Below are 72089 nucleotides of genomic sequence, written 5' to 3'. Positions count from 1 at the left end.
ATTCAGAGCAACATTCTATGGGAACTTCCACACTGTGTACTAAAGTCTTCTTTGGGAGTGATCAGAGGGAGTCTGTGAGTACATGTAAGAGAGAGTTCCATGGAAAATGACGACAGGGGAAGAACTGGGGGACCATCACAGAAAAAGTGATTGATAGTGTTAAACCTGCCAAAGGACAGAGAGAATGTAAACCCTGTGTGCACAGAAGCATCAGCTGAGCCCACCACGTATGAACCAGCTACCAGGCGGATACAGACTCTTTGAGACATGATTGTGGAATAACAAAGTGGGTGACAGATGGCCACATAACGGTCCACAGCCATGGCAGCCAGAAGGTAGCAGTCATCTGTTGCAAACTTTGCATAAACTAATAATTGGACTACACAGGCCCAGAACGATATAGATTTATTTTCTGCTATGAAGTTGTGCATCATTTTGGGAGTGATAGCAGAGGTATAACATATCCACAAAGGCCGAGTATTGTAGGAAGAAGCACATAGAGGTTTGGAGTCTGGAATCAGTCCTGATGAGTGAGATCATTCCAATGTTACCCACCATGGAGATTATGTAGATGAGTAGAAATAAAATAAAGAGGATGTAGTGATACTTGTGCTGGGCACCAAATCCCAGGAGAATGAATTCAGTCACTTCAGTGCTATTATCAGGTTTCATGGCTGTTGATTTTTTGTTGTTGTTGCTATTTTTTTTTATTTGCTTTGCTGCTGAGGCTTTGTACTTAGGAATCACTTCTAGCGATGCTCAGAGGATTATATGGGATGCTGGGGATCAAACCTGGGTCAACCTCATGCAAGGCAAATGCCCTTCTAGCTGTTCCATTGCTTTGACCCCTTCATGACTGTTGAAAGTCTAATAAAAGTGATGGGAAGAACCTAGAAAAGAAGATAACTATTTGAGATTCCTCCTAAAGAAAAATACCCCCAGAGTCACTAGCTTTTTATTTGAATTCAATTCTCATGAATTATCTAATTACTGTCTTATCAAATATATTTTCTATTTTCTTGATAAGAATCTACAACATGGAAAGTGGTATGTGAGATATCCATCTATTTTTAAGATAAAGATTTAAAAGCATACTGACATCTATTGTGTGATTATTAGAAATGGATTAGCAAGTACTTTCACTATATCATATTATTATATATTTTAGAAATGTAATTTTGAAACATAAGTCTGTAACATCATAGCAACTGATAGCATACTCAGAGATTGATTATTTTAATTCTGGTAGAAGCTTCTAATAGTAGTATCATGACCTAGAGAAAGAAATTTAATAACATGTTTATGATTCCCATGTATTTGAAAGTCTCAATATATTTGGACCTTTATCTTACCATGGTGTATTCATATGCCAAAACCAGTAACAATGATGGGTCTCATTCCCCTGACCCTGAAAGAACCTCCAATGCGACAATGTTGGGAAGGATGAGTAAAGAGAGGCTTCTAAAATATCAGGGCTAGGACAAATGGAGACGTTACTGAGACTGCTTGAGAAATTTGACGATCAACGGGATGATGATGATGATGATGATGATGATGATGATGATGATCTTCACATGCAACTCCTTTCTAGAAGATAGCTTCACAAGTCATTCCTTCATTTGTGAGTATAAGACACTATTAAAACTCATCTAGGCCATCTTGCCACATTCAACAAAGAAGCCAGGTGTTCTGGTGAGCAACGCGGCTGGAGAATGCTCCGGACCTGAAACGGGGCCAGTAACACCAGGGATCCAGATGGAGGAGGTGCAGCCACCACACCTTCTCCAGATGGAGCCCTGGCGACACTGAGCAGCAACTAACACAGCTCCGGGATGCGGGACTGGGACACATCTGAACCGTGCAGCCGCTAGCACAGCCACGTGACCTTTTCTAAAAACTGAAAACATACAATCTTTTGATGGAAAACTAATTATCAAATGCTTCCTTAGTAGGGCTGTCTTTCTTGGGGGTAAACGCCAACAACAATAGTGAGTTTTGTGTTGGAATATGGAACGTAATCAAGGTAAAGAGAAAATGAAATGAAATTCATCAGTTATACAGTTGAGGGTGGAGGGCGGGGATGGGGGGTATACTGGGGATTTTGGTGGTGGAATATGGACACTGGTGAAGGGATGGTGTTTGAATATTGTATAACTGAGACATAAACCTGAGAACTTTGTAACTTTCCACATGGTGATAAAATAAAAATTAAAAAAAAAACTCACCTAACTACAGAAACAAGGGAATAAGGCCACCTGTAAGAAGCAGAAGCTCAAATAACCCCATCTCCCAAAACATAAGTACAAGAGGGAGAAGTGAGACACACCAAGAGAATGACATACATTCTAATTGTACATTTTTGTGGGCACTTTATAATGGATAACTAGATACCGTTACTAATGGAAATATAAGGTAATTAAATTTTTGGCTTTATTTGGATTTTTCAATTGCATTGCAGCTAAATGTGTGGCTCCTATAATTTTTTTCACACATAATTCTACATATTTATATATATGAAATACTAATAAAAGAAATTGATCAGTGGAGGAAAAGCCACATCTCCAGTGCATTGCTGGTAGTTTTCTTTGCTATCAGGAATTCTGAGTGAGCCAGATACCTATATTGAGGTGATTGCAGTAAAAAGTGTGTTAGTGGTGGAATGTAGGAAACAAAACCAGTTATTGAGATGAGATTCTCTTCCCTAGAACTGCTTTGATAAATGAGCAGCATGAAATAACTTTGTTGTAACAGAACAAGAAATCATTCTTTTCAGCTCAACACTGTGAGGGCGAAGGACAGAAAAGTTAAAGCAAGTCCCTTTTTTGGGTTAATTTGCTATTAAAACAGCTGAAAATATGTCATTTGAAAAAAGACAACATCTAGTGGGTAGAAGCATATACCAGAGGAAGCTAGATTAGATCAGCATTCTCCCTCTCCCTCTTTTTTTTTTTTTTTGCTTTTTGGGTCACACCTGGCATTGCATAGGGATTACTTCTGGCTCATGCACTCAGGAATTACTCCTGGTGGTGCTCGGGGGACTGTATGGGATGCTGGGAATCGAACCCACGTTGAACGCCCTGCCCGCTGTGCTATAATCTAGACTCTTGATAATGACATTTACAGTGGCCAGGACAAGGCCAGAATTTTGAATTAGTCCTCATTATGTGGTCATAATACATGAAATAATGCATCAAAAGAATATAATTTTGTTTGCTCCATCAATAATACATTTAATTCATTATTTTCCCTGAAACACCTAGCCAAATTAAATTACCTTATGCACTTTCATCACACCACCAGTAAGGAAATTGATTCCTTCTGGCTTAGAGGGAAATCATAGTGGAACTTTGTCTCTCACCCATTCTCTGTTGTGTCCTGCACATACACAGTGATTCAAGCTGATATTGAAAAGATGATTTGCTCTGTTTAACTTAAAGTAGAGCTGAGTCAAGTCTCAATACAGCACCAAGGATCTCCAGAACATATTCCTCTTAGATAGATATTTAAGATATGACAGACATTGAAGATGACAGATATTAAAGCACACTTTAATATTATATCATTTTTCCCATCACCTGACTTCATGCACTCAAGGTTCTATTCTAAGATATTCTTAAGTAAATTTTGATTCTAGACCCTGTTCTCCCCTTTTCTTCGTAGTAGATAGCACTGTAGCACTGTCGTCCCATTGTTCATCGATTTGCTCGAGCGGGCACCAGTAACGTCTCCATTGTGAGACTTGTTGTTCCTGTTTTTGGCGAATGAATTAATTCAGTCACTAAACATGGCCTGAATTTTTAAAATATTTGAGGTTTCTTTTTGAGAACTGAATATCTAAACTGCACCCAATTCTCTCATCTTTGGATCCTGATACCCTGTTATCACTTCTCTCTCTCTCAGGAGGAGGCTTTTCTGGAGCACTCAAAGAGCCAAAGATAAAATTTCTGGTATATTTCCCAGGCTTCTAGACTTTTAGCTTTCTGTTCACAATTATACCCATGTATCTTGGTTTAGAAAAATACAGCGGGTTACTTTTTAGAAAAGAGTGATGTTTACATGAGAATCTTCATTTCTTACCCTAGTTTTAGGTGATGTTTTTACTACAAATGAGGACATATTTTGTGGGGCTGTGGGAGTAGGATTCTTTCCCATGAGAATCTCAAAACTTTGGTGGCTGAGTGGAATGTTTTGTATTGAGTTTCCCAGCTGGGACCATTAAATATATATATTTTTTTCAAATTTCTGTCCTATAGGGACATGCATTCTTTTTCACTTCTATGAGCTTGGGAACTTTCTTCTACCCTGGGGCTTGTCATGGAATCGTTGGGGGTGTCGGAAGACGAATGAGGAAGTGAACATGCGCAAGCAGCATGGCTCAGGCAGCATATGCACTTCCTTCGTTCAAGGTGTTTTTTCTAGGGTTTCTTCAACCTGCCCCCACAGGGGGCTTCTTTCCAGGTAACAGTTCGTTGCTAAGGAGGTTACCAGGGAGGTTGGGAGTGGTGATGGCCTTCTTTGGGCTGAATTAATCAGATTAAGGGAGAGTTTGAGGAACTTCCTGGGGGAGGGGTCCATTATCCTCACGGTCTGCCAATGGTTTTATCCAGTCTTTTGTTTTCTGAATCCACAAGGTAGATCAGTCTTAAGATTCTCTTTCCAGAGACTTTGATTGGTGCGTGGGGAGAATACCTAACTTTTGGCCGTTTAATTCTTGGTAAACTTGGGCTCCAAGTAAATAGGGTCTGGCCAAAGGCACAGCAGCAATTTTGGGGTATCTGGATGTCTGAAGGCACCATCACGCTGCTGATGCCACTTACCCCACTGGTGCAGGTATACCTGCTGGCAGCACCAGACCCCCAGCCACATACATGCTTTTTAAACTGCTTTATTTTTGTGTCTCACTTAATTAAAATAGTGGTTAAATATTTTTGTTGTTGTTGTTTGTTTGTTTTAGAGCCATGCCTGCAGTGCTCACAGTGTGTCTCACTTAATTAAAATAGTGGTTAAATATTTTTTGTTGTTGTTGTTGTTGGTTTGTTTTAGAGCCATGCCTGCAGTGCTCACAGCTCAGAGATCACTCCTGGTGGTGCTTTGGGGACCATGGTGAGGTGGGAGTGAGATCAGGCATCAAACCTGGATCAAACAAGCACCTGCTTTGCTGTGCTATCACTCAGGTCCCAACTAGTGGCCATTTGAAGAAAGTACCAGAGCACTGCCCCATAGTTCTAGAAGACCCTTTCAGTGAACTCTGTATGTAATCTCCCTGATCGTTTCCCTGTGGAATTAAAGTGTCCCTTTCCCCAGACTATAGATTGTGTAATCACCAAATGAACAACTAGGGATCCCGAGGCTCTCTCTTGCTGCCGGTGGTCTTGCGTTGCTTCCGCACCTGGGAGGGTCGATGTCATAGGTGGATGAAGAAGGAAATGAGGGCCAGGCTGGTTGGTGGTCAGTTGCTGTTTATTCCATTCTCCCCAGGCACCTACACACCTCATTCCCATCTCCTTCTGTCTCCCTCACTCATCTCTCTGTGCTCTGACTCATTGCCTTGGTCTCTCTCTCTCTCTCTCTGTCTGTCTCTGTCTCTGTCTCTCTGTCTCTCTCTCTCTCATCTCTCCTCACCTCCCAGCATTGGGGGCAGCAACTATACCTAGGTCAGGTACACAATCAACATATCAAAGCCCTTCCTGATTGCCTGCAGCTAGGAGATCAGCTCAAGGGTGAAATACCACCTAAGGGTTATTCTCCTTTCCTTAGTCCAATAACCATTTAAACATTCATCCTAATTCTACTTCTTAATATTAGTTATTTCATATGGCTACTGTAAGAGATACATCAAGTGGTTCTCCTGGGGACATCTCACTATAGGTCCCAGACTATAGTTCTCAGGCTAAATTAATCTTTCCTAACCCTAGCAGGGTCTTAATCTAGCTGTTACATTTTGGATCATGACAGAATTTGTCCATGACCATGCTTTTAACTTATAGTTAAGTATTATGGTGCTTTGGCCTGGCCCATTTTGATGCAAGGATAGCTCACAGCTTGCTCTGGGTCCATCCAGTCCTTCGTAGGGACCCTGCTTTTGGGGTGCTTGAAAGTAAGGGCAACTGAGGTTTAAGTCAAGAAAACAGATGTCCTGGAGTGAATATTATTCGGAGTCAATTAACTCCCAAATTATAAAAGTATAGCATTAACTGTCTTCCTGTGTCTATACAAAAAGGACATTGCTCTGAATTAACTATACAAAGGACATAAGGAGAAGAGAAAAGCAATATTTGCAAGTTATCAGAGTCTGATTATGAGATAAAGGTGATTGGCTGGTTGGGGAAGCAGAGCACAAAGAAAGAGTTTACAGATAAACACAGGGGAATGGGAGTGCCTCCGGGAGCATTGTGAATGGGTGCAACCCAATAAACCCAAGCTCCCTGTGGCAAGGCAGAAAGTACAAACCAATGTTATCCTTCAGTAGATGACCTGGCAGAATCTATAGATTAGTAACAAAAGGTTATTAGAAATTCACATTTATTTCCTCATATTTGATGATCTCATAGAATATTAAATGGTCGCCCTTCTGATCTTTCTAAGAGAAAGGGAACAGTGATAATATATCACTGTATAATATAGGAGTTTAAATTAGGAACTCACAGAGTCATTCTTCCTGGCCCAATACCAGGCTCTGTATTTATTGACTGAGTCAACAGAGACAGTTATTAAATAGACTTTAGCCTAAGTTTTATGGATTTAAGATTGTATCATAAATGATTTAATCCATGCTTATTAATTTCAATATGCAATAGATTTGAACCTGTTGTTTACCTACCAAGTAACAGATACTCTTTTTGTTGCACATCAATTGATTCTATGTTGATTATGCGGCAAGGATAATCCATGCTTAATCTACTAATTGTGATGAGCCTTGTTAGTCATGATTTACACCCATCTATTTTTCACTAGATCTTGCTCATTGGCTATTCACAATCACTCTTGCACTAACTCCTAGAGCATAGGAGGAAAAACTGGTTCTCAGTCTTAAATCGTTTTCTTCCATCAGTCATGTCTTGGCTTCTCAAAGTGGTCTTATTGGAATGACTCGCTGAAGTTCGATTAATTCTATCTCTTCTTTAATTATTTCCGGCCTCCTTTCCACTGTCACTGCTTAGTTCATACATTTGCTGCTTCTCCTCAGTGTGAAAGGAGACGCTTTCTAATTGATCTACACAAAAATCTCATCTTCCACAATTCCAGTCTTTTTCCAATGCACCTCTGATGCTGTATCTACCCCAGCTAAATTTATTCCATGGCTTCTTCCTGTATGCTTTTTTAAATAAAAAAAAATTAACTGAATCCAGGTGAGACACACAGTTACAAAGTTGTTCGTGCTTAAGTTTCAGTTATACAATGTTCTAACACCTATCCTTTCACCACTATACATTTCCTACCACCAATGTCCCATTTTATCGTCCACCACCCACTGACTCTTAGCTTGGCTGTACAGTGACACTTTTCTTCTCTGTCTCTCTGTCTGTCACTCTGCCTGTCTGTTTGTCTGTCTGTCTGTCTCTTTCCCCTTTTCCCTCCCTTTTTTCTTTTAGGCACTATTACTCGCAATACTGTTACTGAAAGGGTATCATGCATATCACTTAAGCTCCTTTCAGCATTCAGTTCTTGCCCAGAGTGATCCTTTCCGACTACCATTGTCATAGTTTTCCCTTCTTTGTCCTAACTTCACTCCCAACCCGCTTGTGGCAAGCTTCCTACTCCGGACCAGTCCTCTTGGCCCTCATTTCTGTGGTACATCTATGCAATGAAATATTATGCAGCTATTAGGAAAAAAATGAAGTCACGGTTATGCTTATATGTGGACTTCCACATGTTTTAAGGTAAAATTCAAGCATTTTATGTTAATAGCCAAATTCTAGGCCTTTCACAATTTCCCCAATACTCTCTAATCCAAACATTCCAATGAGAGCACAGCTGGTCTTCAAATGATGCTGTCTTTGGAAACTCTCTGTCTGTTCCCTCCATTGTTCTACTACTCACACTTCTGAGTAGTAGAATTTCTGGGTCTTTTGGTTCAGGGAAATATTCCTCTGCTTCCCCTTTCCAACAGTTGTGATTTTTTTTTGAAGGGCCACACCCAGTGGTCAGTGCATACTCCTGACTCTGTGCTCAGAGATTGGTCCTGGGACCCCATGACTTTGATCTTTCTCCTTTCACCCCATAGCCCATCTTATCTGCCCCTTGTCCCTTGTTTGCTAATTACTAAAGCAAATCACGATTCTTTTGCCTTGGATGGTGAGCACCTCAAAGGAAAAACTACTTATATTTGTGTAGATGGAACCCAGTACTGTACCTGGAAGTAGTATATTTAAATCTTCAGGGAATAAATAAAAGAATGAGTTCAAATAAGAAAGGCACAATCTCTGATAGAGAAATCTAGCCCTTCTACTTTTTTGATGATTAATTCTGAGAGCACAAACCAATGCCGATATTATTATTTATTGAGAAAGCATGTTATTTTGAAGCAACAAGCTAAAAAGCTTCACATGGATTAATTTATTTAATCCGCTCGCAACTGTAAGGTTTCTGGACTGTGATTGTCTGTATTTTACATATTAAAGAGTTGAGCCTCTGAGATGATCAATGACTCAACCACTCCTCCTGGGTGGCGTAGGATGAAGCAAGATCACAAATAATTCTGTTTGAATTTTGAACTTAAGGTTCCATTCATTGGGTTAAACCAGAACCGCAATTTGAAAAGAACTCAGATGGAAAGTTTTTTAAATCTGACTGAAGAAAAAAAAATACACATTCAATAATTATAGAAGTACTTAAGTAAATATGAGAAATATTATTAGCACCAAGTTGTTCTCGGCACTGGTCTAGACTGGGCACAAAGAGAAGCAGGAACATATAGATATGACTGTCATGGAACTTGTATCCTAATATAAATTAGTTTATCAGCTCAATAGCACTGTAGCACTATCGTCCCATTGTTCATCGATTTGCTTGAGCAGGCACCAGTAACTTCTCCACTGTGAGACTTGTTACTGCTTTTGGCATATCGAATATGCTTTGGGTAGCTTGCCAGGCTCTGTTGTGCAGGCGGGATAGTCTTGGTAGCTTGCTGGGCTCTCCGAGAGGGATGGAGGAATTGAACCCGGGTCGACCACGTGCAAAGGCAAATGCCCTACCCGCTGTGCTATTGCTCCAGCCAGTAATAAGGACTATAATTTCTCATAATGGTGTTTGAAGAATATAGCATACTGCAGAATGATGGTGTGTTTGTGAAAGTGCCACTTAGGTTAAAAGAGATGTCAGCTTGAAGAAGGTCCAGTGGAAAAGGCAAACTTCAGGGGAAAGATGATTCCAAATCTGTAATGTGGGAACTGGAATAAGCTTGGATTGTGTATATTTCAAAGGCAAAAAAAAAAAACAACAACAACAGTCTGGTGATCTATAGGCAACTTGATCATATTGCATCAGAGACCAGGTAAAGGCATTTAAGTAAATGGCCTTTGGGTTAAGGCATTTAAATGTATGGCCTATTCTCAGTAGAGAAAAACTTGGTCTTTATTTTAGTTAGGATAAGAATCATTGTAGGGTAAGTGACAATTAGATAGTTTCATTGCACATATTATTATTATTGCTCTTGGACCACATTTTGTGATATTCAGGGATTACTCCTAACTTTGTGCTCAGAGATCTCTCCATCTCTGTCGAGGCTCAGAGGACCACATATAATGCCAGGGATTGATGTACTTCCATCTGTATGCAATGGAAGTCCCTACTCACTGAGATGGAAGGGAGAACATTGATGAAGCTCATGTAGTCATCTAATTGAGACAGCAGAGAGAGGCTTAAGTCATTGTAGTTCAAGTGAAACAGAAACCACAAATCTTTTAATTGCACTGTTTTGAGAAGGCAGAGTTAACAAGAATTGCTTAGATTTGAATTTAGGTGGTGGAAGAAAGAAAGAAATGAAGTTTGACTCTTGGATTTATAGTCCGATCAATTGTGTAAATAGTGGTGTCATTTTATTATGGTGGGGAAGATAGAAGTAGTAGCTTCAAATAAAGAGAGAAGTCAGATAAGACATTACCAAAACGAAACAAAACAAACCCCAAATATAGAACTCTTCCTGTAATAGAAACATAGAAGGGACTTCAAAAACTGAAGTTTTGTATGGGATTTTGTCAAAATTGAAGAGAGAGAAAAGCAAACAGGGTCAGCGGGATTCCAGAGAGACAACAAACAACTTCCTGTGACCTCTTTATGGAACTTCTCAGTAGCAGGGCTCCAGTAAACCATCCCTTGGAGAACCTCTGTAGCATAGGCAAATGGTGTTTCATGAAGCTTGTTACAGAGGCAAAGAGAAACCAAACAGCTAGCACTTCTGTCCTAGTGAGTCCTCAAATATCTTAACAATATGGAAGTCCTGGGCTGCTTTATACTTCTTTTCTTCTCTTCTCTCTTTTGGATTTTGTGCCATTCCCCGTGGTCCTATAGGCTTACTCCTGGATGTGTGCTTGGGGGTCCCCCGGCAGTGTATCAGGGACCAGTATCAGGCCTTGGGGATTAAACCTGTGCCGGCTGTAATGCAAGTCTAGGATTATACTATCTTTTTCTTTTTTATTTATATTATTCTTGTGTTTTTAAATAAAACTGCAAATTCCTTGGTGCCAGAGAGTTAGTCCCATTGTTCATTGATTTGCTCAAGCGGGCACCAGTAACCTGCTCCCCCGGCTCATGAGATAGGCTTACAACTATGGATCAATATTCCTGGCTCTCGTGTCTACTGTCTTTAGGTGTCAGTCTCATATGTATCAATGTCACTGTATCACTGTTATCCCGTTGCTCATCGATTTGCTCGAGCGGGGACAAGTAACATCTCCATTGTGAGACTTGTTGTTACTGTTTTTGGCATATTGGATACGCCACAGGTAGCTTGCCAAGTTCTGCCATGCAGGCGAGATATTCTCTGTAGCTTGCCGGGCTCTCCGAGAGGGACAGAGGAATCGAACACGGGTCAGCAGCATGCAAGGCAAATGCCCTACTCACTGTGCTCCAGTCTCACATTATGTTATTTTATTTCCACCTGTCCCTCTATTTCTGACTCATTTCACTTAGCATGATACTCTCCATGACCATCCACTTATAAGTAAATTTCATGACTTCATCTGCATAATACAGCTGCATAGTATTCCATTGTGTAGATATACCAAAGCTTCTTTAACCAACTGTCTGTTCTCAGGCACTCAGGTTGTTTCCAGATTCTGGCTATTGTGAACAGTGCTGCAATGAACATAAGGAGCAGATGTCATTTCTACTATGCTTAAATAAAATGTTTTCTTGCCTTTACTGCTAATATTCAGTTTATCTTTTTCAACATTGATGACACATTTCCACTTACCTGCTCACCCTTCTTCTTCCATCCTTATTTGTGAAAGCATCATTAAAATTCTCTGTCCAGCTAATATTTTCTCTCTATCCCATTTTCTTAGTGACCCCTGGAGTGTCTGTCTAAATTGGTGTCTTTGGTTCTTAATCTAGGATCCAGAAAAACATTTCCCCAGTGACTTCTTTCAGTGTAAAAGCAATCTTCCTTTACCTTCCTCTTCTGATTTGTATCCCTTTGTTAGTGCTACCACCCACAATTCAAACTGAGGGTTGTTGAAAAGGATCTATAATATGACCTGCTGCATCTGGCAAGAAGTCCCAGAGAAAACAATTATATAAACAATGAAAATGAATGATAAGTCCCACCAGAAAGGCAAGGGAAACACTTTATACAGAGATGAAGTTGAAGAAATGGTGGGAGAACCCCTGACTTTGTTTTACAGTTTTATTGGCCTCCTGCAACCCCTGACATTTACAGTTTAATTGGCCCCCTGCTCTGTTCCTTAAATGGAAGCTTGATCCTTCTTCAGAGCCTTTATATTTGCTTTTGATGATTCTGTTTGTCATCATCTTTTAGAGAGTTCCTTCATATTCTCCTGAGATTCATTTTTCTGGGCCTTCCCAATCTAGTCTCCAGCTTATCATTTCCACTAACCTCCCTGTTATGATCTTAGCTTTTATTCCACCTTTATTTGCTTGTCGACCATCTTCTCTGTAGAATGAAAGGTCTAAGAGATGAAGTTCCTGCCTCCTCTGTTTACATCACCATCTTAGACCAATGCTTGACATATAATAGGTGCTCAATAAAATTGTGCCAAGTGAAAGAAAACGATGAAGGTAAATATCACTGTATCACTGTATCACTGTCATCCTGTTGTTCATCGATTTGCTCAAGTGGGCACCAGTAACATCTCCATTGTGAGACTTGTTGTTACTGTTTTTGGCATATTGAATTCGCCTTGAAGGTAAATACATATATGAATAAATTAATAACACCTAATGTTAAGTACGCGCACAATAAGGATTTTTATGTTAAGATAATCACTGATTTTGGTAAAGTTATTGATATAATATGTCTGTTAACTAGCAGAATTCTCTTAAAGTTGCCCTAAAGAGAAAACTGCCACATAACTTCTCCCAATTCTTCATTGAAGAGGGGAAAATGCACTTTGTTATTTGTTTAATCTGCTGTCTGAAAATTTGCATTGAAATCCATTAAAAATGCAATGCAGAGACGACTGCTGGACTAGAGCTGTTACCAACTGGATTCCACAGAACATCAAAAGACCGAGTGGCTGTCCACCTAGGAGATGGTCAGACTTCTTTGTCAAAACCCTGAATGAATGGTTTGAGGCTCTTCCTCTTCCTGGAGCGAGCAGATACCATTGGGCTACCCTAGTACGTGATAGGGACAAATGGAGACATTACTGACGCCCACTCGAGCAAATTGAAGATCAACGGAATGACAAGTGATACAAGTGATAGCTATGAAATGAAACAAGTATTGGGGTCAGATGTATAATATAGGGGTTTAGGCACTTCTTTGCTTGCTTGCAGTTGACCCTGCTAGGATCCCTGGTACCATACATGGTTGATCTCCTGAGCACTGCTATGAGTGACCCTGAGCATTGAGCCAAGAGTAGCCACTGAGCATCGCCAGGTATGGTCCAAACTCAAGGAAATAAAAAGAAATGGAACACGTTTATGATAGTGTTAATGTATAAATTTAGATAAAGACTATCGCAGCTGTTTAAAATGTACAGCATTTCTGTGTTTTATTAAAACTGTCCTAAGCAATGTTGATAAAATAAAAGTTTCTAAGTACACTCTTGTCCTGATACAGTTTTTTTAGTTCAGTCTCTTATATTTTCTGCATTTTGAGGGTTGTTGGTTAGCAGGAAAATTTCCAAGAAATTCCTTTATAAAATTTTAATGTAATATCTACTAAGCAACAAATGGTGTACTTCTGTTTTTGGTATTGTTTCTAAAGACACGACTGTTCACTCAACTGGTTAACTAGGATAACTAGGAGTTGGATAATAAGTACAATTCTTGATTCTCTACTACTTCTCCAGCATGAGACCTGGGCGAAGCTACCAGGAAATTTAATATAGTCATACAGGGAAGATGATTCCTGGGTATTGCTTGTTGCAACAAGACAAATGATTTTCTCAGTTGTGACTCATAAACTTATGGGAAAAGGTGTCCTGTCACTGGAAATATGATTCAGTGTCTTTCTAGTGTGACTCCATGAACGCTGACTTTTGGAGAGCCTGGGATGGGAGGAGCCCTTATAATATCAACAATGACCAGCATCTGAATGGGAGTTTCCGACATATGGAATAATTCTTCTTAGCGTGCTTCATTTGGTTGTCTGCACCTTTCTATAATGCACACAGGCCAGGTAATAGTATGCACCACACCTACTTTGCAGATTGAGGTATGGGGTGTGTTTAAGTGACCTGACTCATTTCATTGTAGTTTGTTAAATTTAGGAGCTGAAATTAGAATCTAAGTTCCTGACGTCTAATATGGCCATCCTCACTGAACGCTCAAATTAGATGCAGGCAGTTTCTTCACAGACTAATTTTCTCAAGAGGGGTAACGCTTTAGAGGAAATAGAGTATAAGGGGAAACTGTAGGAAGATAGCCATGAGAAAGGTAAATATTCCTGGGTTGGACTCAGTGTTATCACAACATCTCAGAGGCGTGCCTGTATTTGGTGCCTTCATGTTTAACGCAGTGTCTATGCCTTTTGAAAGGGTAAATTTCCGCGTGGCTATTCCCAAGGCAGACACTTTCTTTAGGCTTGGTGAGTATAAACTAGTCACTGTCTGTAACACTGTAGCACTGTTGTCCGTTGTTCATCGATTTGCTCAAGCAGGCACCAGTAGACTGTCCATTGTGAGACTTGTTACTGGTGTTGGCATATCAAATACATCACGGGTACCTTGCGAGGCTCTGCCGTGTGGGGGCAGGATACTCTCGGTAGCTTGTCGGGCTCTCTGAGAGGGAAGAAGGAATCGAACCCCGGTCGACCTCGTGCAAGGCAAATGCCCTACCTGCTGTGTTATTTCTACAGCCCAAAGAAGTCACCTGTATTGTCTCCTGATCTTCCTGCTTCCCTGATTCCTTGCTCAGAGTAAGGGTAATGCTTATCCCACCAGTCCCTGGGAAGTTATAAGATGTGATTTTTAAAATGCCAACTGCTCATGTCTTCAGATGTCCCTTCCTTCCCATATAATTTTCTGACATGGCAATTCATGAGCAGTGACTATGGGATCAGACACCCCTGGGTTTCAGACTCTACCACTTCCTATCTCTGACATCAGGGAAGTTACCTGGACTCCCTAGGTCTCAAGTTTTTCTTATATAACATGAGATTAATTATAGGGGTCGTTATGAGTGTTAAATGGAACAATACACATGTAGGGTCCAGTTCAGTATAGAAGTGCTTATTTCATACTTGATAAATATTTATCTCCCCTCTCCACCTTTCTTCTTCTCTCACCTACTGCTCTTTCCTTCTCTTCCATCTGAATGAAACTTGTTCAGCTATACAGTCACCAATCTCAGATGGGGAACTACAGAGTGGGCTAGTCTGGGAAACTGGAAAGAATGTCTATGAGGCAGCGAGTTTGTTTACTTGCTACTTCCTGTGACCAGAGAAACAATTAAAGCATTTCCAGGAGCCGGAAGAGATGAGACAGCAAAATCCAGTCCCTGTACCCCCATTGCTACCTCGATTTCAAGCAGGAGAAATCATCTATAGTTCCATAATTAGGAGAAATCTGAGGTCTTGATATATGTATCTGGGCTTGCATGATAATGACGAAGTCAGCAAAGCTTTTTTTCCCATTCCTATTCCCTACCAATTTCCCTATTTGGCATCATAAGCACTTCAACACTAGGTCCTCTTAGATGAATCTTCTCACTATTAAAGGCACCCAAGGCTAACTCTCGCGGGTGTATAAGAATTTCAATGAATCATTCTTTACTGCTCCACCTTGAACTATTTTGTTCATGTGTGTCTCTGCTTCAACACCAGTGGCTTCTTTCAAGTTCATCACACTTTCTTCTGTCATAGCTAGTGTGGTCACAGGGATAGAATTCAAACATAAGAGCAGTATTTTGTAGGGTTTGGAGTAAGGCAATGAAATGCTTCCTGGTAGGATTTCAGACTGCACACTGGTAGTGCTGACTTGCTTAGAGCTGGAGACGAATAGTGCTTTATGCCTGTGTTCCCATGAAGAGGTGCACAAAGACGCTTGACACTGTGTGATACCGAATATCTGTTCATCCTTCTACCATCCGAACTCTCTCATCTAATTCATGACTTGATACCACGCTTAAACATTTACCTATGTATATAGCCTGGGGTCTATATGATAAAAAAGAAAGCATCTTTTTCTTTAGGACCACTTCATAATAAAATTCTGAAGTTGTGCTGTGTTGTTAGGCATTAAGCAAATGAATCTTATACGCAGGGACATTTTATTCTTTTGTTTGTTTCTTTAAAAAAATATTTTTAATTGAATCACTGTAGGATAACATAGCCTCAGGTAATTTAGGTGTATTGGGTTACTCTCATTATAACGCTCCCATTCCTCTGTTTATTTGTAACTTCCTTCTTAGTGTTCTGTTGGCTTGTAAATATTGTTTTTCTCTTCTCCTTGAGTCCTTTGCGTAGTTTATTCAGAGCCATATTTTTTTGTGTGGGCACAGGAAGACTGTAGCAAATGCTATGCTTTGTAAACTGGAAGTCATTTGATGCCACATGATATTTTGCTCCTGGGCATTTATACTCTCCACCTAAGCCTCAGCTGCTCTTACTTCCTAGCACCCCCAAAAGCAGAGTCCCGACCAGGCACGGGATGGACCCAGGGCAAGCGGTGAGTTATGTGCGTGCTACCCTGGCATCGAGATGGGCCTGGCCAAAGTGCCTAACTATAAGTTAAGAGCTTGGTCATGGAAAGATGCTCTCATGATCCAAAAAGTAATAACTAGATCCAGACCCTGCTAGGGTGAGGAATGATTAATCTGGCCTGAGTGCTGTAGTCTGTGTCTGCCAGAAGTTCCCAGGAGAGCTGCCCTGCAAGCCTCAATGTATCTCTTACTGTGTCCATATAAAAATAACTAGTATTAAGATGCTGATGGAGTTTTTGGACTAGGAAAGGAGAAAAATACCTTAAGAGGTATTTTGCCTGTGGGCAGTCAGTTTCCTTTGAACTTGGTGACCCTCAGGAAGGGCTTTCTTATGTTGATTTTGCTACCAGACCGTGTGTAGCCTAGAGGGCAAGGTGGAGAGAGACAAGTAGGAGAGAGACTAGAGAAGAAGGAGAATCCAGAGCTGAGATGGAGGAGTGAGGAGCTAGGAAGGAAGAGTGCATGAGATGAGAGACAGAAGATAGACTAAACGGTAACTAATCAGCAGCCAGCTTGGTCCTCGTTCTTCCATCACCGGTCTTTGGCCAACAGCTGTCCCGATCCACCCCATACACAGCGGCTCCAGAGCACCAAATACGGGCGGTGAGACAGAGCCGCCCGGAGAGCCCTCGAGCACACACCCTTCGGCATGTGTAGTTTTTTACAAATCACCATGAGATACAGTTACAAAGCTTTCATGATTGAGTTTGTTTCTTTTATTTTGGGACCTTACCCACTGAGACTCGGGGATGCTGCTCATTCCATCTCATTGCTCAGGGACACTTTTGACAGTGCTCAAGGAACTGTGTGGTGTTGGGGATTGATCTTGGGCCTTCGGCATGTAAGACATGAGTTCTAGTTCAATGAGCTGTCTCTCTAGCCTGATATTCTATTCTTTAGCAGAACCCAGTCACCTTCAACATTGAACCTGCTAACTCAGTTGCTATAGGGCCTGGATATAGGAAGATTCATTGGAGATATTTTATAACTTAGAAATATAGACATGGGGCCGGAGAGATAGCACAGCGGGTAGGGCGTTTGCCTTGCACGCGGCCGACCCGGGTAATATAGACATATGTGTGTGTATTTTTATATATACAGATAGACACATATATACAAACTATACGCATACACCTATAAGAATAGGATACAAAGTGATATTTAATATCGAAAGAGAATTTAATAGTATACTTAACATTTTAAGAAAAGTTAAAATTTAAATAAAGATTAGCAAATTTTTTTTGATCAGGACTTATTATATAAACTACTCTTTTCTAAAGCAATTGCACTGTTTCCCATCAGAGGTATTTTCGTTTCCTTTGATTCACTTCTACCCGTGATACTTTGTCACTAAAACTTTTACTTGGCTTCTACATTTATGCATGCTCACCAGACTAAGATGATTCAATTAAGGTGATATGAGATGATCTATCAGTAGGACTAAATTCAAGATCTATTGAGAAATTTGATCACTGGGCTCTGTGGCCAAAGCTGTCTCCTGTTTCCTCTACTTCTTCTTTGCAGGTAAAATATTCAGGGCTTAGGTTTTCATGTGTCCATAGAATTCACACCCTGGCAGAGTTGGTATGCCCATGGCACTGCCAATTAGCCAGGGAAGAGCTCTTGCACATTCACCCACTCTCTTCAGAGGTGTGATTACACACACATCAAGAAGCTGATGTCTAGCATCATGTTTCGTAGTAGGCATCCATCCAGATGGTTGCAGATTTTTTCAAGGCCCTAGGTGGGAGAAGCAAACAATAATCACCAGCAAGTAAGTATGACTCAGACAAAACAAGGAACTCCATGCAATACCTGATTTAAAAAAAAATAATGGCTATATCTATTGGTGCTGGGGGGAAGGTGTGAGATTCTAAGCTACTCCTCGCAGTGTTCCTCCTGGTAGTGTGGGCCTGGTGGTTCAGTATTTGGGGGCCACTAATGTCACCCGAGTCATGCACAGTACAGTGATGCTTCTGAAACTAGAAAGATAGTGAAGGGGTTAAAGCTGATTCCCAGCATGCAGCTGACTCCTGTTTCATCCCTGGCACCACCTGGTCCCATAACTATTGCAGGGTACACCTCTGGAAGCCTCCCCTTGAGCACATCTCAATTAAACTGGGTAATTCCTAATATTTCAGGACCCAGGCAGCATTGAAGACATAGTTCCTTGCATTAAACCATGGGTCTGGTTGATCAGGAATTACTGGGAGGTTCCTGGGGCCTCCTGAGCACCCCCTGGGGATGGGTATTTGATTATTGTATGACTGAAATGTAAGCACGAAAGTTTGCTTTGAGGACATGAGTCCAAACTGCTAGTCCGTTTTCAAGGAAATCTTTTTGAGTTCTGTTACCTTGTCTCTTTAATTGACCCTCAGGTGGCCCTGGTTACAGTTTTGTTTTTGATCTTCACTCAAGAGAAAAAAGAATATTGTTAAACCCAGACCATTTACCAGGAATTTGATCACCACACTGTTCTCTATAGGACTGCAGGTGCTGTGGAGTAAGTATAGCTTTTTAGTCTCCATCAGTCTCACTGGTACTGGTCAGATACCTCTGGGATGGGTTTAAAAGGATGATTTACCCCTGCCTGGCTTATTGACACCATTGGGTCCTCCTGAGTGTCACTGGTGTCTATGTTAGCCAACCAGGACATGATGAATTGAAGGTCCTTCTTGCCACTTAATTCCCAAAGTGCATAGACTTCTACAGAGGATGCAAAGACAAAATACCTAGCCCTAGTTTTAAGAAGCTAGAAATGTAATTGTGTATTAAGGCACTTTCTCTAAGTCCCTAGAAGACCCCATTAAAGGGTAAGAGTTATTATTATTGCTGCTCTTGATGTGGTTCCCTGCAGAGCCTCAGATCCATGTTTGGGCATAAAGGTACCCTTAATATATGTTCTTGGGGAAATGATTCACAAGTCAGTGAAGTGGTTGGTGGCCAGCAGTGAAGGGAAATGAGAACCAGAGAACCATAGCCCAGAGAGTCTGTTTTTACCTGGCAATATCTCCAAATGCCTGCAACATGGGCTTTTTCACATACTGCAATCCATGCTTAGCACACAGCGATCTCACCAGAGGAGCCACCTTGTGATAATTATGGCGTGGCATTGTGGGGAACAGACTAAGGAAACAGATGGGAGATTATACTCAGACCTCAAGAGAAAGCTTACGGATTACCCCCTTCCAACACCTCTTTTTTCCCCAACTAATTAAAGTCATATCAGCAATGCAGACTCAATCTGGATGTTGCATAAGTTTGAAATTGTGTAGGGAAGTTTGAGAACTATTGCCAAAACACTTATCTCTTTATCACCAGCCAATTATGTGGTAGCAAATGTTTGAAACAAGTTAAAGAAATAAATAGTAGCTTTATATACTATATATACTTTTGTCCAGTTCAAATAAACGTATTTGTAGAGACTGGAGGTCTTACACACACACACACACACACACACATCACACCACATCACACCTTTACATCTCTTTCATTGTTTCCCCATCACCAGTACATATGCACTTAACTCCTGTACCATGAGTAGGTGAATATTAAAATAAAGTTCTGGTTACATATGGGAAAAGGATAGGATAGAAATGAGAGGTGAGGAAAAAATGGTCTTTCATCCAATGTTTCAACTAATCAGTCACATGGCCTCTTGAGTTTAACATTCCTCCTGTAAAACATAAGTAATAATTCTTTCTAATTTTAATAAGATTTTAAAGAACTAATATGAAAGAAAGAGTGACACAGAATCTCCTGCCCCCATGCCAAGCTGTCTTTACCGGGGCACCTCGGAGGGTGGTGGATTGAGTTTCCCTGCCTGCCCCAAGCAGAGGCCCTGCAGCCAAAACCCTCCAGAACCTAGCCACAGCCATGCCCAAGGCCACTCTCCACATGCTTGGATGAACCTCACCCATGAGGGAACAGACAGAGGAACCCAAGTATGCGGGACCCATGGCTGAGATCTCCAAGCCTGCTCAGATCAGGACTGGGTCTCCTCCACCCAGGTCCCCCGTTTTCTAGTAGCTTGGTAGCCACACCCACAAACTGCCCCTGGTGCCATGTAATCTCCTCAATGGCCAAGATCCAGAGACTATAAAACAAAGCTCTTGGAAGAGAGCAATGCGGAATCTTGTAGGGCAGAGCCTGGCAAGCTACCTGTGGCATATTTGATATGCCAAAAACAGTAACAATAATGGGTCTCATTCCCCTGACCCTGAATACCACAGGGACAAATGGGGATGTTAATGGCACCCTCTTGAGCAAATCAATGAGCAACAGGACAACAGGGATACAGTAATACAGTGAACATGAAAGAAAGGATGAGAAAATCCCACAAATTTACAAGTATAAATTCTTTCTCTGACAATCACAGGTATAGCTTTGACAAACAGGATGTGCAAAACCTTTCTCATAAATATGCTGAAAGAAAAATTCTCCAAAGATCACTATTTTCTCTTTCTGTAGGTCACATCCATCTAACTAACCCATGCTACTACCATATCATCTAACTGGCCTATAGTAACCTAACTGCTTATTCTAATCAAATAATCTAAATGGTATGTAGAATAATTTTTCTTGAGTTTTCCCAAAAAACAAGATGCAAAGAAAACAACCCCCCATATTCCTAAATTCCTAGGAATCTAGAAATTGAGTCACTACTACTATGATCTCATTCTTCTTATTCACAATCATTAACCTTTCTTCATTCTTTTCTGCTTCACCATTGAAGCTAATAGAAGAGCTAGTAGGGAATTCTGGTTCATATCTTGCCCTTGAGGCCCTCAGTTTAGGACTCTTGTGAGCCCATGTGAGGAAACTGTTAACACCTGATAGTAGTCACCCCTGTCATCCTTATCATCATTGTTAGTATTACTCACTGGTGCTCGATTTGGAAGTTCAGGTGCCCAGAGAACCAGTCATTGAAAAAGGACTGATCAACATTACAGGTGGCCAAGACCTAAAAAAATAAAGTTTAGATTAGATGTTCAGAGCCCAAACAGAGAATATTTACTCTTTTATCTACTCCATCATTCATCAAATATTGATCAATTACCTCTTTTATATAAGCAACAGAGGGATTGAAAAGTATACAGCCTAGGGTTCAAAGAATGTGTTTTAAAAACTGTTTTAAAAAGATAATTCAAGGGGCTGGAGGGATAGTACAGCGGGTAGGGCATTTGCCTTGCACACGGTCAACCCAGGTTCAATTTCCAGCATCCCATATGGTTCCCTGAGCACTGCCAGGAATAATTCTGTAGTGCAAAGCCAGGAGTAATCCCTGTGCATCACAGGGTGGACCCAAAAAGCAAAAATCAAAACAAAACAAAACAAAACTGGTAATTCAATATTTTGCTAAGAAGAGTACACAAGGAAGTAGATATTTAAAAAATATGATGGCCCAGGGTAGGAGTAATTCCTCCCTAATCTATAATTCTAAAAGGCTCCAATTTCCTTCAAAGACTATCTTATAAAGGTCAAAAGCAGGGCTTAACAAACCTTTTTCTGTAAGTGCCAGATTGCAAATGTTTTCTTTGCCACAACCACTCATGCTGCTACAGGAGAGAAGATGCCATAAAGCTGTATTTGGTTGTTGAACTATGGTTTAATGATTTTAATTTAATTTAATTGAAGTCAAACTGTCTAGGTTTAAAACTTTCTTCTAACCTTGGACTGGAGCAATAGCACAACTGGTAGGACGTTTGTCTTACATGCGGCCAACCCGGGTTCGATTTCTCCATCCCTCTTGGAGAGCCTGGCAGGCTACCTATGGCATATTCGATATGCCAAAAACAGTAACAACAAGTTTTGCAATGGAGATGTTACTGGTGCCTGCTTGAGCAAATCAATGAACAATGGGATGACAGTGCTACCCTTGTTAGTTGAGGAACTTTAGCAAGTTATTCGCCTTCTTCATGTCTCAATTTTATCACTTGTAATCATATCACTTGCCTGTAGTGACATGCAAAGTACTGGTCAATGCCTGGCCAGCTTTTGGTGAGTATTCTCTATTATTACTCTTTGAAGAAGTAACCAGACCTGAAATTGTTACTGCAGGAGGCTTTCCAGAAGCGCCATTGTTACCTGTGTGCTAAGCCAGTCTCGGTTCTCCTCATAGCTCATTTTCATTGGTATATGACTCATCTGGGTCACATAGGCAATCCAGGGACTTTCAAGAAACCTTTTGGAGGATAAAATTTGAAAGTTACAATTGGTTGGGGTGCTGTTTCCAGTTCCTGAGCTTGCCTAACTCATGACGCACCTAGCTGAGCATTGGAGCAAAGAAATGTCAGGGACTCAGATTCCAATGAAATGGGGACATGTTTTCCTCTTTGGAATCCTTGTTTGTCTAAAAGTTAAACTGCAGACTTTCAGTCACATGACTGCTCTTGCTGCCTCTGACAAGGGAGCAATGTCCCCAAAGTTTGCTGTCATTGGTGCAAGGATCAATTTATCCCGAGAGAATTTAAGGGCATATGCAAAATGATTGACAGCATGACTGACTGTTTTTGACTATTGATTTAGCTTCTGGTTTGGCACTGACCATTATTTGGTCTATAACCTTGGGCTAATGATTTAATCTCTCTGGATTCGTCCACTTCTCTAGAAGAAAAATGGTAATGATACCTGTACCACTTACATTCCAACATTGTGCCAGGATTACATTAAATAAAGGAATGCCTGTAGAACCTTTAGTTAAGTGCTTGCTGCATAATAGCATCACTATGCTTTTATTGTGTAGGATTTAGCATAACAGATGCAGAAGGATGAGGGGAAAATAAATTTGAACACTGAGGGATATTCAATAGGAAGTCCTTTTGGTTTTCAGAAAAAACATTAGTTATGAAACAACAAAAATTTCTGATTTTCCATTAAAGTTAACAAAGATTATAATGTCTGAGTGAATTATAATTTTTAAACGATGTGAGGATCAAATAGATTTCTGTAATGAAGAATTGAGTGAGTATTAAAAAGGAGTAGATAGGACAATTTTATTTTTAACCAAGGAGCTCTATTTATTCAACTACTCCAATTCTTTTCTTTCCTTTCTTTCTTTTTTTTTTTTGGAGAAATGTCCCAGTTGTAAATAAAACTAGCCTAGACAATAAAGATAATAGGATCATAATCATAATAGGTTACAGGAATAAAAGAATACGTTTGCTTACTTGACCAAGTATATGAGCAAAATGGTTCCAAAGATTCCATAAAAAGGGCCAAATGTGATGAGATAACGGATATAAAAACTGCTAACCCACGCAATGTCCTGTAGAAAGAAATGCTTGACAGTTAATTGCTCAGAATACAAATTCATCTCCCCAAAGTTACACTATATCACTTTATGATTGTCATCCCATTGTTCTGTAGATTTACTCGAGCGGGTACCAGTAATGTCTCTATTCCTCCCAGCCCTGAGATTTTAGCAGCCTCTCCTTACTCATCATCCCAACAATTGGAGGCTCTTTCAGGGTCAGGGGAATGAGACCTATGGTTACTGTTTTTGGCATATCGAATATGCCACGGGTAGCTTGTCAGGCTCTGCCCGTGCGGGCGGGATATTCTCGGTAGCTTGCTGGGCTCTCCGAGAGGGGCAGAGGAATCGAACCTATATATGTATATTACTCCCTATGACTTGTTTCCTACTGTCTGAACTCCATCAAATATGGTGTGGTAATTATGGAAAATGGGTAGGAAGTGTCTTATAATGTGTCGTGTGGTCCGAAAAGCAGCCTGGAGCGTGGCGGTGGTTCGGTTAGTGGAGGTCGGCTGCCGGCTCTGGGTCCCTTGGGGCAGGGAGGATTCTCACCCGTCCCCCTCTGGGGTGCCCCGAGTGAAAACAGCCTGGTGTGGAGTCCCCCATAGTTACACACTAAGTATCATATCCAGTTTTTGAAGGAGGTAGGTTCTATAGGTGCCAAGCATGTTCGTATCTTGTTGGTTTTTTTTTTTTGAATCAGTGGTTGTTTTGTTTTTAATCTGTCTAGTTACAAAGACTGAGCCAAGTTACTCACCACCCAGCATCTTCGAAGGTACATCACTTGCATGGACTGCAGGTTGAAATAGACAGGCATAAGGAGAGGGAGCCCAACTGAAAGAGAACCACAAGAGACACTCAAGAAATGAGCAGAAAGTGATGTGAATACAAGTCAACTGGAGTCTTTTCTCAACACAGCCCTGCAAGGTGACCTCTGTGCAGGGGCACGAGGTCACTTTTCCTCTCACATTCTGGATTCCTCTGAACCCGTCAGCTGTCTGAGAGTGAACTGGCAAATTTGGTTCACGGTCCCTTAAGAGCACTAGAGAAATTTTGAAGATTTGAGTCATTCTTGAGAGAGACCTGGAAGGGTTTCTATTGTTAGCTTTCAATGTCAAGGTCCATGAACTCATTCAATCTTTCCCGAACTTTAGTCACAACATAGGGAAGTGGCAGTGATAAAGAAGGTATGCCCGTTTTTCTAGCCAGAGAGTTTTAAACTGCATTTACTCCATAATCAGTGAGTATATTCAGAACACAAATGAGTCTTTTTTTTTTTCGGTTTTTGGTTTTTGGACCACACCTGGTGATGCTCAGGGATTACTCCTGGTGATGCAGGCAGGAGTTACTCCTGGAAATGCTTAAAGAACCATCTGGGATACCCACAATTGAATCTGGGTCAACCACATGAAAGGAATTCTCTTTTTTGTTTTTTTAAGTTTGTTTTTAATTGCCTTGCATGCATCCAACCCGACTCGATTCCTTCGTCCCTATTGGAGAGCCTGACAAGCTACCAAGAGTATCCCACCGCATGGCAGAGCCTGGCAAGCTACCCGTGGTATATTCGATATGTCCCAAACAATAACAAGTCTCACAACGGAGATGTTACTGGTGCCCATTTGAGCAAATTGATGAACAGTGGGAGAACAGTGCTACAGTACTACAGTTTTTAATTAAATCTTTGCTATTGAAATAACACTGGTTTATAAATTATATGGATTTTGATTGTTACACATTCTAACTCAAGATCTGTTTATACTGCATCACGCTAGCGGTCTTCTTTTACAAAACAATTGATCCCTTTTCCCAAATTTGTTCACCCTCTTCCCTTCTGGTAATCACTATTTTGTTCCAGACTCTGGGTTTTGACAAACTCTCTGCTTGAACGAGCTTTAGTCTGGTTATCTGAGACCTCTTCTTGACTAGACCTTGGTGTTAACCCAACTTGCAAACTTCAAACTAAGATATTTAGAACCTAGGATGACCCAAAGCGTTTTAAGTCCCTACCTGAGAAACCTGAGCATTGAGAAAAGGGTTTAATATGTATTCGAGCCAATACCTGATTATAGATCTTTAATTTTTCTCAGAGCATTTGTGATAGAAAACTTAGATTGATTAAACACATTGACTGGTAAAATCTCTGTACACCAAGATAGCTCTCCTAGGACCAAGTTATGTCATTCTGAAAGACATCACCACCATCCCTTGGAGATGTAATCATTAAGAATAGGGCCTATCTCCTAGTGCCATGGATCAGAGGAATCTTATACCCATAAATGGATACAGATAGCCTAATCATAACTCTCCCTATTTTCCCCATCTTTCTGGATTTCCCTACTAGCATGCCCCACTATTTCAAATGTCTCCACTTTTTGTTTAAGTAGAGTTAAACCCAGTTTTCACTGAAAATTCTCCTCCATTGCATTAGTCTGAGTCAATTTTTTTCTCGCCACCTTTACCAAATGTCCAGCTGTGGTTTCTCTTTGAACGTTTGAGTAAGACTCATTTATTTGTATCTGAAATGCCAATTTAGGTACCTGAACGGAAAAGAAACAATACGACAGCTCCTGAAGGCAGTGTTATCGGTGAGGTGGGCTTTCTGCAGTGATTCTACACCATTCACTCATGTATCATAAATAATCTTAAGGCTTATTGCATCAATATAGTCAAGGGGAGGAGAATGCTGAAAAGAGGCATCAATGGCTTTTCTTAATGAACAAACATCTAGTGCATCTTGGGATCAGCTACCTTTTAAAATGAAGCACCAATAACTTCATTCCTTGTATTCTGACCATTCAGGGGAGGAGATGGTCAGTGATCTGGCTATCCTGATCAAACATACTACAGACCATGTGGCCAACATGTAGGCATCAGTCTTTGGCAATAGTATCTGAGCCTTAGCATGAGGGACCAGAAAAATCATTATTGTTTGGAGCTATCCTCTATGTAGCTGGATACTGTAAGTATCTCTAGCTTCTACTCCCTGATGCCCCTACCATCCCTCCCTTTCTGTTGTGCTAATCCCACTTTAAGACCAACACTGGGACCAACATTTATCATGATCAGAAACCACTAATCTACAGAAAATGCTTGGGATTTTCCCTTATTTCATGAAGCATTTTTTTTACAAACATATTTTGGGGTTGCAAGAAACTTTTATTTATGGGTTATCATGAGTTAAGAGCAAAGCATTTTTTTTCTTTTGAAAAAAACTGGTCACAACAACAGTCAATTATCTTAAATTCCTTGTTCTTTTTTTTTCAAACCCTTACCCACATTCAGATTATGTGTATGTGGCTCTATCTACTAAAATACAATCTAGGATTGTTTGGAAGCCATGGAAACAGGTTTCTTCCACGTGAAGATATTTAAATGCCTTTTATTTAGAATCTTTATTCTCCCCCTCTCAAAAATCTTGAGAGTAGTGTTTCAGAATTCTTTCCCCATTCTTGCCTCCCTACACAAACACCATTTTTTTTCTCAACAGTATCTAATATTCCCAGGATGGAGAGCTATCTACAAGATATCTTGGTTGACAACATATTTTTTTACCTTCCTGATGGCTCCTCTGTGCAGTACCCAGAATCACTGAAATGCCTGCTAAAAATCCCATTTTCTTTTCTGAATTTTAACACCCCCCTACACACATACACACTGAGAGTCTAAAAGAAGACTTGCTACTTCCATCTGAAGTCATGATAAGACACAGATTGTGTCTGTGAAATAATTCCAGTGACATCACTGTTGGCTATCAGAAAGTAGCTGAAAAGAACTAAGACCCCAAGGACACTCACCCAGGTAGAAGTACAGGTGCTGCTTTTCATAGTTGATGTATTTAATTTTCTTCTTGCCGTACTAAATAAAGAGTAAGACTTGAATAAGAAATACTACTTCTGGGGCTGGAGCAATAGCACAGTGGGTAGGGCTCTTGCCTTGCACGTGGCTGACCCATGTTCAATTCCCAGCATCCCATATGGTCCCCTGAGCGCCACCGGGAGTAATTCCTGAGTGCATGAGCCAGGAGTAACCCCTGTGCAATGACGGGTGTGACCCAAAAATAAAAAACAAAGCAAAAACAAAAAAACCAAGAAACACTATTTATGGTGAGTACATTCAAGGTCATCTGTTTGTATGTGTATGAGGTGTAATGTGTGACTAGAATCTCTATGGGAAAGCCATTTGATTAGAGTTCATTGGTGTCAAAACTGAGATATTTTCAGAAGAAGCAAAACTAGGAGGCTACGATGACCTCTTTTGGGTTTTAATTAAATGTGGATAATTATTGCATGAATGATTTAGTTCAATGGTCAGTAGGAGTTTTGATGAGCTACCAATTGAATGACCATGTGATAAATATTATAGGCATAGTCCCTTCCTGCCGTCTTTTCTCCCTGGTTTCATCATGGATCTCAAGCTGTGATTTGCTCCTTCTAAAGTATGATAAATATTATGGGCATATCTTTGATAATTTAGCCTGTGATTTGCTGGATTAATGATTTAATTTATGGAATGACTGAATGAAAATTCAGGTGCTGTCAATATATTTTTTTTTCATTTACTCTTTCAACTCTTTTGATACCTTCTCTTCTACAGAGAAATCTTTGGACAGTAGGATTGCTTCTTTCTTCTATTTATAAATAAAAAGATATGTAACAGTGAAAAGTAATAATAGATATTTTCAATAACTCTGAAACTACCAGATTTTTAAGTATTAATAAATAGGGAAAGGAGAGTAAGTGGAAGGTGCTTGGCACTTGAGGGACAAATTTTGAGTACTCTAAGTACTCAGTTTTGAGTGCTTTGAGTATTCTCCCGGAGAGCACTCTAAGTCTTTAAGAGTATGTGCACAGAATATGCAACATCAAAGATTTAATCAAGTGTTAAATGAAGAAATATTTGAAAAAAGTGATAGAAAGATGGTCAGTAAATCAGGGCAAAGCATGTTTATTTTATTTTAAAAATTTTTAGGGGGGGTTGGGCCAGCAGTACTTATGGACTACTCCTGACTCTGAGCTGGGGGTATCTCTTTGTGTGGCCCAGGGGGTCAAATATGTGTTAGCTACATGCAACACAAGTGCTTTACCTCCTATACTTTCTCTCTAGCTCAAGAATCTTTACTCTTGGGCAGAGAGATAGTACCTTGGGTAAGGTACTATGTGTGCCACTGAACAGGGTTTGATCCCCAGCACCACATATGGCTCCCTAAGCACTGCCAGGAGTGATCCTTGAGCCAGGACTAATCCCTGATAACCTCTGGTAATGGCCATAGAACAAAACAAAACAAAACAAAGCAAAACAATCATTATTTTCTTTGCTTTGCTTCTTGGGTCACACGCAGTGATGCTCCGGGGTTACTCCTGGCTCTGCACTCAGGAATTAAAACCTGGCAGTGCTCAAGGGGCCATATGGGATGCTGGGAATTGAACCTGGGTTGGCCACGTGCAAGGCAAATGCCTTCCCCGCTGTGCTATCGCGCCAGCCCCCAAACAGAAAGATCTTTACTCTTGTGGGAGATGTACACTGGTGAAGGGATGGGTGTTGGAGCATTATATGACTGAAACCCAATCATGAACAACTTTGTAACTGTATCTCTCACTGTGATTCAATTAAAAAATAAATACATTTAAAAAAATCTTTACTCTTAATAAATTTGGTGATTAATTTTCCTGATGAGGTTTAAAAGAATCAACGAGAGGAATTCTAGACTTTCTCCTTCTTCTGTTTGAGCTCTTATCAGGTAGGATCTCCAAGTGCCTTAGAAAGATTTGGGCTGTGCCTCATTTAGACATGAACTACTGTGAACAAGAACTAAAATTATCAGCACTCACTGAACTAGAGTTACTTGAGAGAACTAGATATTTAAATGTCTGTGATTTAGAGCTTAATGAGTAAGCTGGCCTCTCTGCAGAGTGACTGTCTCCAAATTCTTCTTAAACGCTGAGAGTCATAGCCAACCTTAGTCATACAGTTTCCCTATCTGATTGGGCTGCTTTAAAGATAATGACAGGCACTGCCAAGAAACCACCGATCACTAGAATTTCACAGGCAGGGAAACATGGATTGTCTTACTTTCCTATCATGGGATTTTAGACTAAATGACCTTGTAAGGTTGTAAACTCACGCACTCCACATCTCCTTCTAATTCTTACAATGTGAGAGTCAGTTATTTCAATTCTGTATTCCGGAAGGAGAGCCGCTCTGGATCTTTGAAGCTGGTGTCTCTAGTTTGATCTTTCTTAATCAGGGCAGCTGATTCTTTCCAAGAATCCCTCCCAAGTGCCCAGGACCGCTAAACATACCTTCACAGGTTGCAATTCTCCAAGTAGAAAAAGTGGCCCCACATCAATATCTGGGTCTTTGGGGTAGACATTTGGTTTGACATGATGTTGAAAATGTCGGAAATTCCACCAGTTTGTGGATAGACCCTGAGGAGAAGAGAGGCTCATGAGATCAAAGGTCAAAACAAAATAGTTGAACTTTTCAGACTTACCCTTGCTGCTGGGCTGGAGTGATAGCACAGTGGTAGGGCATTCGCCTTTCATGCAGCCGACCAGTGTTCGATTCCTCCACCCCTCTCGGAGAGCCTGGCAAGCTACCCGTGCGTATTGGATATGCCAAAAACAGTAACAATAAGTCTCACAATGAGAGACATTACTGGTGCCCGCTCGAACAAATCGATGAGCAACTGGATGACAGTGACAGTGACCCCTGCTGCCAGGTCACAAAAATGATTCGTTGGTTGGGGGACCATAAAGCTTATGACACAAATCACTCTCTGATTTAGGAACACAGATATGGGCAAAAGCGACTGACCATGAAAAACCTGTTGGATATTTTTTTTTTACTTTTCTGAGTTTTGATTCTTATTAAAAAGTGTCTGATGGTAGGTGGGGCAGAGAATGTTTTTCCTATCAACAAAGCCTCAAGACTGAGATTAGTTCTTGGGGGAATAAATAAGTTTCCAATCTCAGTGAGTATTTCATGGATCTGAAATGATGTCCTAGGGCAAACTGTATTTTATGATCAGGCTTTAATGATCTCATAGAAAAATACTGAGAATAAAAATATTTTAGTTTCTAAAAATATGGAGTTGCCCAAGAGTTCCGCAGTACATTGGATGGGGTTTAAATAGTAAGCAACCAATCATAGAGGAAAACTTATATATACATATATATCTGTATTTACATATATATATATATATATATATGAAAGTTCACAAGACTTAACCTTTTTTTTTTTTGCTTTTTGGGTCACACCCATTGATGCTCAGGGGTTACTCCTGGTTTTGCTCTCAGGAATTACTCCTGGCAGTGCTTGGGGGACCATATGGGATGCCGGGGATCAAACCCGGGTCGGCCGAGTGCAAGGCAAACGTCCTACCCGCTGTGCTATTGCTCCGGCCCCCTACAAGGCTCAACCTTTAACAACATGTCAGTGATATCTTACAGGAGGTCATAAGGGCCCCTGACAAAATAGAACAACCTTTACACTCTTTCCTCTATGAATACTTTTTTGTAGCATATTCAGTGGTTTTTCATAACAAACAATACAAAATATATTACTTCAGTTCTGATTTGGGGCAGGGATTGGGGTTTGGGATAGAAACATCCCAAATATGGTGGTGGGAAGGTGTGTTGGTGGTGGGATTGGTGTTTGAATATTAAATGTAATCAAATATTGTGAACTACCTTATAAAATAAAAAAAAATTTAAAAACTAAAAATATGAAGTTGCATGTAGATCTAACCACATATTTTAGTATACACATACACAAAGAGAAACACACACACACGGGAATACTACTCGGCTACTGAAAAAGGATGAAATCCTACCATGTATTGATTTGTCTCAAGGATAAAACTGGGAAGTGCTACGCTTAGTGAAATAAGTCAGACAGAGAAAGACACGACATCATGGAATTCCCTCATCTGTGGAAGATCAAGGTGCAAAACAAATGAACAAGGGCCAGACACACAGAACAGAGGGTAAAGTGCCTGCATTGCATGCAGCTGACCGGGGTTCAATCCATGGCTCTGCTCATGATTTCTTCCTCAGAGCACTACCACAGAACCAGTCGTAAGCGCTGCAGAATGTGGTCCTAAACCTCAAACAAATCTCAAACAAATAACAAAACAAACCTATGCTCAGACTTCTAGGCTACAAAAACAAAAGAGTGAAGAGTGCTTCTAGAAAGGAAGAGAGAAATGGGTATGAGTAACTCAGGTAAAAGATATCAATTGTATGTGATGGACAGAAATGACCATGATGGCAGCTATGTGTACACAGGTGTGTATACACAGGTGATAGTTTGCGTGGCTGTACCCCTAACTAATGTCATGTATTTGTTACTTCAATTAAAATAATTTTAGGACAGCACTCTAGTTAAAAATTATAAATGAATTTATGCTATGAATAATATCCAGTTATTGCCAAGCTTGAATAATTTTTATTAGTCTTTTAGTGGTTTTTAATATTTCTGAGAGAAAATGAAGATTTTTAATGGATCAAAGGCTTACACGCAACCTGAAAGGCTTTATACACCAAACTAGCTTCATATATAAGCTGCATAAATATTGCTGTATATGTTGGACAAATTATCTAGCCTCTTTGAGGCTGAAATCTAGCTTTCTTCTCTTTTCCACAATTGTTAACCACTTACAGAAGACTAGACCTTAGTGGTAGTTTTAATAGTACAGCAGGTAGGGCGCTTGCCTTATACGAATTCGATTCCTCTGTCCCTCTCAGAGAGCCCGGCAAGCTACTGAGAGTATCCTGCCCACATGGCAGAGCCTGGCAAGCTACCTGTGGCATATTTGATATGCCAAAAACAGTAACAACAAGTCTCACAATGGAGATGTTACTGGTGCCTGCTTGAGCAAATCAACCAACAACTGGACGACAGTGCTACAGTGCTACAGTTAACATTTCACGAGTGGTTGTTTCATGTTTAGATCTGCATTGTTCAGTATAGTAGCTACTAGTCACTGTGGCAACTGGGCACTTAGAAGGTGATTGGGTTAAAATGGGTTGTAAGAATAGAATGCATAATCATAAAGCCCGAAAGAAAAGAGAGAGAAACAGTGATAGAGACACACAGAGAGAGACAGAGATAGAGATAGAGAGAGAGAGAGAGAGAGAGAGAGAGAGAGAGAAAATTACTCCCCTGAGAAATTTCCTCCCCTGTGACAAGGAACCGGTGGGTAGAAGGAGGGAAACCAGGGCCTAGACAAGGTGAGGAATAATTATGGTAATTGGTGCTGGGAGAGACATGTTTTGATTTGTGATAAGCAGGAACAGATCTTGATAACACAAGGTCTCAGAGCTTATGATATCAGTCAGAGTAATTATGGGTATAATCTAAAGCAGCAGGTTCTTCCTGGGCCCCCTCTACCAGGAAGCCACTTATTACTGGAGATAGTGAGAGGGCCACGAGGAGATTATTAGCTACATGAAATTTAGGCTCCCTGTGCCATTTTCCACACAGGAACTGCCTTCCCTCAGCAATTCCTCCTTTTTTAGAGAAATCTGTTTTCTTGGTACAGTATAAACAGTTCAGTTCTTTGACCTAAAACCTCTTGAACCCATCTGCTAGTTGTGCGGTCTTGAGCAATTTCCTCATCTGTAAAATGGATAAAGTTACTAGAAAGATTTCAGGGAAAAGAATCCTGCTTGATGTAGGCCCCACTCAATGTTTTAGGATGTCATAGAAACAGACATAGACAAGATTTTCAAAGATCTTAATCTCCAATATTATCCCCCTTTATACCTAGAACAATACTTATAATTCATATAACTTTTAAAATAAGCTTACTGGAATGAGGGTATATTGGAAGATATGCTATGAGGAATGTATTTTGATTTTTGTATTGCATAGGCATCCAAAATGTTTATGTACATATTTCATGGCCTATTTTTTTGTTGCAATTTATTCTGCAATTTATTGCAGAAATACTCAAAACCCCAATATAAATATTTTGGCACAAGAAATAAAATGAATGACTATCTTGGTGAATCTCATTCTGTGCTTTTTCTGGAGTGCAGGGAAAGGTAAGCAGACATAAATTCAAGTTTTGAAATATAAGATTGTGATGCGTGTTTAAGGTGGGGATGTTGCTGTTTGTAATTTCCTTTGTTACCTCCCCTTCCACCCACCTTTTCCTTTTCACAGGGGAAGACATTTCTCAGGGGATTAATTTTCTCTCCTGTGCTTAGTTGAAACCTATATTCATTTTGTTCATGAATCACTGATTCTGTCTGCGAAAACACAGAGTGCATTTGATTTGTTTTTACAGCCATTTCCTATTTTCCCATTCTATTCATAATTCATCCAGATTTGATTCATTTCAGTGAGTGCAAAATTGTTTCTGAAGATATATATATGTATATGTGTGTGTGTGTATATATATATATATATATATATGTAAACATATAAAGGGCTGGAGCAGCGGTAGGGCATTTGCCTTGTACGCGGCCGACCCGGGTTTGATTCCTCCGCCCCTCTCGGAGAGCCTGGCAAGTTACTGAGGGTATCTCACCCACACGGCAGAACCTGGCAAGCTACCCATGGCGTGTTCTATATGCCAGAAACAGTAACAACAAGTCTCACGATGGAGACGTTACTGGTGCCTGCTCAAGCCAATCGATGAACAACGGGACAACAGTGATACATTGATACAGTAATAAATAGTAATATTGATGGTCCTCATTCCCCTGACCCTGAAAGAGCCCCTTATATGCCATGGGACTACACTAGCATGTGACAGGGACTAATGGAGACATTATTGGCACCTGCTTTAGCAAATCAATGAACAACAGGGTGACAGTGATACAGTGATATATATTATATCGAGGGGAGGGCAGGGGACTATGACAAATGTGAAAAGCAGAATTTTTTTTTAAAGCACCAACTGGGACCATTGGTGGTGGAAAATGGGCACTGGTGGAGAGATGGGCACTTGACCACTGTATAACTGAAATGTACGCATGAAAGTTTGTAAGTCTGTAACTGTACCTCACGGTGATTCACTAATAAAAAATTAAAAGAAAAAATAAAGCACCAGCTAAGGTGATGCTGTCTCATTTGCCAAGGCGTCGAAAATCAGATGGGCCGGACACGTAATGCGATTTAGAGATGACCGCTGGACTAGAGCTGTTACCGACTAGATTCCAGGAGATGTCAAAAGACCGGTTGTTCCGCCCACCTACAAGATGGTCAGACTTCTTCTTCAAAACCCTGAATGAACGGCTTGAGGCTCTTCATGTTGCTGGAGCGAGCAAATACCACTGGGCTACACTAGCACGTGACAGGAACGAATAGAGACGTTACTGGTGACAGCTCGAGCAAATCGAAGATCAACGGGATGACAAGTGACAAGTGACCAGCTAAAGTAAGGCTAATGGGAAAAACTCTGAACAGCAGAGCCAAATCAACTGCCAATTGTCTCCAGGGAAGATCAGTCTAACTTTTTCTCTGACTTCCTTAAAACACAGAGAAGGCTGAAGGACTCATTCATTACCTGAATTTCACAATGACACAAAAAACCTCTGCTGTATTTCTGGGATCGTGATTTCTGAGCAACTCCAAAAACATGTTACTGACCTACTCCTGGAGGACAGAGGGCATAAGAGTGTGTCTGCAGCAATTTTTTGTTAAACAAACCCTGTCACAGGAAAGGACAATATGTTATTTATTTTAATTATCTAGTATGACAGACTCATCAGGAGTTCCTGTCCAGATCCAACTCTGAGCTGTTTATTCTTTTTTTTTTATTTGCTTTTTTATGGGGGGGGGCCACACCCAGCAATACACAGAAGTTACTCCTGGCTCATGCACTCAGGAATCACCCCTGGCGGTGCTCAGGGGACCATATGGGATGCTGGGAATCGAACCCGGGCTGGCCACATGCAAGGCAAACGCCCTACCCACTGTGCTATTGCTCCAGCCCCCTGAGCTGTTTATTCTAATGAGTTCTCGTTGTGTTCAACTGGACAGAGCAGATACAAGGAGGTAATTCCAAATATCTTCTTCGTAGCATCACAATTAAACATTTTTCTTCAATTTTGGTATCTCACTTTGCTTGTGTGTTTGTTTGTCTTGGGGATAACCAGCAGTGCTCAAGGGCTATTTCTGACTCTCTGCTCAGGGGTCTTCTTGGCAGGGCTCAAAGGATCATATGTAGTACTGGGAATTAAACTGGGGTCAGCTGCATGCAAGACCAGCACCTCAACCCCTGTACAATCTCTCCACCCCGGTTTCTTGCTTTGACGATGCAAAGACTGATCCTAACTTTAGTAACAGCTAATTATGACAGGAATTTCCCTAATGCTCACCGTCATTCATGCATAACACATGAACAGTACATCTTACCCTGAAACATCTCTATTACTGATCTCTCTCTCTCTTTCTTTTTTTTCCTTTTTGGGTGACACCCAACGATGCCGGGACTGGAGCCCTGGCTCTGCTCTCAGGAATTAACTCCTGGTGATGCTCAGGGGAACATATGGGATGCCGGGGATTGAACCCAGGTCAGTTTCATGCAAGGCAAATGCCCTCCCTGCTGTACTATCACTCTAGCCCCGTTGATCTCCTTTTGACACCTGAACAAACTGAAGTTCGTAGACATTATGCAGCTTCCTCAAAGTAACTCAGCTAATTAGTGACTGCCAAAGGAGGCAGTGTTGCTCTTAGACAATCTGTTCTTAATCCAAGTTGAAGTTTAGACTCAGCAGGGGAGCTTTCAAAATGGCTAATGTCCCAACCCCACCCCAGGTGGATTAGATCAGAACATCTAGACGCTAACTCTTTAGGCTGTGGGTCATGACCCCATGTGAGGTTGTGTAACTGCATGGTTGGGACTGAGCAGGCACAAAAATTTGGCAGCAGTAAAAGGCTTCTGAATGCTCAGTGACCAAAACTGAATTCAAAGTTAATTGCCTAAGGAGTTCTGATGTATTTCTGACAGTGCTCAGTCGTGTTGCAGCTGAAGGGGAGCTGTAAGTAGAACAAAGCCAAGAAGTTCTAGCTTAGAGAGGGCAGATGGGCATAGAGTTTTCCTAAAGATCTTCATGAACCAGAAGGGAGAAGCTCTGCGCTAGAGTCTGTGTGATGCTCAGGTTTAGCAGCTGAGGAACATGGGTTGAAAAACGTATTGAGCCCCTGTGACTATCAGTCTTGACCGTAAATTAGGGATGCTATGATTCCCATCTCCCGGGAGCCTGTAGACAATTGTCAAAAGGGACTTGTGCGGAAGCTGATACTTAACACATTCTCGTCTAATTTTTGTTTCTTCCTTTCTCATGTGTTGTCAGTAAATTCTGCTGATCTGACTCCACCATTCTTTTTACTGTCTTAGTAGGAGGGAATAGAGATTATATCTGGTTAAATGAACTCGTCATGTGAAATGATCTTATTCATTCTCACCATTTTGGGTACAGACATATTTTTAATATGAATCCACATCCATGTGATTTAATGTATTTAAGCCTCAACTGGAAACAGGATTCCTAATAGGTGATTCTAAGTATTGCCTAAGATTCAAGCAAAAGTGTCGTGTTAAGGAAAAACAACTAGGCTCTGAGTTTTTATTATGATGTTTTTGGCTTGAATGCAAGAATTTGGCTTAGTGGATGGCTCAGAGCGATTTCTTCCTGTCTGTGCAAACAAACACAGTTGCCAAATCCTAGACTGTCTGAGGAAAGCAGAGAAAAGTTTGACTTACAATGTTACAGATGAAAATACTAAGGACTAGAAAGAGAGTAACATATCCAAGATATCACATGGGAACATAGTAGGAGCCGGGGCTCAAATATACTCTTAGTAGCTCTGACCTATTGCCTTGATTTGTCCATCCATCCATCCATCCATCCATCCATCCATCCATCCATCCATCCATCCATCCATCCATCCATCCATCCAACAAATGCTTGCTGAAGACCCACTATGTGCTGGACATGCTGCCAGTTGCTGCAGTACACCTGACAGATGGGTGTAGAGTTTTCCTTTTTCTTTTTTTTTAATTAGAAAACTTCACATTTTATTTGATGGAATATAGTCATTTTTTGACTCGAAGGCATGTTATATAAACTGTTTTCATAAAGACTCAAAATAACAAAAAAGGACCCTCCTTTCCATAAGCACTTGTAATGATTCACTCATCATTTTGTATAAAGGTGTTCTATTCATCGAAACTGAAGATAGTAATATTGTCAGTATATTTAATATTTTTGGGGGGAGGGCTGACTATGACAGATGGAACCACTTCTAAAATTCTGCAGGAAACAAAAGCCTATATAGGCAAAGTGTGAGATTTGTAATAAAGTCAGGTGTAAAATCCATAGTACCCTGTATTGGCACTCATGGAGATTAGTATGTTCAGGTGATAAGATCAACTACTGCACCATCTGCTTTGTCCAAAAGCCTGGATTTTGTACCTTTTGATTCTTACACAGCTATTCGATTTTCCTTACTCACTTTTTTCATTTCCTCTTCACTGCTCTCTATTCTACTTTGCTTTTCCCTTTATTTCTTTATATCGTCATGCTTCCTGGACTATTCAGATTTGATGGATTTTTCTAGATTCCCATATAAAAGATCTAGATCCTTCCCAAGAATATTCCCACTCATAATTTGATTTTGTAGACACAAATATTTGGTCTTTTAGAGCCAAATTTATTTTTGATTTAAGAAAATAATTAGACTTTAAATAAACATTTACTTGTCAAATTAAAAATTCTAATTTAGGACGGGCCATGTGGCTCAAAGGTAGAACTCAAATTTGCATGTGTGAGACTCTGGGTTCAATTTCTGCCAGTGCAAAAAGGCAAACAGAACATCTACACAATGGAATACTACGCAGCTGCTAGGAAAAATGAAATTATGAGATTCGCTTATAGATGAATAGACATAGAGTGAAATGAATCAGTAGGAGGGGGGCAGACATAGAATCTTTGCACACATTTGTGGGATATTAAAAAAAACGTAACATGCAACTAATATCCCAGGACAGTAGAAACAAGGGCCAGGAGGATTGGTCTATGATTGGAAGCCTACCTCAAGTGCTGGGGAAGATGGCAGTTGGGATAGAGAAGGGGCCACTATGACAAAAATAGTTGGAAATGATCACTCAGGATAAAAATTGCATGCTGAAATTAGGTAAAGGAACAAACATGATAACCTCTCAGTACTGCATTGCAAACCCCAAAAGGAGAGATAGACAGAGAGGCAGAGAGGCAGAGAGACAGAAAGAGAGAGAGACAGAGACAGAGAGACAGAGACAGAGTAAGAGGGAAGTTTATGCCACAGAGGTGGGATGGGGGTAGGCAGAGGGAAAAATTGGTGGTGAAAAGTGTGCAGTGGTGAAAGAATGGGTGTTAGAATGTTGTATGACTGAAACCTGACCATGAACAGCTTTGGACTGTGCATCTCATGGTGATTCAATTTTTTTAAATAAAGCCAACAGACACTCTAATTTTTTTTCTATCATAATGTTGTATTGCACATTAATATCTTTTTATTTGTGGGTGTGCACAAAATTTTTACAGCTATAAATGCATATACTTATAAATAACCTTTAAGAATCCCAGTAGGGGGCTGGAGATATAGTACAGTGGGTAGGACACTTGTTTTGTGTGTGATTTATCTGGGTTTGGTTGGTCCCTGGTACAAATATAGCTTCCCCAGCACCATCTATAATGAGTAAGTCCTGAGTACCGCCAGGTATGGCCCCCAAATCAAAACAAGCAACAAAATAATCCCATTAAACTCCTTGAACATCCTGTACCTTGAGATGACACATCACAAATTTGTGCATTAGGTGGTTCCACTTGGTCTTCTTAAATATGGAAAGGTGTCCTACATCATGCTGCAAAAATGAACTCTGAGCCTAGGAGAGATGAAGTGGTTGTTAGAGAAGCTGGAAAGTTGAGGAAAAAATTTCAGAAAAGAGTTCCCAGACAATTCAAGAGCTCATCGGAGAACAGTGGGAGATCTTATCTGAAATTAGATACACTTCCTTTTGATTTTCCTCTCCTGTTCTTTTCCATTTTGGTATTTCCATGGATGTGGTTCTTGCGCCTAAAATGTCCTTGCTTATTGTCAAGAAATCTTTCAAAGCGAGTGGGTAGAGGATATAACTTAATGGTAAATAAAATACGTCTTGAATGTATGAGAGTTGTAGAGTGCAAAGAGTCTGTCCTGTGGAGATAGGCAGATTTGGACTCTGTGCAACTTTTATCGTGTATTATTTGCAAGTTATCAATAGCTTAAGATATCTTGACAAGTTGCCAGTTGCTTGGAATCTTAGCTTCATCTGGTAAAAGTGATAATGATAATAAAAAATAATACTGATAATAATAACTTCTTGGTGAAGCCGTTGTATAATGTAAATGCATGCAAAATGCTGGCTTCTGTTAAAACACCAAAAACATATTTGTTTCCTTTCTTATTCCCCAGAGTAACTTTTCAAGGAATACAGTAAACTAGCTTTTTAAGAAAAGAAATTAACATGAAATATTCCGATATCTATAAAACACACTGTTTTGAATTTTTAATGAAACATTTTCTGAGTGTTCCCGTAAGAATGAAATACTTTTCTGCTCCAAGAGTACATGCTTATTCCTCTCCCAGTTCTCCATGCCACTCTGCCCTCTAATCTGTTTGAAGATACATTTGAACATCAATCCCCACTGCCAGATAGTTTGCTACTCAAGGGCAGGAAGTGAGTGCATTTCCCTTCATGTCTACACTGTTATTGTGCTCACCAAAGGTCATGATGAGACATTCATCCTTCATTAAATGAAAATTTGTCAACTGCACTTTGTTGCCATGGGCTGATTGTCATTTGTGGTGGAATTCATACTTTCTTTTTTAGGCTCATATGCGGGAGGAGACTCTCTGAAGTGTTGTTCACTCAACTTAGGAGTCCCAGTGACTTGACCAACCAGAGGTCTTGGCCAACTGGGACTGCAGTTCAAAGCAAGAATCAGAGGATGCTACAGAAAGCTTCTTCGGCTTGTATTTCCAGGGACACCAGGACCACCCCAGTGGTCAGTAATCGTAGGGATACTCTTAATGATGCTAGCAGCCTAATGGTCCCATGGATTGAGTCCAGGTATGCCCTAGCCATTGTATGATCTCCTGGACCCTGGATCTTTACTTTACTATTCTTATATTTTAAGTTATAGTTTCTGCTCTTGAAGAATAAATGAAATGCTTCACTGATAAACATTGGTGTGCAAATGAATGAAAGATAAAGAGGAATGTTAGCTGGCTGAGAACAAAACTTCAGTTACTGAATTCGTGCAGATAAAACTGGACATAGTACAACAGTCATGAACAAAAAATTTTCAGTTGCTATGCTAGGCAACTGGTATACATGTTATACACATGAAGACATTCAGTTCTCCCTAGTACATTGTCTACCCTATTTTACAGACAAGAGAACTGGGTCCCCAGAGAGATTGGAAACTTTCTCATCATAGACAATGATTGGATAGCTTTCTAAAAGGCATAGGGCAACTGCTAATATCTATTCAAGAGAGAGAGAGCGACAGAGAGAGAGACAGAGAATTTATGATGCATCTCTTGAAGCTGTTGTACCAATTTAGATACCTGCTCACCTGAGAAATTGTGAGGAGAAGAGAAATGAATATTGTTACAACCCATCCAGTGCCAAAATACCACAGCATTAACCAAGCCAGGGCTTCCAAAATCAATATCTGGGCAAAATGGAGGAAGAAGAATCCCAAGTTGGCATCAAACATCTTCATAGCCTCTAATGACTTCCGCAATTCTTGAAAATCTTCCATCAACTGGGCCTGTGAAATAAATATTCAAAGAAAAAATTACTTACTTTAGGGGACAGGCACACATACATCATGGTCTATTGTATTGATTTTATATACTGCTTACTTTTCAGAGGAGAAATTTATTTGTACACTTAATAGCAGAATTAAAAGTAAGAGGCAGTGAACAAACAAAACCTTTTAAAAGGTTTGGGTGTTATTCTCTCTGGAGAAGAGAACAGTGATTTGTTGACTATTCTCAGACTTAAGAAGTTTAAGGTTTGTGCCTATTTTTTTTTCAAAATGTTTTCTGATTGCTGTCTTTGTTCTGGCTGTGTTCAGGGGGCCATGCAATGCTAGGGCATGAACCCACAGGTAAGGCCTGGGTTCTACCTCTTGAGTCACATCTTGGTATAGAATTTTTCATTTTTAGGTATTGTAGTGTAAAGGGACACACTTCGTTGCCTTTTAAGTCATCTTCAGGATTTTCAGGTATTGATAAATCTATTCTTCAGGGAACTTTGTTGTTTGCAAGGTTATGTACTCTCTAATTAGTGGTATAGTTTAGAAAATGCTTTCTGTATCACCAGATTTTTATATGTGCAAAGGGATCTTTCATAGATGATGATGTACACAAATAGAATTCACTTTAATTAGATCAAAAAATGATTGAACTGCTCAACGGATTCATGGGTTTTTTTTTCTGTTCAATCAGAAACAGGTCAGAGTTCCTAAAGAATTAATGTGTATCTACTAATTGAAAAGGTCTTAGTCCTGTGTGAAGGTATCATGCATGTGGGTATGTCTGTGTATATACAATACTAACATTGACTTCCAATTATTGACTTATCACATCATATTGGAAAATCAGTAGAAAATTTGAGAGAAAGAAAACTCAGTTTAATGACTAGAATGGACTTGAGACTAGGACAGTTGAAAAAATGACCAGAGTATAAGGATGAGAGCAGGAATGTTCAGAATTAAGAAAAATTGAGAAAATTTTATCTATAAACATAATTTATTTTTTATGGAATCACTGTGAGAACAGTTATAAAGCTTTCTGGTTTAAGTCTCAGTCATACAATAATCAAACACCCATCCCTTCATCAGTGTACATGTTTCACCACCAAGAACCCGAGTATACCCCCCAACTCCCCACCCTGCCTGTGTGGCAGATGATTTTCACTTTACTCTCTTTTTTACTTTGTTTACATTCAATTATAAACATAATTTTTGAGGCCAAAAGATTGCATTTCAAAACAGAGTGATACATGAACCGAGAGCCGCGGCACGAGAAGCAGAGCCTCCGCGCCTATTGACTGTGATCCTGAGGTCTCCTAACCCATTTTGGCACCACAGCGGATGCTTGAGCCATGCATTTTGACTGTGAACTGAGCTACAACCTTGTGCAGCCCGGGGAGGGATTTTTTTCCCTCTCCACCCCATTTTTCTGAGCGAAGATGGCGGCAGCGGCAGCAGCCACGCGGTGAGAGCCACCCTCTAAGACCCCTCCAGCAGGAGGTAGGACTCTCTTTAGTGACGTAGCCTGTAGGTGGTCCTGGGAGGGAGGGTGTTCCCGGCGCGCCTTCCGCCCAGAGATGAACCGAGAGCCGCGGCACGAGAAGCAGAGCCTCCGCGCCTATTGACTGTGATCCTGAGGTCTCCTAACCCATTTTGGCACCAGAGCGGATTCTTGCAGCCATCCATTTTGACTGTGAACTGAGCTAAAATATTAGAAACCTAAAACCGCGTGGCCGCTATCGCGGCCGCGTGGACTCAAAGTCTTCACTCTTACCAATGAAGAGAAATTATTAGATGATGCCTATTCAGCAGGCCTGATTGTTGGGGAAAATTTCCAATCAATAATAGTGAGTTCTGTATGGAAATATGAAATGTACTCAATATATATAGAGAATAATGGGAATATCATTAGCTACTTAGATGGGGGGTGGGTTGGGAGGGGGGTGTATTGGGGTTCTTGGTGGTAGAACGGGTGCACTGGTGAAGGGATGGTGGTTTGATCAGTATTTGACTGTGACTTAAACCTGAAAGCTTTGTATTTTTTTCTTGTTTTCACGGTGGTTCAATAAAATATTTCTTTAAAAAAAAAACAGAGTGATACAAAATTTAAAGGATCAATTGCTGGGAAAAGATAGGGATGGACTTAACTCTTAAGTCTCCATGGGATTTGGAATTCTGATGGCCATAATGATTTTAAGTCTGTATGGTGCCACCCAGACTGTTCATTTTTTGCAACCCCACATTGTACAAAGGAAGGATTCACCAAGACCCAGAAGTGACTGGTATGAAATCATCATCAAGTCAGTAACTTAGAATCATACTTTATGACATACTTTACGACGTCAAATTTTTCTCACACAATATCTATCCTATAAACATATATACACATATATGTATAACTACATCTATGCATAGATACATGCATATATCCACATAAATGTACTAAAGAAAACTTATGGTGGAACTTCATCCTCAGAACAATATCTTTTAGATAATGAGTAGTGATCTTTGGTTTGATCATTTTGAGCCAAACTGGTGGTATTCAGGAGTTACTCTTTGTTCTGTGCTCAAGGGCCCCTTCTAGTGCTGTTCAGTGAATCATGCAGTGGAATTGGCATGATTCAAATGAATCATGATTCATCAATTTGCATACATCAGTCATGGAATTTGCATGCAGCCGGGGCCTTCTGCATGCAAAACATGTGCTCCAACTCTTTGAGGTATAATCCTGATCTGAATGATTATCTGTTACTAGTGGGCCTTTCTTTTTCTTAGGGAAAAATGTAGGGCCTCACAGAATCACTGTCCTTTAGAAGACATACTATCAAGTAGTCAAGATTTCTAAGAAGTATGACCACAAAGGATCTAAAGAGACAGCACGGATGTTAAGGTGCATCCAATTTTCATGGCACCACAGTAGATATCTGAACATTGTCATCTGAGCATTTACATACGTAAAGTATGTCTCTGGAAGGCCTAGCACTACTGGGATAGAGAAGTACCATATCCTCAGGCCTTTGTCCTGAATATTCAACCCAGTATGTCCTAGTATTGCTGTTACTGGCTTCTAGGCCCTCTGAGTACTGCTTGGGAATCCACTCTCCCATCCCCCCCAAAAATAAAAGTGACTTGGAGTTCTAATTCTTTACTCACCAGCTGGGAGACTTTCAGAGAGTTATTTTCCCTGAACGATATTTGCCCCAAATATCAAAAGGGCTGTGATTAGGATATAGTCACCTCTTTCATTAAACAACTATTTACTCCATTCCAACCACATGTGTGATCTCATGCAAATGAGTCCTCAGGACACAGGCATAATAAGGAGAAAATAGACATTCCCTGTTGTCATGGAATTGAGAGTAACAGAGAACATAGACATTAAACAAATAATTACAAGCAGTCACACACACACACATATACACACACACACACACACACAAAATTATATGTGTAGGAGCCTGGCATGAAATAGATGCTTGCAGATAGAAAATTACTGTTTGGTGCAGGCCCAGGAACTTTATTCCTTTGTTTCATTCTTTCATGCCTTGGTGGTTCTAAAATCATCATGGATGTTTTGGAGTTCTGAGGGTTTAAGCAGGATGACATCCTTTTGAGATATGTTGTACCTACTAATTCAGACAAAGGAAGGCCTATTCAGGCATGATGGTTGGTTTCTTATGAGAACTAGACCCAGTATATACTCTGCTCCATGCCTCTACAAATTCTTGTGTCCCAGACTTCACTCACATTTTTGTTTCTCTCCTGGTTGGGCTCCTCCGGGGCAAGCTCTCCAATGAGCAGGGGCTTAAGGTACAACTGTACCTTATCCCTCTCCAGGTGCATGGCTCTGAAGACATCCTGCAACCAGAGAGAAATGTACAGAGGCTTAGAAAAGACCCGATGATGCACAGATTATTATGCCCCTTTTCTTACCTGTCATATCATCATGGCATCAGCCACGAACTCTGAGGATCTGATGCTTCTATTTGTAGGTGGAAGCTGTAGGTCCATTGATCAAAATTACCTTTGAGAACCATCTCTGAAGGGCTCACCCTGGAGATTTTACCCAACCCCTTGCTTCGCCATGCAAGTTCCATGCAGGCATGTGATCCCTGAGCAATGGGAAAAGATCCCTATGATTTATACCGAGCACCTGAAGGAATAGTTAATGTGAGTTTATGGGTCACAATGAAACCTTATAGGATCCAGGTGGAAATTGCACACACTCCGGTGACACAGAGTAGCAAGTCTAGCGCTGTACATCGCATCTTTCATCAGTCTCCCCCTCTCTCCTATTTCTTGGTCAAGGACCAGGGGAATAGGGCCTTTTAATTGAGTCACTTGTAAAGAAAGGCAAGGCAGGGTCAGGGAAATTAAAGGTCTGGAGCATATGTCTGCATTTTGGGGTCCTGGGTTTAAGCCCTGATACTGCATGAACCTCCAAACACCAAGCTAAGAGGGGCCCCTGAGCCAAGGGTAGTTCCTCAGTAACACCAGGTATAGATTCCAAAACAATCTATCTCTGTATCTTTAGACATCAGTTAACATTTGTTATGCAGCTTAAGACAAATGTGTATCTGAATTTGAGGTCTAGACTCTGAGTTCTGAGTGGTCTAAAGTAACATACTCAGGGCCCACAAGATAGCACAACAGAGAGGGTGCTTGCTTTGCATGCAGCCAACCTGGGTTCTATCCCCGACATCCCGTATGGTCCCCTGAGTACTGTTAGGAGTGATTCTTGAAGGCAGAGCCAGGAGTAACCTCTGAATATTGAGGGGTGTGGGCCCCAAATGAAATAAAACAGAAGCACCTCTATCACCAAAGGGCCTCATGACTGTTCCTATAAAATTTATGGTGATTGGGGGTAAGAGGGAACTGTGACTGCCAGGCACACCAGAGTGATCAGCTGTATCTTTCCATCTTAGGTGCACACTAGTAGCTAGCAACTCCAGCTGGCTGTGAGAAGGAGCAGTGGCTTCTATATTCGACTTGAACTTGGAAGGAAGTTCTTCCCTTCCCTGGGAAGGCACTTCCCAGGATTCTTTCTGGAGGAAAACGCTGGGCTTCCTCCTATTCTGGCGTTGAGAGAGGAGTGATTAGAAATGTCACTGAGATTGTAGCTGGGCAGATACACAGAGCCACTGACATGGGGTGTCATTGCATGAGGCTTTCAGGAAGGAGATCTTGGAGCAGATTTCTCGATTGACAACTTCCAGTGAAGGGAAGCTTGACTAGCTTGATTTGACCAGTTTGACCAGCTGAGCAATCAGGGACATGTCCTTGACAATGTCCTTGCTTTGTCACCTAGTCCTTGCTTCTATTTTTTCTTTTCTAATGGGGGAGTCATTAACAGGTAAATCCACAAATTTATTTTAAATAGTAAGAAAATTTAACTTGACTCTTATCCTTAACATCCTTAAGCTAATTTTCAGTACCTATAATACACTACCTGCCTTCCATATATAAAGAACTATCTACCTTCAATATAAAGATTTCATTTCTATATCCCCCATGTGATAATAAAATCTTAGTTATCTTAGTGAATATAAGGAATCCTCCATCCTCAAATCTTAAAGCAAATACAACTGTCCAAGATGTACATACAAGACTACTTAGAAGGAGGTGCTTGTACACAAAATCAGTTTTTATTAGAGTAGTGAAATTCAAACTGGTCAGACTCATTTTACTATTTCTGGATTCATTGATACACAAGGGACTTTGTATCCTTTTAGAACCTGTCTAAGCCTCTGCTATCTATGCTGCTTCTGCCCCCTCGCCCTTTGGTCAGAGATGACCTCTATGATTCCAGAAGTAAATTACACTGGTCACATTCTGTGATTCCAAAATTTAGCTTTCCTAAATCAGGAAGAATCATCCGGTGACTGCCTTTTTTCAGGGAGTCGCTGTCCTGAAAACACATTCTGTTTGTTGTTTAGGAGCAGGTGCAGATAGAAGAATTCACAAGGGATCCAAATCAGAGAGCCACGACAAGCTCCTGTAATCACAGCCTGTTCTGAGCAGCATGGGAACGGGAAACCTTCACTTCACAGGTCCGTGCTGGAGCAGCCAACACGGAAGCTCTACAGAGCATTCCAGCATAGCAGGCCTTGGCCTGTTCTGTGGCAGTCTAGACATTGTCGTGATGGATGGCATAACAAAGGAACTTGGGCACTCTCTCTCTCTCTGGAAATCTTTGAAGGAACATAGTTTCTTAACACAGCCCGGATAATCATCTTTTGAAAAACTTGCAAAAACTGGATCCTGCTATCAACATTCCTGGACATTTATGTAAGTGCTAGAGAAAGGTGAAAAGGTAAAATGAAGCAGAGGAGAGATGGTGCCAAACTTTACTGAGTGTACTCTACACGGAAGGCATTCTGTAGATTAGCTGATAAATCTCACCTTGGTTCTAGGAGGTTCCATCATCTCTGTAGTAAAGATAAGATAGCCAGTCTCTTTCTCAACCTGCTCATCTCTCACTTTCTAGTATTATAATATATAATACCATTTAGTTACTTCTGCCAGACACCCATAAGTCAATTTATTCTCCTCTACCCCTTTTATTCATTCATTCATCAAATATCAAAACTGATAAATTCTAGATTCCTAGAAACCCATCCACTCTTCTCCAGTGTCTTATTCTGGCCTTTTCTGTGCTTCCTGGAATTTTCATTTTTGAAAGAAATGAAAAACAGGCTGACATTTCAGAAAAGCAGCTTCTCCTCTCTGACCTTTGTCACCTGTCAGTACTTCCACCTTGAACATTCAAGCACATGGGAGTCAGATAATTTAAGAAACATTGATAATCTGGGTAAGATGAAATTCTATGACTTTTCTGTCACCAATAGCTGAGAAATCCTGGTTAGTTTTGTTGTGCTGATTGCAGTGGGAGGTGGGGGGAACTGTTGCAGAGAAATGTCATGTGTAGAGGAAGGAAGGGAAGACAACTGTTATTAAGCTTAGTGTTCAAAACCTTTTCTCCTCCTCTTTCTCCTCTCTCCTCTTTCTGTTCCTTCTTTTGTCCTTCACGTATATCCACGACAGTCACTGACACTAATTGAGCACATACTATTTGCCAATAACATGCTAAGTAAAGGAAGTGGCTAAGTGAGCATGCCAGTTCTGGCTTTCTCATGATACGAATCACATTTGCGCCTCACTTGTGCACATCCTATATGAGCATATCTTCTCTTTCTTTTGTTCTTGACTGCCTCTGCGGGCAACAACTATTTTCACACAACTCTTCTGTGAGGAAACACAATTCTATCTCCACTACACTGAAGTCCCCTCAAAACTGAAAAACAATTTGTTATATTTCCTCTAAATTTTCATTATCCTTCCCCTGCTACATTGATTGATTCCTGACTGTCATGGTCATCATCATCATCCCGTTGATAGTCCATTTTCTTGAGTGGTTTCAGTAATGTCTCCATTCATCCTAGCCCTGAGATTTTAGAAGCCTCTCATTACTCGTCCTTCCCAATGGTGCTGCATTGGAGGCTCTTCAGGGTCAGGGGAATGAGACCCATCATTGTTACTGGTTTTAGCATATGAATATGCCACGGGGAGTTTACCAGGCTCTCCCGTGTGGGCAGAAAACTCTTGGTAGCTTGCCAGGTTCTCTGAGAAGGAGAACTAGGCTAAAAGATGTTCAAGTTTCCGGGAGCATGGTCTTATAGTCTCTGGATGTTGGCTGTTGATGGGATTACACGGCGCTGGGGCCAGTTTCTGGATGTGGCTGCCTAGCTACTAGAAAATTTGGGATCCGGGCAGAAGAGGCCTAGTCTCGATCTGAGCAGGCTTATAGTTCTCAGCTCTGGGTCCCACATACCTGGGTTCCTCTGCCAGTTCATTCATGAGTGAGGCTCGTCCGAACATGTGGAGAGGGACCTTGAGCATGACTGTGGCTGGGTTCCAGAGGTCTTCAGCTGTGGGGGTTCTGCTTGGGATGGAGAGGGAAACTCAACCCACCCCCTCTGAGGGGCTCCGGTGAGGATAGCCAGGAGGGGGCAAGAGTAAATTCCTCAGTGTACCTTTGAGAGTGCAGTGCTCAGAGAACAGGAACGAATGGGCTGACCAACACACCAGATAATAATTGCTTTCTTTGTTCTCAAGACGTTGCTCAAATGCACGTATCACACGTTGGCATTTCCTTCTTTTGTGGAGCCCCACACACGATTGCCTTATGAAAAATTGTCCTGCAGCTACTCAGGATTGTGACTTATCATGTGATATGATTTATTGGTACTATTTGCTGTCATTAAATGCTTTGCAATCCTCATTTTGAAATTGCAAAATTTCATCCCATCGCATGTTGTAATCTATATAATTGGTTTGTCTTGTTGGATGCAAAGGCGATTTCTGGCTTCTTTGGGTGAATTCTTCCAAATGAGCAGAGCTGAGTCTAGACCCTTGTTACTAACATTGTTCCATTTGTCTTAAATCAGATAGCTTGAGAGCAATCAGATCAACATGGCACTGATGTGTCAATTTTGTATGACGGACTTAATTTTTTTTTTCTTAGTAAAGTTCCTTGGCGGAAAGTTACAACCCATCTCAGAAGAACTAACTAATAATATGGGGTATTTAAAAAATATTTAATCTAAGATAACCACCAAAGGGAATGCTTTGCTTTACTTCCACCGACTTTCACAATAGCACTAAGATGAAGGTATTGTTATCCTTACTTCCTCAGTAAGGCAACCAAGGCTCAAAAACTTTATCAATCTTCTCAGGACATTCCTGGTAAATGGTGGAGCCCAGGTACAAACCAGACCTGTTTTTTCCCCCCAACTCTGAACTCTTAATTATTAGGCTGACGCCCAAACAAGGGTTTTCAAATAACTTGGTACATGAATGGATTAATGACTCTCTGTGGCAGACTACTTAGGCATCATTATTCACCTTGTACGAAGAGCATGGAGACTTAGAGAAGGGTTTCTCTATAAATTAGAATACAAGGCTTCTTTTGTAAGGTGCAGTCATGGGTTTGAGGTTGGCACACGGGAACTGTACTTTGTTTACCTTTCTTTTAAGGGTACAAAATCTTCATAAATCTTTTAAGGTGTACAATAAGCTCTTGGATCTCAGACCCTCTGACTTATTAAAATCTGTCTCTTTCACTAGAGAGAATGGTGCTTCTTTACCATATGGCTTTCTAGTCCCAATCATATGAAAACAAATATAATCAAGATTTCTAAGCTAAGGGTGAACAGGAAGTAACAATCACATCTCTGAGGTTACCGTTGCTGGCAGTAAGTCTAACAATAACTATGATTTAATTTAGCTTCTGGCAATATGCTAAGCAGTTCATAAGCATTAGTTTCATAGACCATAAACCAGCTAGGTGGGTGATATCATTTCCATTTTGCAGATGTTGCAGCTGAACCTCAGAGCATTTAAATAACTTCCCCAGATTCATATACCATTTCCTAAGCTCAGGTTTCCTGTACTTTGAGTAGCCATAGAATACTGTGGCTATTAAAATTCTCCTGAATTATCCCATTATTATTGAACTTTCTCTATTTGGAGAACAATTTTTATGAGTGTTTTTGCATTCCTGTAGCCAAAAATATACAACCAACTAAGCTTGGACTTTGTTCTCCAGAAGTAAGGTGGTTCAGGCTATTTTTCCAAGGATTGGTTTTTTTTTTTTTAATCATAAGTCCTCTTTGTTAATTAGAATTAAATGCAGAATCATGATTTTCTGCATTTAATTTGGGAAGATCAAAAGCATCAACAAGTTACAGGTTTATCAGTTCCAGAAGTTGCCTCGTTTAGTCTGTCAGCTATTTTCAAGGTAGTTGAATGCTGATATCTTGGCTAACACATCCTCTAAGGCAGTGTCACTCAAACTTTCCCCAGCCATAACCCGTATCTTCCTTCCTTCCAGCCTTGGACTGGTAGGATAGGCCCCTACCCCCTGCCATCCTAATCCGTTCTCCCCTAGTTTTACATTATGCTCCTCCATTTGCTCCATTTTCAATCACGGCCTGGGGACTCACACATATGGGCTTCTTCTAGAAAATTACTGCTTTGCATAATTTCTGTAACTGATGTTAGAAAAGCACCATATTTTCTGAGTCGGAGAAAGAATGGGTATATTAGAAAAAATGCGCAAGATTTTATTTATTTTACTATGTATTTTTTTGTGGGATATTATCCAGTGGTGTTCAGGGCTTACTTCTAGTTCTGTGCTTAGGGGTCACTCCTGGTGGTGCTTCAGGAACCATGTGGAGTGTAGGGAGTTGAATCTGGGTTGGTCACATGCAAGACAAGCACCTTAACTCCTACATCTTTCCAACGCCTTCATTTCACCCTTGTTTACCTGTCTTCTTTTATCACATCCATGTGCTTTACTTTGCTTTTCTACCTCCAGTTCTCTGGATTCTTATGGAATTTGTCTTCTTGACACACATAATTTTCCATCTGGCACTATAAGACCATGCTTATTTTTCCACGAAACAGTCAACTCTCCTTAAAATAACATTGTATCTCACAGCACTGGTGGGAATATATCAGGATATGTGTGGAAAGATACTCATCTCTCTGCAGAATAGAGATAGAAAGATGATAGAAGAATCTGGCTAGTCTATGGAAGAGTGGATAAAGATGTAACACACACACACACACACACACACACACACACACACACCTGGCCAAATGGTAAACTGCTTATCTGTAAAAAGACAGAACCTTGACATTAGCAATAACATGGATGAATTGCAGAGATCCCCAAACTTATTTCACCTATTTCCCCTCTTTTCAGAAAAATACTCAGTATCCTCCCTTGTACACCACCCTCTTTAAAGCAAATAACAAAATAATCTCCTATTTCACTCAAGACTACTATTGCCCCTTCCCAGCCACCCAAATTATTCCAGGGCACCCAGGGGAAATCACTGATCTAGTGGGTTCTGCATTTACTGAAATAAATCGAATGGAGAGAAAAAAATACTGTATGACCCTACTCATATGTGAAAGATAAAAAAACCAACAACCAACCTAGCACACAAAAACTTATGTTGTAAGAACTAAATCAAGGTAGGGGTGGATAAATCAGATAAATAGGGTCAATTATATGGTGAAGGACAGAAACTAGACTTCTTGGGGTGATCATACATAGTATATGCAGAAGCTGAGTTATATACTATATAACTGTTATAAATCAAGGTTATTTCAATCATTAAAATACACATCTACTCAGAGAAGGAGAAACTGAGTAATAGGAGGAAGTGAGAATTGGTGGAAAAAGAAATTAATTGTGTCAGGTACCAAAATCTTCCTTCTCAAATTTGCTGAGTGCTTGTGGACTCTGTTATTGTCACCATACCATATATAGAACAGTGCTTAGTAAATAAGGATTTTCAATTCTATTCTTTAAATAGGATTTACATATAAAAGTGTGAAAGCAAGGGAAACTAAGTTATTTTTGTAATGGTTTTTTGGGGTCACAGATGGTGGTGCTCAAGGTTTACTCCTGACTTTGCACTCAGGGATGACTCCTAGGGGCGTGGGAAACTCTATGGGGCCCAGGGGTCAACCTGAGTTAGCCATGTGTAAGGCAAGTATCCTACCCACTGTCCTATCGCTTCAACCTCATGGGAAACAAAGTGTGAAAAAAGTCCGTATTAAAGTTTTTGCTTCATTATACATGAATTGATATTTCATGATCTTCGGTTATTCAATTTCTCACAATCTTCATATCTTCACCTGTGCAACATGGAGACTAGAATTCTTGATTGGGATAAACTTTACTTCTTAATGGAACATTTAGAAAGGCGCTCCAAAATGCATTTGAGGGTTTAAAGAGATGTAGCAACATTAAATGAAAAATTTCGTTTTTAAGAATTAATTGTAAAGGTCCTTATGAGACATGGTTTCAAAAATTTGAACTATTTCTTGCTAGGTGTGCAACATGTTATTTGCTTCTTTACACGTTGATTTTCTTATATTTTCCTTATGTTAAAATTTAAATGCAGTGATGCAGCTGAATGTTCTTCAGTCATTCTAGGAAACTATAGCATGTGCTATGGATATTCGTTTCTCCCTTAACCATTTTAGTGGGGAAGGGTGATGCAGAAAGCAGTGAAGCAAAAACTGAAAGTAAAGAAAGATAAGAGTTTTGAATCTTAATTCTGCTACTGGGTATCCTTTGGTTAGTTAGTTATGTGCTTTGCTTACAGTTCATTTTTCCATGAAAGCGTGTAAAAGGGGCTCGTCAAAGTAAAAGTCTATGTAATTGTGGGTCTTCATCATTGTCATTAATATTTGGGTATCTACCAGATTGAACTGCTATCTTTCCTTTAGAAATTGCAACTCTAAGAGTTGGAGAAACTTTTACTTGGATTCAAAAAGTTCCTCGATTTTATCATCTCTTTGTAACATTCTTCTTAAATAGCAGTCACTCCATGTGATGGAGAGTCTTGGATACTTTAGTGGTAGTGAGGTTTAGTAACTTTATACCTCAAACTATAAATGCTTTTATTATGGTTCGTGTTATACGGACCATAATTTAAAAAAAGATACAGCAACAAACATATAAACGCAATGACTCCATTTCAAAACAGAACCCCCAAAGCAAACCAACCCCCAAAGACACAGACATAATATCCTTCATCAACGTGGTGAGCTCATCTGAAACTTGGTGCAGATAATAGCTAGACCTCAAGGCTTAATTTGCTTCCAAATTCTTGCTGCAGAAGAATCTTGAAAAATTGGTTTGGGAGGAGGTGAGTAAGAGTGGAGCTTGAACACGTACTTGAGTTGGGAAGTGAGCCAAGGTCCCAGCCACTCAATAGCTGGGGAGAGGGACGGAGGAGGGGGAGGGAGAGAGAGAGAGAGAGAGAGAGAGAGAGAGAGAGAGAGAGAGAGAGAGAGAGAGAGAGAGAGAGAGAGAGAGACAGACAGACAGACAGACAGACAGACAGAGACAGACAGACAGACAGAGAGAGAGACAGAGACAGAGACAGAGACAGAGAGAGATTCAGAGACAGAGAGAGACAGAGAGAGGGAGGAGGAGGAGGAGGAAGAGGAGGACAGAGCTCTGAGCTCCTTACCGTGGCATCTTCTCCAGCATAGTGTTTGAGAACCCGGTGGCCACCTGGATGCTTGTTAGCCCAAAGAGTAACATCGTAGACCTTGCGATTGATCACCAGCCACTGGTCTGCCTCCTGGTTGTGCTTCTGGATCTCCTGCCAGCTGTACGTGTTGAGGCTTTTTCTGGGCACGTCACACATCCCATTTGTCTCCTGCTTCACACAGATCCGGGCTTTCCCATTTGCTAAGGGATTCCCATTGGCCTGACGCTTCTCACCCAGGTTGGACTTCTGACCTTGGGGCAACTGATTCTTTGCTGCCAAGATTCCATTGCCCACATGCATGTCTTCAGACTTCATCATGCCTGAACCACTGAGGCTTCTGAGTTGCGTCCTACCAAAGTTAATCCTTCTCTCTGATGGAGAAGTGAAATGTGTCTTTTCCTCTCCTTCTATTTCCTTGTAGCAGGATGCTTGCACGGGAAATTCGTCAGCCTAGTCATTATCCCTTCACACACGTCCTCACAAACACTTGCCCAGCCTCGCACTTCTTTTTCCGCCCTGAACATTCCTTTAATTCTTGCCCCCCCCCTTTTTTTTTACCTTGGAAGGTTCAAACAGTTTTCTCTGCTCATTTCTCTCAGCTCTCTGCACTCTTCCGAACATCCCTCCTTCTGTATTAAAAGTCCCTGAGTTGTAATTGGTCCTCCAGGACCAATGGTAGCTTGGCTGAAATTGGGGACCCGCCCCTTAGGGAGGAGAGTCCAGGCTTAGTCACACGTGCGCAGCTCTGTGTCCAGCTGGGCTGGGTTCAAGAGCTCACTGACAGGTCTATGGAGACATTTAAATTTGTTAATTCCACATACCAGCAAAAGCTTTCAAAATCCCAGGATAAGAGATGAATGCCTCACGGTGATTCATGTAAAAAAAAAAGAGAGAGAGAGAGATGAATGCACTTCAGACTTGGAAATGTTCTTTATGACAGCTGTTATTTCTCCCCAGGGTTTATTCTTTTTTTTTAAAAAAAAAACAACCTACATTTTTCTTTTTAATTTTATCTTTTTAAAGTTGAAATTTACCAGAAAAGCAAATCAACTATAAGTCATTTTTCCCCCTCTCTAGATTCCCTTTGAAAGCTGTCCAAATCTGTTGACCTGCCTAAAAGTAACAACAATTGACATTTTTCTAGGGCTCAGGATTTACAAACTTTACGTCACATGTTTTATCTGAGTTCATCTTCACATTCATCATTGGAGAAAGGTGATATCTGCACTGCATTCTCCATGTGAAAAATATGGGCTGAGAGAGAGAGTATGGGGAATATTGTCTGCCATGGAGGTAGGGGGAGGGTGGGAAAGGTGGGGGTATATTGGGGATATTGGTAGTGAGGAATGTGCACTGGTGGAGGGATGGGTGTTTGATCATTGTGTGATTGTAACTCAAACATGAGCGCTTGTACCTATATCTCATGGTGATTCAATAAAATAAAATTAAACTAAAACAACAAAAAAAGAAAAACATGTGCTGAAGATTAGGGTCCCTGCCAGAATTATTCAGTGAGTGAGACATGAGCTGGTGCAAAATTCAGACTTTCTGATCCCAATCTCTTTCCACACCATTCTCCAAATCTAAGGTGTACATGTACAAATTATGTATGTCTAAATAATCACTGTATGACTGTCATCCCATTGCTCATTGATTTGCTTGAGTGGGCAACAGTAACATTTCCATCGTGAGCCTTGTTGTTACCTTTTTTGGCATATTGAATACCCACGTGTAGCTTGCCAGGCTCTGCTGTGTGGGCGGGATACTCGGTAGCTTGCGGGGCTCTCCAAGAGGGGCGGAGGAATCAAACCCAGCTTGGCCACGTGCAAGGCAAACACCCTACCCGCTGTGCTATTGCTCCAGCCCTATGTCTAAATAATATTAAACTATTTGACTTAGCAGTTTAGAAAGGAGGCAGAATATGAGTTGGGGTGGTGGAGGGAAGAACATTAATTTTAATAAAAGAGATCCCATGAAAGAAAAACTCACATTCTCATGATAGGGAATAAGTTAGAAGTAAATAAAATTCAACATTTACATATTAAGGGTTTCATTACATATCAAGGGTTTACAGTATTATTTATTATTTTTCAAAATCAGAAGTGACCTAAATGCCCTAAATAAGGAAGAATGTTAATTAATCACATATCTATTTAATAGTAGTAGGACATAGATATTAAAAGAGTTGGCATAAAAATTTTAAAGACAAGGTCTCTTGTTTATAAAGTAGAAATATGAGTTCATTAATTCTTTTCTTAGTTAATAGTACAGGAAGCAAAAAATTTTGCCCACGTATTGGTACTAGTTTTATTTGAATTATAGGGCTTCCCCCTGTCTTTCTTCTTTATGGCTTTTCCCAATTTTTCTACAAATGATCTATGCTACTTTTGAAATTTAGAGCATAATTAAAAATAGGGATACCAACTACTGAAAACCCTAAAGATTTTGGAGCTATATGGGCCTGGGATCATATTCTACCTCTACTATTTACTAACTGTAGAACATCAAGCAAATGACCTTACTTCTTTGGTCTCTAGTTTTCCCATCAGTAAAACGTCTCAGGATTACATACATTAGCTCGTAATTTATGTAATGAATTCTCTCTACAGAAATCCTCTGTAGTTTCCGGGATTCTGCATGGGAGCTTCACAAACCTAAAATAAAAACCCTTGGTATTTATAATTTATATCTGTATATAAATTCAGGATGTTTTCTGAATTTCAGAGTAAGTGAAGCTTGCATGTCTGATTGGAAGTTTGTTGTGCTAAGGGACTTGTCCAAGGGAATTAATTAGCCATTTCTGTAGACCTGAGATAATTTCATCTTGCCGTCTTTTGCAATGCAAACACACTGACAGGAAGAATGTGTGTGTGTGTGTGTGTGTGTGTGTGTGTGTGTGTGTGCACATGCATTAGGTGACATAGCTAAATACCTTCACCATCTCTGCACTGACATTGCTTTTTGTTGCTGGGGGTCCCTATTGCATAGCAGTGACTTTGTGATAATTAGTTTTCTCTCTCTGCACACTTGGATATCAAGTTGATGGTACAGATATTTCTTTAAAACATTTGCATTTTTTTTTCTGTTTTGCTGGCAGGGCATTGTTTACCATACCTGAAGTATCACAACCTTTGGAACCAGAAATATCTAAGCATTGTGTTCTTTTCTTTGGGGAACTGAGGGCTCCCAAGTATTCCTCAGGCTGCCTGAGGACCTTTCCTAGTTAGACAAAACCTGGCTGTGTGGACCATTCAATTCTAGGCCAGAGTAGCTGGGACATACTAGAACTATATAGAGCAGTACTAGGAGTAGGGCATGGGATGCTGAGGATTGAACTTGGGTCTTCCAGATGGACTCTAACCCTTTGAGCTATCTCCTCAGCTTGTGAATAGTGTATTCTTGCACAAGATTCCTATTATCCCCATGTCTTGCTGTTCATATTCTATATAATATGGTGAACAAAAGTTATGAGGCTGTGATTACAGAAAGAATAAACTTATATTTCAAAGGTGAGCAAGCTAGTCTGGTGCCTGGTATCTGGAGAAACCCTGTAGATAGAGTAGCTGCATTTACTCTGTGATACTTGGCTTATTTTTGCTGTAATTTACTTGCCTGTGTTTGTTCATCATTAATTACTTCAGCTCCCTGGGCCTCACTTCATTTTGTTTGCTACTAAACAAAAAATGGTATCATTAAAATGACATCATGGGCCTGGGATGTAGCTCAGCGCTGGAACACCTGCCTTGCATTTATGGGGTCCTGGTTTTGATCCTGGAATCCACAAGATAAATAAACAAGGCCTAGGGCTATGGCTGGGTGGTAAAAAACATATCTTACATTCATGAGGTTGGGGTTCAACCCCCAGATTAAACAAATAAACAAATAACGTAAAAACAAAAATAGTAATGAGAAGAAAGTTTGACCATTATTCTTAAAACCCGGGAGAAGAGACCAGAGGACGTATCAAGTCTATGAGTCTCTTTGTTCCCCACCAAATAGCAAGTCCAACGTCTGGAGTTCTGTTTTATATTCTTTCAGAAAAAATTGACTTCTAGTGCTTTCCATTTCTGTTTTACTCAATTCTACAGAAGAAAGAGGAAGAAAATGAAAGGGGTAGAAGGACTAAGAATGAGAATGGAATGAGAACCCCCAAAGAGGCGGATCAGTAACAGGGGAGATGGCTCAATGGGCTAAATACGTGATTTCCATGTGGGGTCTTGTGGTAGAGTCCTAGCACCCCGTGGTCTAAAGGGCACCTCCCGAAGCACTGGAGCACAAAGCTGGGAGTAGGCCCCAAGCAATATGGTGTGGTCCCAATACCCTTCTGCAACAAGAAATGGTACATAGTAGAGAAAGGAAAGAATGGTACAGAGTAGAGAAAGGAAGTACCTCACACAGTGAGACTAGACTCTAGCTCGACTTTCTATAAACCGTAGGGCTTTTCACTGGAACTGTTTCCTCCTATGTGGCATGTGAAGCTGCACTTGGTGGCTCCAGACTCACTTCAACGTCTGTGAGAAGAGGAGAGCCATCCCTTATCTCGTGGTAGCTGGCAGTGAAACTTAAAGTGTTTCTCGTCCACAGCCATGGACACATCTTCCCCAGAGGAAGGGCTGCTTGTGTTTTGGGAAACAGTCTAGAAAGAACTATTTCTCACAAAGACCTTGTCACAGATGGGGGGAGAACTGGAACCTTTGCTAGTGGGGTTCCAGAACCTGTTCAATAAGGTGCCAGGGGGATACCATCTCCAATTTTATTTAAAAGGTGCGTGCAGGGTCAGAAAGTATTTATAGGGAACAGAAAAGTAGTACAGGGGCTTAGAGATGCATCTGGCAGATCCTGGTTCCATCCTTTGCACTGTCTGGTTCCACAGCCTGGCAGGCAGAGAATCCCACTGCTTGGGAGACCCCACCTTTCTCCCTCCCCGCCACTTTCCTTTCCAGGAAAGTATTGATAATACAGATTTTCCTAGAAAAATTACTTAGCTGACTTGGATCCCAACAAACATTCCTTTTCAGAATAGATACAGTGAGTCAGAATGCGGCTGTACCTTGGCTGTGTTGAAATCATCCCCGGCCTTGGATCCACAGAGCTGATCCAGTGATGCAGAGGTCATAGTAAAGACAGTTATTTTTTAAGGAGCCCGCCCAAGTGCTGCTCAGGGGACCCAGGTGAGACTCAACCAATCAGGCAGGCCTTTCAGCGCTAGGTCTAGAGAATACAGTGCTGGAGCTAGAGAGATCGTACAGTAGGGAGGGTGTTTGCCTTGTGTACGTACAGCTGACCCGAGTTCCATCCCTGGCATCCCATATGGTCGGTTCCCTGAGTACAACCAGGAATAATTCCTGAGTGCAGATCCAGGTGTGACTCCTGAGCCTTGCCAGGTGTGGACTGAAACCAAAACAAACAACCTTCCCTTCCTTCCCCCGTCTGCACCCCGCCAACAAACAAAAAGAATGCAGTGCTGCACAGGCCCTGTGATCCTGTGGATCCCTGGGGCCACTCTGCTGGTCTCTTTGGGGGACTCCAGGGCCTCTGGGGGCCACTAGGAGCACACCCCATGATGCTCAGGGGACCAGGTAGTCCCAGGAATTGAAATGGGATTCAGGTGCACTTAAGACAAGAACTTCAACCCCCTGAGTGATCTTTCTGGCCCCTAAAGAAGGTTCTGATGGCAAGAAAGTAAGTGTTAAAACCAAAGTTTCTTTTGAGGGTATGATTCTGAGCTGTCAGTTACACAAGAAATCTACCAGGAGTTTTTGTTTTTCTTTTTTCTTTTTTTAAAAAAAAAACCCATAATCATCTTTTTCCAGGACAGAGATGTCATTCACTTATCTACAAATCTCTTCAGAGGAGTTCCTGGGTTGACATTGTGGCCTTTCAGCCTTTTTAGCATCGTTGAAATCAACTTGCCAATCTTTTTTAGTCCTTTTAGTCCCAAAACAAAACAAACAAACAAACAAAAAGTTGGAGTAGGACTTGCTATGGCTTGAATAGAAGTATTCAATATATTTCGGGAACTTGTGGTTGTAAATTTTTTTATTATTTAAAAATGTAACTAAGGTTTGGATAATATGACGACAAAATGTTAAAGTTTATGGTATTGATGTATCAAGTTACTCACCCCTCCATCACCAAATTGCCCATGATCCTCTATCATTGTCCCTATGTCACTTCTGGTGTCATTTACCCTCCCCTTTCCTTTACCCATCCCCTGTGTAATCTAACTGTACGTCAAGTTTAAACCCGACATTGTGCCCCAATTATCAATCAGAAGCTTGTTAGAGCCGCATAGAAGTGCTTCTTGCTACTGAGAACCTTCTTTTCTTTACATAATTCATCAAAGACAACAGAATTGATCATTTCCAGCTGGTGTGTTAATAACCTGGAGGTAGGATATGAAGTCTATTTTCTCTGTCATGGGAGTTGCTGCAGACTAAACAAATAAAAAATATGTTATCCTCACCTTACCCCATCCTACTGTTTCATTTCTTCTTCTTTTCTTCCATAATCAGCAGCATTCAAGGCTTACTCTTGGCTCTGTGCTCAGGGATCACTCCTGGTGGTATTCAGGGGATCATTTAGGGTGTAAAAAATTGATACTGGGTCAGAAATGTGCAAGGCCTTACCACTATAATATCTCCCTGGCCCCATCTTTGTTTCATTTCTTTGTAGAGTTCAGACTTCCTGGATTCTCAAATTCCAGGATGTTGCCCCTGGAACTGATTTAGATAGGTGTCCTAAATCTTCCTGTAACTCAGTTTCTCATTTTAAAAATAGAGATGATGTTAATAATATTGAAAACCTTTCAGAAATTCTCTGATGAAGATTAATGTGTTAATACATCTAAAATGCTCAGAAAATGCTCAGGATGTTCTGAATAAGTTCTCAATAAGTAGGATATATTACATTCTCAATAAATGTTAACTATAATTTCCTTCTCTCAGCTGGCAATATAGTTTATCAATAGCTCATGTGAAGCCCTGAATTCAATACCTGACACTGGAAAAACATAAACAAAATTAACCTCTCTTATCTGAATCAGATCATTGCTCAATCATAGTGAATATTTGATGAGTACTTATTGCCTAGAGATGCTGTCTTTACGGTAACTGTTTTCTTATAGGAAGTGGGAAGGGGTCAATCAAATGAGACCAACTTGTAGCTATTTAGTAACTGAAACAGGAAAGAGATGGTCAAGTATAAAAGCCAATCAGACCCTCCTCTTCGTACTGTCATGCCTACTTCTCCAAACCAGAGTTTTACCATTTTTAATCTCTTCTTTAGATTTATTGTCTCCATGTTAAATGGCTACGTGAACATTCTCTGGTTCTGTGATGTCCAACAGCTTCACAAAAAGGTCAATATAATGCACAGTATTGTGCATTGCTTCAGGTAAAAAGTAAACTCATTTATGAAGACTAAAACAGTCTCAGATGCTAGTCTAGGCCATCTTTTACTCTTGAGAGTTCAAATTCTGCAGCTAATGGAGAAAGTACTTTGACAATATGCAGCATAAGAGAATGAGTGAGTTCTAGGTGTGTCTGTAGAATTTATCTCATTATTTCTTGGTTCTTTCCTTTGTAAATGCTGAGCTTCTCTACGTGTCTTACTTTTCTTCTGGAAAACTCAGTCTCCTCCTTTAAATTGGGTGTAACAATGGTCATTATCTTTGAGTTTAAAGTGTGGCAAGGGTCAAAAGAGGGGGTAGAGATAAAGATTAAATGCAGTAGCTTATAATGATGATAATTGTGCAGGAGAGGGCTTTGGAGTCATATCTAGCAGTACCCAGGGCTTACTCTTGACTCTGTGCTCAGGGATTATTCTGGGTGGTGTTCAGAGGATCATATCTGATATTGGAGATCAAACTGACGTCAGTCATATACAAAGCAAGTGCCCTAAACTTTGTGTGATCTCTCTGGCTCAATTGTGATTTTTATAGCAAGTGTAAGATCATCCAAGTACTTCATGGGAAATGCTTTAATATTTTAACTAGATTCATTGTGCCATGTAGAAAAAAATATAACTATTAACTACAGAACGATGTGGAATGCCGGGGCTTACTAGAAGGGGATTTAATCCCTTTGTTGGCTCATTATGTTTAGTTGCTATTTACATACTTACCTCTGTTGAATGTTTTCATCTCCTTGAGGATTGACCTATGATTGCATATAAGTGCAGTTATTTTGAATCTCAGGCTAATCTGCTTTTCAGAGGAGGTCATTTGTCTTGGGGCACACCCTGGCTCGATGAATGGATGAATGGAAAGGTTGTATGAGCAACACACCCATATTTCCCAGGGCAACTGTTTTGAAGCACTGCTTTCACATTTCAACAAAGTTTGTTTGAAAAAAACACCCCAATTAGCTCCTGGCTTTGATGAGACTCATTGTCTCAATGCTGACATTCCGGAAGAACTGCTTTAGCTGCAGCTGCTCCCAGCACTCAGCCTGTCCCTTGTCAACTGATGACTGACTAGTCATCCAGTCCTGTCTTGGGTAGGATCAACTCAAATCTCACAGACTCAACACAACCATTTATATTTGTGGTCTCAGCTTCTGTTTCATCTGATGGGGGGAATAGCAGAGATGGAGAAATAAAGACCTTCACCTGAGAAGATAAACACAAACATCCATACTTAAAAGTCCTTGTGAAAGAAGAGGAGAGAGATTAGATCCTCACTTGGTGTTTGTAAAGCAAGTGAATAAATACGCAAATGGATGACCCAGGGGACCACTTAAGAGTCAGGATTGCTGTGACCTTCAGCTGGTCTCAGGGCTATGTATCTTGTATCTCAGGGAAGCGTAGGCATGGGCAAGCATCTGTCATATTTCTTACCTCATTTTATATGATGCACAAACACTTTGCTGTGTCATACGTGTCATTAGCTCCATTTCCGGAGAAAACAGATAGAGAGAGATTAAATTTTGATAAATTAAAAGTAGTAAATTAAAAGTAGCTGAAGATGACTTGTTATAATTTTCCAGATGAAGAATCTACTATTCAAGAAAAATTACTACTTATTCTGGAGATCATGTTACATGACTGGTTCATGAAGCTTTACTTTATTTATTTATTATTTTTTAGTGTAGGCTCTTCCTGTTCCTGGAGTGAGCAGATACCATTGGGCTACAGTAGCACGTAACAGGGACGAATGGAGACATTACTGGTGCCTGTTCGAGCAAATCGAAGATCAATGAGATGACAAATGATACAAATGATTTTTAGTGTAGGAATATTCCTATCTATTCAGCCATTGATTAAGCTGATTGAATTGGGCATGAACTCCACATTACTTTTTTTTATTCAGAATGTTAATTTTTTTACTATTATTTTTATTATCATTATCTTTTAATGACTGTGAGATACAGTTACAAAGCTTTCCTGTTTGAGTTTCAGTCATACAATGATTGATCAACCAACCCTCCACCAGTGCACATCTTCCACCACCAATATCCCCAGTACCGCTCCCCCCGCCCCACCCCTCCCCCTTCCTCTATGGCAGACAATCTCCCCCATACTCTTTTGTACTGCTTGTTATAAATAGCATAAGATGTTGTGTGGCTGCAGCAGGAAACCCAGGTTTGATCTCCAGCATCCCATATGGTCCCCTGAGCACCACCAGGAGTAATTCCACAGAGCAGAGCTAGGAGTAACTCCTGAGCATCACCACTGTGATCCGAAAAGCAAAAAGAGAAAGAAAAATATACAGGACATGCATTATTGAAGACATGGAGAAAAGGGAACTCTCCTACTGTGCTGGTAAGAAAGTAAACTGGTACAGCCTGTATGGAGGAAAGTTTGCAGATATCAGTCTCCACCCCCAGTTAAGATTAAAAGTACTATATGATCCAGCTACCCAGTCTTGGCATAAAGAATATGAAAAGACTAACTTGAAGAGATCTATCCACATCATCTACAGTAACCAAGAATAGGAAATAAAGTAAGTGTTCACCGACAGATGAGTGGATAGGCAAAATATGATTACGGTGACAAGTTGTTGAATGTTAGGAATATGTTGTGAGAAATCCATTGTTTGAGACTTCATCATTGCTCAAATGTCATATGCTTAACTATATGACACATGGATAACTCTAAACTAGAGGGTTTCCTACACACAAAGACTGCAAGGTGTAGTTTATTAAGAACACCATTGTGTATGGGGTCTGTTGTTGACTAAATGCGGTTAAGTGTTATCTAACTGTATATACATAATGTAATATTTCTCAGCTCTAAAAACATAGTGCTAGTTATATACATAATCTACTATTACTCTAAAAATATAAACTACTGCTATTCGAAACAACATGACTGCACCTGGGAGATATTATGTTAATGAAATAAAATCAGATAAAGAGAGTAAAATGCCATATGAGTACACTCATATGTAGAATGTAACAAAATAAAACAAGTGAACAAACTGAAAACAATCCTTACATTCCAAGAACAAAATACTGGTTACCAGAAAGGAAAGGGCTAGTGACACACTGAGTAAAGGGACAGTTTACATGAAGATGAATGGAAACTAAGCTTCTGGTGGTTTATGGTAATGTGCAAAGATGCTGCTTTATAAGCTTATAGATTTGAAGCCTATATGATGTTATAAGCCTTTGCAATATCATTTGTCTTAAGAAGTACCAATTTATAGTACCTGTATCTGGGTTGGACTGGAGCAATAGCACAGAGGGTGGGGCATTTGCCTTGCACGAGGCCAACTTGGGTTTGATTCCTCTGTCCCTCTCGGAGAGCCTGGGAAGCTACCGAGAGTATCCTGCCTGCACGTCAGAGCCTGGCAAGCTACCCCTGGCGTGTTCGACGTGTTTGATTGCCAAAAACAGTAACAAGTCTCACAATGGAGACGTACTGGTGCTCGCTTGAGCAAATCGATGAACAATGAGACTACAGTGCTACAGTGCTACAGTATCTGTGTTAGAGCTATTTTCTCTGTCTGTTAATTTAGTTTAACCAAAAATATTAAGCCAGGGCTGAAGAGAGCTCAACTGCATGAGCATATACTTTGGAGCAGGCCATTCATTGCATTTGAACCATGTGTTTCCTGGATCACCGCTGTGTGCAGCCCTGAAGTTACTGCCAGGTATGGCCCTCTCCAACCCCTCCCCCCACCCCTCCAATGAATACATAAATTAAAATAGCTAAGAAGTGGTAAAACAGAAGTTACTAATTTTCTACCCTAAGGCTGTACCACCACATCCTTCATTTTGCAACCTCGCTCTCTGAAGTAGGCAAATCCTCTTTAAAACTTTTTTTCTTTTTTTGCTTTTTGGGTCACACCCAGCAGTGCACAGGGGTTACTCCTAGCTGTGCACTCAGGAATCACTCCTGGTGGTGCTCAGGGGATCATATGGGAATCTGGGAATTGAACCCTGGGCTGGCTCATGCAAGCAAACACCCTACCCACTAAGCTTCGCTCCAGCTCCTCTTCAAAACAATGATCTGTATTATTTCTGTAGAGGCAATTCCTTGAATACAGGTGATGAGAGTTGGACTGTTCTCAAGTATTGATATTGCTTATCAAATTGCCTTTGACAAGTTGTTCTCATTAGTTCCAGGACACCGACCTTGATTATTCAGTGAGAACACTGCACAGTGAGATGGAGTCAGGGACTGGGAAGAGAAGAAAAATGAGATTAGAGGGAGAAGAGGGTGTGTGCCCGGTGCTTCTGGGGTTCCATGGAGCAAGCAAGAGCAGCAAAAGGCAGGAGTCCGAGCACTGCCTGAGGGCAGACCTCCTCTGTGCCCTCCCAGGCATGGTCAGCATCCTTGCATTCTTATATTTCATAGGTGAGGAGGTCTAGAACTATGGACACACACACACACACACACACACACACACACACACACACACTGGTGTAAGTTTCCCAGCTGGTTACTGTGTCTGGATCTCTGGCTTTCATTTTTCTCGGTTCTATAGTTCAGGCATATAGTTGCACGAGGCCTCCTCACCACTTGTGTGTCTGGGGCCTTGTCCCTGCCCCTGTTACTTTTGGTGATATGGGATCCCAGGATTAAAGCCTGGGTTGGCTGTGTGCATGACAAATGCTCAACCCGCTATACTGCACTCCGTCCCTGTTACTCTATAGACCATGTTACTCTATAGACGATGTACAGTAACTCATGAAAAGTGAGTTCATGAGATATTTGTCTTTGTTCTTCTGACTTACTTTGCTCAACATGGTATTCTTCAGGTCCAAGTAGTGGCAAATCACATGATATCATTCTTCCTTGCAGCATGTAGGGTTCCGTTGTGTGTATATACCACACCTTCTTTATCCAGAGGCACTGGTTTCTAATTGAAAACTCGGGTTGTGAGAACCTGGGTTGATTCCATATCCTAGCTCTCGTGCTAAGTGTTGCTGGGAATAATGGTGTGCATATGCCCTTCTGAGTGAAAGTCTTTGCATCCTAAGGGTAGATACCATGCACTGTTCTCTGAGACATCTGCATACGTTTCCCCCAGGGATTAAACCCAATGGCATCCCCACCAACACTGCATGCAAGTTCCTTTTTCCTTACAAACCCTTCAACATAGACTGTTCCCAGTTATTTTTGGATATGTGCCATTCTCACTGGTGAAAGATGATATTTTATTGACGTCTTGATTTGAATTTCCCTGATGATCAGTCATGATGAGTACTTTTTCATGTGCTTATTGGTCATCCATCTATCTTTTCAGAGAAGTGCCTGTTAAATTTTATTTTTTTAACTAGGATGAATTTTAAGAGGTCACTAATCTTTCAAATAAAATGATTTATTCATAGATTTTCATGTAAGTGTAATGACCGGGATATAAACTTGAAAGAAAGACTTATTAGAGCTTAATATCTGTATTTTATTTTTGTTTTGTTTTATTTCCTGTGGGCTTATAGTCTAGCCCACTGATATACCTAAAGCAGCACACATGTATTTGGTTTTAACATACTTGCTTGTAATCTCTTATATACATTCTTTGTCCCTCTCAGAGAGCCCTGCAAGCTACCAAGAGTATCCTGCCCGCACATCAGAGCCTGGCAAGCTCCCCGTGGTGTATTCAATATGCCATATACAGTAACAATAATGGATCTCATTCCCCTGAGCCTGAAAGAGCCTCCAGTATGGCACCACTTGGAAGGACGAGTAAGAAGAGGCTGCTAAAATCTCAGGGCTGGGATGAATGGAGACATTACTGGTGCCTGCTCGAGCAAATCGATGAACAATGGGATGACAGTGATGACAGTGACACAGTTTCATTACACACACACACACACACACACACACACACACACACACACCTTGCACGTGGCGGGTTGCGGGGGAGAAGCCAGGACTGCTTCTTTTTTTAAAATATATTTTTAAATGAATTGCAGTGAGATACAGTTACAGACTTACTGGAGTGATAGCACATTGGGTAGGGTGTTTGCCTTGCAGATGGCCGACCTGAGTTCGATTCCTTCGTTCCTCTTGGAGAGCCCAGCAAGCTACTGAGAGTATCCTGCCCGCATGGTAGAGCCTGGCAAGCTACCCGTGGTATATTAGATATGCCCAAAACAGTAACATGTCTCACAATGGAGATGTTACTGGTGCCCACTTGAGCAAATCGATGAACAAAGGGATGACAGTGCTACAGTGCAGTTTCATTGCATGTTTTGTGACTGTAAAGAACAGCAGTAATAGAGAACCTTCTGAGTCTTCACTTACACTGACATTCTCTGCTAGTACATTTCTTCCCAGAATTCACTGCCTCACTGGCAGTTTCACTGACTGATGACTCGACCCCTTATCAGAGTAGGGTGCTCCTAGCAGCACCTACAGTAGGTGATCATGGAAGGATAATGGCTTCATTTATGTACAGTGACAATGACTATGCTAACTGCCCTGCTCCAGAGGAGATCTGAAGGAAAAAAAGAGAGAGATTATCCAGTTTGTTATATAAGAAGATATCTCTTAAATAGTAAGTTGTATAGAACGTTAATCAAAATGGATGTTATGTCAAGATTATCAGATGATTTCATTTGGAATGGATCTATAATAATCTAAGACAGATGAGGGACACTTTCTACTTTCCCTTTTTTACATTTTTGTTGGAAAATGTTAACAGTGACAAAAACTTTTATTTTAGCATTCTTTCTTTCTTTATTTATTTTAGTTTTGGGGTCACATCTGGCACTGCTCAAGGGTCTCTCCTGGCTCTATCCTCAGGAATTACTTCTGGCGGTGCTCAAGAAACTATGTGGGATGTGCTGGGATTGAACCTGGGTTTTGTATGTGCAAGGCAAACTTCTTATCTGCTGTATAATCTCTCTGGCTTCACAATTATTTTATTTTTAATGTTGAGGTGGGTCATGTCCAGCAGTATTTAGTGGATAATCCTGGCTCTGTGCTCTGGCATCCCTGCTGGAGATATTCAGAGGATCCTGTATTCTGGGGATGAAACTGGGGTACATTGCATGCAAGGCAAGTACCTTAGCCCTATACTATTATCTCCAGCCCTATCACAACAATTTCCAAGATTAATTATTATGACAACAAAAAACAGCAACAAAAAAAGGATAGGAGATCATGACATTCAAGTGTATCTGATACCTTTATGATCATCAAAGGGACAAGAAATAAATAATACACATTTATTACGCTAATAGATATTTTCAGTATTTCTCTGACTTGGAACCCATTTTCCTTTGTTAATATAGAGGTCTTTTACAAGTTTTTCAAGTCTATATATTCAAACTACGTTCTGTTTTCTCCCTTCGTGCTTGCTAACTTCTTGAAATGGTAATCTTTGGGCACCATCTCCTAAGAACATACACTTTCTTCCAGAGGGACTGGATACAGGACCTGCTATTCATGGAAATGTCTCTGAGTTACTGCACCTGCTTTGCTTCCCATCTAAAAGCTCTGAATTCATCCTCTGATCTATTTGTAGCATATGGTTTAGTTATCAGCCATTCTTTCCTCTCTTGACCCCTGCATACTGAATTCTTTAAAACATTTTTTTAATTCTATGATTTTATTATTTAAAATTACTGTATCATTGTCATCCTGTTGATCATCGATTTGCTTTAGTGGACCCAGTAACGTCTCCATTTGTCCTAGCTAGCCCTGAGATTTTAGCAGCTTCTCTTTGCTCCTCCTTTCCAACGGTGCTGCATTAGAGGCTCTTCAGGGTCAGGGCAATGAGACCCATCTTTATTACTGTTTTCGGCATATGAATATGCCACGGGGAACTTGCCAGGCTCTCCTGTGGGGGCAGGAAACTCTCAGTAGCTTACCAGGTTCTCCAAGAGGGAGAACTAGCCTATAAGATTCACCGCTGCGTGCTTCCGTGAGCGTGGTTTTGTAGTCTCTGGATGTTGGCTGTTGATGGGATTACATGGTGCTGGGGCCAGTTTCTGGATGTGACTGCCTAGCTACTGGAAAATGGGGGATCTGAGTAGAAGAGGCCCAGTCTCTTGCCCCTGTGCCTGGCTGTCTTCACTGGGGGCCCCCGGAGGGGGCGGGTTGAATTTCCCTCCCTGCCCTGAGCAGAGCCCCGGCAGCTGAAGACCTCTGGAACACAGGCACAGCACAGCTATGCTGAAGACCACTCTCCATTATTAAAAAAAATTTTATTACTTAATTATTTTTAAAATTGAATCACAGTGAGATACACAGTTACAAAATTGTTTATGTTTGAGTTGCAATCACGTAGTGTTCCAACACCTTTTGCACCACTAATGTGCCCAGTTTCCTTCCCGCCTCTCTCTCCCCCCTGCCTATCGATGGCAGACACTTTTCTTATTTCTCCTCTCTCTCTCTCTCTCTCTCTCTTTCTCTCTCTCTCTCTCTCCTTTTGGATATTGTGGTTTGCAATATAGTTACTGAAAGGTGAACTGAGTGTTGAAAGTAGGTAAGGGATATACCGAATAATGAATTACTTGTTATCATTGACTCTCATCATCTCATCCGAAGGGTATCTCAAAATCTTTGCCTCCCTGGTTCTGATATTTTACTCAGACTTTTAAATCCTACTGGGAGATCAGATACGTCTATGGAATTCTTCTTGTAAAGACTTAAAACACGTACTAAACAAAATTCCTAATCCTAATCCTAATGTGAAAAACCATGACTAATGGTCTGAAAATGTATCTTTTTTCTTCAATGGAAGTTTCTGTTACAAATGGCAAAGTTCTAAGTCTGTTTATGTAGCAGACACAGAAATGCATGACTATGGAGAACTTGAAAAGTGGTAGAGTTTAAATGGGGCTACTATGACTTAAGTTTTAATTTACTTAATTCAAATATACATGCAAATAGCCACTTGAGGTGGCTATCCTATCTCCTGGATAATTGCAGATTTAAATATTTAAGTGCAGATCTCCTATCTGCCAGACAATAGCAAATTACACTCTCAATTGTCTCAAATCCAATTAATCTCTATTTTAAAACAGCTTGATATTCTGACATCTCTTTAAATACTAATGCATAACATCATCGCTCCTCTGTAACCTCTGATTCCACCCGCTCACTTGCCATTCTCTCTGAAAAATAGTCAACAATTATTCAGCATTCACAGAATCCCAGGCAACATGTTGACCTCTTTAAATATATTATCAAATTGCACTAAAAGTATGAGATAATAGTCTTTTTTCAACTTTTTATTCATACTTCTAATTTTAACTATCTTTGTCATAATGGGCTGGAGCTATAGCACAGTGGCAGGGCGTTTGCCTTGCACACAGCCGACCCGGGTTCGACTCCTCCACCCCTCTTGGAGAGCCTGGCAAGCTACTGAGAGTATTTCACCCGCATGGCAGAGCCTGGCAAGCTACCCATGCGTATCCAATATGCCTAAAAAACGTAACAAGTCTCACGATGGAGACGTTACTGGTGCCTGCTCAAGCAAATCGACGAGCAATGGGATGACAGTAACAGTGATAGTGTCATAATAGTCCCTTCTTTGTCCTAGCTGCAGTACCCTACACCCTTGGTGACAAGCTTCCTACCATCAACCAGTTCTCCTGGCACTTGTTTCTATGTCTTTGAGGATTAGTCACATACTATTTTTTTTTTAAATATTCCACAAATGGGTGCAATCATTTTATGTTTGTTCCTCTCCTTCTGCTGATTTCCTCAGCATGGTACATGTATAAGCAAATTTCATATCTTCCTTTTTCCTAAAAGCTGCACAGTGTTCTGTTGTGTAGATGTACCATGGTGTCTTTACCCACTCATCTGCTCTCAGGCACTTGGATTGTTTACAGATTCTGGCTACTGTGAACAGTGCTGCCCTGAACATAGGAGTGCAGATGACTTTTCTGCATTGTGTTATTTTGGCCCTTGGGGTATATTTTCTGGGGTGATATTACTGGATTGTATGGAAGCTCAATTTCTAGTTTTTTGAAGAATTTCTATATTGTTTTCCAGAAAGACTGGCTCAATTGGCATTCCCCGCAGCAGTATGACAATTGAAGTCAGGTACCTTGCCATAGAGTCTTTCTACTTATAAAGAGTCTCATTTGGGGTTATTAAGACATAACACCAATTTACATCTCATATGTATGCTGATGATTACATGCATTGCTGATGCAAATGCAAAACAGCCCAGACCTGGTGGAAAACAATTTCCTAAGTTCTTATAAAGGCAAATAT

General features: G+C 40.7%; 1 protein-coding gene and 1 pseudogene across 1 annotated transcript; both read right to left on the bottom strand.

The window, feature by feature from the left end:
• Positions 1–2: 2 nt before the first annotated feature.
• LOC129406023 (putative olfactory receptor 5AK3) lies at positions 3–672 on the bottom strand (annotated as a pseudogene).
• A 17288-nt stretch (positions 673–17960) lies between these two features.
• Positions 17961–62688, bottom strand: LOC101541044 (fatty acid desaturase 2-like protein FADS2B). The gene is made up of 14 exons (XM_055143763.1): positions 62589–62688; positions 61698–61760; positions 54441–54715; positions 45130–45240; positions 41197–41394; positions 39360–39461; positions 29881–30006; positions 27376–27436; positions 24339–24415; positions 23496–23593; positions 22414–22510; positions 21210–21289; positions 19327–19452; positions 17961–18066 (listed from the first exon to the last, which is right to left on the bottom strand). The coding sequence occupies exons 1-14, from the start codon at positions 62686–62688 to the stop codon at positions 18015–18017; spliced, it is 1566 nt and encodes a 521-aa protein (XP_054999738.1). The 3' UTR covers positions 17961–18014.
• Between the last annotated feature and the right edge of the window lie 9401 nt (positions 62689–72089).

The sequence above is a fragment of the Sorex araneus genome, chromosome 6 (genome assembly GCF_027595985.1).
Source record: "Sorex araneus isolate mSorAra2 chromosome 6, mSorAra2.pri, whole genome shotgun sequence".
Taxonomy (NCBI): domain Eukaryota; kingdom Metazoa; phylum Chordata; class Mammalia; order Eulipotyphla; family Soricidae; genus Sorex; species Sorex araneus.
Note: the sequence above shows the minus strand (reverse complement) of the source record. Positions and strands in the feature narration are given on the sequence as shown.

Excerpts from the sequence above, each read along its gene's own strand:
- LOC101541044 (XM_055143763.1), bottom strand. The coding sequence starts at position 62,688 with ATGACCTCCTCTGAAAAGCAGATTAGCCTGAGATTCAAAATAACTGCA. Across the intron at positions 61,761-62,588 it reads GATGAAAACATTCAACAGAG|ACAATAAATCTAAAGAAGAG; the intron begins GTAAGTATGTAA and ends TTTAACATGGAG. Across the intron at positions 21,290-22,413 it reads GAGACTGGCTTAGCACACAG|GTCTTGGCCACCTGTAATGT; the intron begins GTAACAATGGCG and ends TTATTTTTTTAG.